This window comes from Primulina huaijiensis, chromosome 6, assembly GCF_012295235.1.
Source record: "Primulina huaijiensis isolate GDHJ02 chromosome 6, ASM1229523v2, whole genome shotgun sequence".
Lineage (NCBI taxonomy): Eukaryota > Viridiplantae > Streptophyta > Magnoliopsida > Lamiales > Gesneriaceae > Primulina > Primulina huaijiensis.
In genome coordinates this window covers 13,410,501-13,482,589 of record NC_133311.1, presented here as the reverse complement: position 1 = coordinate 13,482,589, position 72,089 = coordinate 13,410,501, and the positions used below count along the sequence as shown (strand labels likewise).

Genomic DNA, 72,089 nt, shown 5'->3' with positions numbered 1-72,089 from the left:
TAAGAATATTTTAATTTAAACACATAATAACAAAATATCCATCATATATATGATTTAAATTTGAAGTTTAATTGTAGAAAAATAAAGTATATTTACTAAATCAAATATAACAATTATTTAAAAAATAAAAAAAATTCAAAATAAATATTAAATCATGAAAATTTATGATATAAAATATACCATAAATATTTTTTCAGTAATATAATATATAAAAATGTACACAATATTTATTAATTATATTTTTTTAAAAAAAATTAAAATTTTCGGGTCAACCCAACCCAACCCAACCCGATCGTTTTTTTCGGGTCAGCTATCAGGTCCAACTCGATCTGACCCGAACCTGAAAACCCCAAACCCAAACCTGATTTTTTTCGAGTTGAACCGTGTCGAGTTGATGGATCGTGTCTGATTTTGACACCCCTAAGAAAAATTTATAATGAGATGATTGTATCGTCCTTAGATCAAAGTTTGGTCTTTGGTATCATAAATTCACTCTTTATAATTTCAATCTTATTTTCGCAAGAATTGTGATATAAAGTCGTATATTTTTAAAACGCGTTCAGTGTCATATCAACATTAGACCAAACAAGAACTAAAAATATACCACCGTTCAGACAAAGCCCAAAGCTATACATCTTTATCACAAAATAATAAAGTACACAAAAAATTCAATATATTTCAGAAAAGTTGATAAGTTTTCAACAATAAAATGGAAGTGTGATTTTTCTCACTGTGTACTGAACTTTTGGTTGAATTATTATTTTACTTGTAATAACAATCATCAAAAGAGGCGCCTCCAATTTCTTGAAAATTTGACACGTGGCATTTCTATTTGCCTGACCAATAATATTCGTGGATTTGAGATTTTGGTAGCCGACCAAAATGATTGCTAAAAAATTATACAACATCACCGACCATTTTTAGTTAGTTAATTATAAGCTCTGGTATTATTATTATTATTATTATTATTATTATTAATTATAAGCTCTGGTATTATTATTATTATTATTATTATTATTATTATTATTATTATTATTATTATTATTATATAGTTAATAATACCAAATCCCGTAGCCAATATAATTCGATTTTCGATTTTAGTATGTATTGATGTGTGACATTTTTTGTCGTATACGCTTATTTGAATTAATTAAGTCGCGATAGAATGTAAGGATTTCAAATGTATTTTTGTTGTTTAGAGAGGTAAGATCGTAGACTTCAAATCCACATATTGCATATTTATATAGTATTTCATGTTAGTTATGATGAATTTTAAGTTCATCCAATAATGATGACATTTGAAATCTATTTTACTTAGTTTAATTAATGTGTAAATAAGTAATGCATGAATTTAATATTTGATCAATTATTTCATTGTTAACAATAAAGTGTAATCGAAATCCATGGATTTCAAATTCATCTTCCCAAATACACCCTTATAGTATTGTAATCATGTTCTTTGATCGAATTTAGTCCCTTGGCCCCAAAATCATGTACTTAAATAACCAATATTATTGTTAAATTTTTGTAAGCACATTGTTAAAAAAATTTCTTGATATATGTATGTTGGTGTATCATTTTCTCGTACTCAAGATGCAGTGGAAGTTTACTTTTTTTAAAAAAAATATTTTAACATTCAAAATTTCTTGAGTGTTGTATGGTTCTAAATCCCAACAATATGATTTTTATTAATTGATTAATTTTAGCGTCTAAACGCTTGGCTCCCCCTATTCCAAGATTAACTGAGTTGTATCTCACTACGGACAATAAACTGAAATAAATTGCCTTTCTTCAAACTCAGAATCAAGTTCACGATTGATTATTGTGTTTTTTTTCCCTTAGATCACACTAGAGAAACTAGAAATGATTTGAATTGAGAGTGAATCGGATGACTGGATGCGACAGAAAGGTTTCATGGCCACGGTGCGGTGGAGCAACGACGGTCGTGTGGCGTCTCTAGTAATGATTTGCATTGAGAGTGAATCGGATGACTGGAAGCGATGGAAAGGTTTCATGGCCATGGTGCGGTGGAGCAACGACGGTAGTGTGGCGAGATAGGTGGTCTCGGCCGATTGGTTTATCAAACATAAGGTGGCTGAATTTGATTTTTCTTGAGGAGAGATAACGATTCTATAATTTGTTCATATCTTGATTGTGATGTGTTGTACAAACTCTTGATTACATGTACTTATTATATCTCATAAATCAATCATTAATATTTCTTGAATGAATGCGCAAGGACTAGGAGTTTTAGCTTTGTCAAATGACTAATTGTTATCTTATCAACTATCGATAAGATATGATAAGATAAGATCTTATCTATCTGTCATGTCTATGTATGCTTCTAGAATTTTCGAGAATCCTCTTTAAGCGATTTGACTAAGTAGAAAATCTACTATAAAGTGTTTGATTATGACACTCCAGTCCAATGAGTCAAAACTATTACGAGTGTTTTGCTTGCTTAACTATGAGTCCTGTTAGTTAAAGTTTCACTAGGATACTGGAAGCCTAATAATAAAACAATACATGATTGTGATTTCATCATAATTGCGATCGATGATCAGACATACCGATGTAACGAGGTTACACATCTCGTTATAATGATGTAAAGTCAAACTTTTCAAAAAGATACTGAGACAAAATCAATTGTCCAAAAGTCAATTTTCTACTTACTCAATTTTGGTAGCTGCCAATTTTGGAACTCTTTCACAAAATTTAGGAAGTTATACTCTTCTCACGATTTTAGCAGTCATATAACTCTCACAACTTTCAAATATAGAATCCACTTGTAAACGCCTTTATAAGCCAAATATTCGATCCCTATCGTACATAATCATCAAATTCAGTTTCTTGAATTTGAATATCTCAACGAGAACATATAAATCAATACTTGTATGATCTTTAATGGTTTTAAAATAGAAGTAGTCGTGGGTTACAAATGAGAACATATAAATCAATACTTGTATGATCTTTAATGGTTTTAAAATAGAAGTAGTCGTGGGTTTGCAATTCATTTGTTTTACCCTTGTTAGCCACATTCTATGTACCAACCCTTGGATCTTAAAAACATCAGAACTCATTTCTGATTGAACCAATCAAATCATTGTAAGAGCGCCTAGTAGCATCGTTTCATGATTCCATAGGTATAACTTATATTTACTGCAAGAACTAGTATGTTATAGTTAGCTTACAGTACGGTCCCTTCATCGCATATATCCTGATTGAATCTATAATCATTGGTATATAGAGGGTTGCGTATGAATTCGATAGCGATGTGATATATTTTTGAGTGAACATAGTGGCATCGTGAAGGATCGTGTGCTCGTACCTTGAGGTACTTCGAACACAATATTCTCCAATGAGCTGCAATAGCTCGTGTTCTAAAAATGTTAACACTGGTGAATTAAATCGAGTTTGGTTAAATTACCAAGCGGAAAATACTCGAAGTAATCCTTAATGAAGAAAGCTGCTATATTTGAAAGCCTTTTAACTTGTGTAATCTGACTAACTGAAAAGTAGTGGATCAGTTCAGTTATGGTGAGAACTGAACTGACAATAGTTCGAACTGATCAAATCAATTTTGAAAACGATATTTAAACAGTAAATACACAAAATATATTTATGGATGTTCGGAGACTCCAACTGCTCCTACGTCACCCCTTCTACCACCTCGGGTAGGATCCACTAGAAGACTTTGATTTATACAACTACTTGTACAAACCCACTCAGCTTAGGACCTAGACTGAACTCTTATCCTAGCAGCACCTTTCAGCCAACACTTGTTTAACGTCTGTGTGTCAAAGACTACATACACAAGTTTATTGTCTTTGTGCAAGACTGTATTTGAGTGGTGGTGTGTGAGTGCTTGTGTATGAGAACTGAACAATGAATACACCTGGAAGGTGTTCTCACACACTGAGGGAAATTGAACTTCTAAACTAAGTTGATATGACTTTAGTATTCCCTCTGGGCTGATTGCTTCTTGTAAGCTGATAAGCCGTAAGCGTGCCCTTTTTTCTTTGTATCTTCACACACTCTTGTATGTTCATCTGTTTGCTGATGTTCTTGAGCTTATATTTATGAACTGGTCAATTGAACTCTTCATCAGTTAAGCTCTTCATCATCTGGCCGGGCTTCTGAAGGTCTTCTGCAGAATCAGTTATCAACTGATCAATCAGTTGAACTTGTCTTTATTACTTCAGTTGGACAGATTCAGTTTGGGCAATCAGTTGGTACTTTCAGTTTGTTCTTCGAAAGCTTCAGTTTAGGGGTGGTAACTGATCAGTTAGTAGCTTGATCAGTTTCAGTTTCAGTTCAGCTTCCTGCGCACTTAGATAAATCATTGTAAACAAAATAACAAGTTTTGTTATCATCAAAATTAAGATTGCGAACATGAAATGTTCCAACACATCACATGTGCAACTAGGGAACCAAGCTACCCTAAAGAATTTATAATACTTTGGCCATATATTCTTTACACTATAAACTGATCATATCATATAATATTTCCATACCCGTAGATGATAGGTGAATCCACAACTATAATACATTAGTTCTACGTATGTAGATACTATGCCCATCCTCATTATCTGATGACCCTCGTGAAGTTTGTAAACAGAGTCAAAGTACGATACTAGTACGTGAAACCTCTAAGTTGTCCCTCGTTTTAAGGACTAATGATGTACTATCATAATCACATACTAATTCAATAAATAAATGATAACCACTTGAAAATTTCGAGGTAAAGTTGTTCAGTTACCCATCATATGAGCACTCATCATGTATGATGGTACATCTACATGTACCTACTAATGAAACGTGGTACACAGCATCACATATGCTAGTCTCGATTTCAAGCGATCTTCATCTTTATTTTTTGCAGCTAAATCGACTAAGAACATGTTTAGAATATACAATAACTTTTAAATGTGTTTCATGATTGCCATCATATGTACGATCTTATTGTATCATAGTATATTCAAAATCTTTATCTATGCAGCTTGCATGTGTATACAGATAAAGTAAATTTCATAATGTATAAATGTAAAGTATCATTAAAATAAAGATTTTATGTAATAAGAGTCAATAAAACTCAAAACCACAAGTTGGCTTGTACACCTACTCTAATGTTAAGATAAAATTTGAGTCTAAGTTTTAATGATCACAAACTAAACTGATACTGACTTAAGCATAATGTTAAGATAAAATTTGAGTCTGAGTTTTGGTGATCACAAACTAAATTGATATTGAGTTAAGCTAAATTATTAAATAAAGATAACTGAACTGAAAAGACTATCAATGAAAGAACATCATTTATGCTGATCGACTATGCTGACACAAGATGAGACGGACAAACACAAATATACAAATCGAGTTGTCCAACTTAACTGGTCTGATAAGCTTCTACAACAGCTTGAGTGGAACCAAGATGTTCTTATTTATTATGTGAGCAGAACAGATTGATTCTTAGACCGATCTGACAACATTTTCTGAAGACAACAGATTATGTTTGAGTTTATTCCAAGTGTTATTAGGAAAGACAAAATAAAAGATATGTTGGTTACTTCTTTCAGCTAGAGCCCAAGATATTTGAATTAGCCCGTACTATTTTTGAAAACACGACAACGACATGTGGCACTCTCTGCTTAATTGTCGGCTACCCATTACATTTGTGAGTACCGTCTTTATTTATTAACATTGGGGACCAATAACTATAAAAAGGATGCATCAAAAGTGAAGAATACTACTATTTCATTGAATTTCATCGAGCATTCTCAAATGGCACAACATCTCTTACAAGATTTATCTTAAGCATTTTTTAAACAAACATAAAGTTTTTATTAGATCGATCAAAGATCATGCTGTGCATGTTGTATTCTCACTTATCATTTGTATAAAAGAGTTTTAACTGTATTGTGAGCATATATGTAATTGTCAGAAGCTTGTTTTTAACAGATCGAGCTAAGAAAAAAGTTTCTAAAACTTTCATCTCATTAGAGTTGGTGAAACGAACTGAAATAGATTTGTAAAAATAGTTGTATTGATCAGATTTTCTAGTAAAATCCTTCTTGAAACATAAGAAAGTAAAATATAGAAGCTTAATCTTCGAATTTTCATAAACAAGTCATTGCCTCTTTTTACTTAAAATAAAATCATCTTATATGTGCTAAGAGTTATTATCTGTGTTGTTAATTCACTTACTTGAACTTATCTGTTGCACTTGCATATATCGTATTTACTTAATAACTTGAGTAGTTTTCACACTTTCTAAAGTGTTATTTTTTACCCTAACATCTAACAATGCACATGTGTTTCATAATGTAATTATAAAATAACAATGGAACCATACACTGGCAGTTCGATTATTAGTACTAATAACTGTATTAAAAAATATGGGCAAAAACTTGTGTGAGACGGTCTCACATGAGACCCACTCAAAATATGTATATACTTCTTGGTTTTTTTACAAGAATATATTTCTTAATTGAAAGAACCAAAAACATACAAAAAAATAATTTTTTTTTAATGAGAATTGGTTTCAAATATATTGCCAGCATCTCTCCCGATTGGCACCGCCCACTAAGAATAAGACAACGACAGTACTAAAACATAATCTGGCCGGTTGCGTGCCATGGTGGACCGGACCTGTTTGAGCTGGACAAAACCTCAATTATAATTTATTTTTTTTTATTTTTTGGCTTGGTTGTAAGATAAGATCATGCGAAAATAAATTTTTTGATCCACTTATTTTAGGTTTTGGTTTATTAAATTTTTCAAAATTTTGTTTTGATATATTAACTTTGATTTTTATTTTGTTTTCAATCATATTTAGCCGGAGTGTTAACATGCATGAAACCAAAAAATATTGATGTGATGTCATAAAAATGATAATGTAACATTAAAAATTATTGGCGTCACATCGAAAATCGATAACTTGGCCAATACCACCTCGGACGGAAGTTAAAAGTTGGTGTACCTAAAATAATTTTGTAATTTTAATGGACTAAACTTAAAATTGAACAATTTAGTCGATCAAAAAAATTATTTTTCCTCAGATTAACTATTCTCTCAACTTATATTTAAATATTTCAGCATCTTCAGTATGTCAAAAAATTTGATAAGTGCTTAAAAAGGTTTGGAAGATTTTGATATTTTTAGATTTTTATTATTATTTTCACAAGTAGTGTTTGGTGTTGCGATTACTTCGAAAGACATGATTGTGGAGCGTCCTCAATATTTTTTCCACAGGTTAAATTTAAATTTATTTTTTTGGTAAAAAAAGTAACAAATATGATATAGCACTGTTCAATTTTTTAAAATTAGAATTGAAAATTTTAGATATCAAATCTAAATTAAAATAGAAAATTTCCAAATCTAAAATCTTATATAGTTTCTTTTTTTCCCAATTAACTATCATATAATTGTTGAATCTCAAAGATACAGGATTGAAATTACTATTTTTATGTAATTTTTATGATTTCTTTTTTTTTAATTATATTATTTATAAAAAATTACTGGTCCTATCAATTTTTAATCTTATTTATTTTATAAATTTATTAAAAAAAATATCTTTTATGATATAGCGATGATTAAACAAATTTTTTTCTTTTTTATTTGTTTTCATCATGATTTAGGCATTTTGCTTCCGTTTTGTAAGTGATATTTTAATTTTATATAGAATAGTTGTACTACGTGGGTTCTATTTCATGGGTCTTGCAAATTAAATTATTGTTTATACGTTAGTACTCGTATTGTAGATAGAACGTTTTCCATTGATAAAAAGTTATAGTTGTTAACGATGTAATTCAAATTATTTTAAATTATATAGCAGTCCAAGTATCATGGAACGATCGTTCTACCAGCATGAACAATTATTGTTGCATCCCAACAATCTCTCTCTAAGTAATTGCAATCACTTCAATCAATAAAAATCGAACATATGACATTGGCTCTGATACTAGTTGCAGGAATGAACGCTTGTCGTTTTACCAAAAGTTAGAGCTGATGATAACAGTGCAACTTAAATTTTTTAAAATCATACAACAACTCAATTATCACGGTTCGATCGCTCTATCAGTAGAGAAAATTATTGAATTCCAACATTCTTATTTAAATTTAATATTGTTAAAATTATGTTTTTCAAAAAATATTGTTAGAAATTATTGAGGATTCTTGAAGTTAGTATTTTTGTTACGAATTAGTTTTATATCATTAATTAGTTCAAATATATTTCTAACTTTCTTATTATATTTTTAATTTTTTATGTTGTGTTTGTTTTCATTTTTTTGAAGTCCATGAATGAGAGAAAAGTTCGTAGTTTTATTAGGTTATTTAACCATTTTTTTAGTTTTAATAACACACCTCAAACATAGTAAGTACTAGTTATTATGCACACGCGATGCGTGTGTGTACAATCTTTTTTATTATCATCGATAGACTAAAGTGAAATTTGACAAATTATGGATGGAATAAATTGATATTTGAATTGTTGAAATAAAAATAAAAGTGTGTGTTGAAATTCAAACAAAAAACAAAAGTGTAATATTAATATCATATAGGGTAAAATTGGAAAAAAAAAGTTAGTGTCATCTCTAGTTAGTTATTATCATGTCTTCACACTTAATATAATAGTATAGATAGTATATATATAATATCTATATATTAAATTTTTTAATGATTATTATTTCGAAAAAAAATCGCCCCCACAATCCCTGATATGAAGTGGTTATGAATAAATAATAGGGAACATAAATTTTTTTTGTTCACTAACTTGTTCAATTTTGAGTTTTACTCACCTAAGTTTTTAAAGTTTAGTTTTGATGTAATAACTTTTAATTTTATACTATTTTGGTTCAATTGCTGATGTGAGATCGAAAAATACTGATGTGATATTGTAAACTCTTGGCTGGTCAGACGTCACTTCAACAATTAGATCGAAATAACTAAAAATTAAAAGTTGGTGTACCAAAATCAAAATTTGAAAACTTAATGAGCAAAAACAAAAAATCCGACATATAAACCTAATTTTTCCTAAATAATAATATGTTTTGTTTAGTTGATTAAATAAATAATGAAATATTATTAAGCGACAAATTAAAATTTCACTATTCAACTATGATGAATAATCTTATATTTGGTTTCTAGTTTAAAATTAGAATTGTCAGTTACAAAAAATATGTAATTTATTATTTGTTCACATGTAGTTATTTTTCGTTCAACAAAATTATTATGTATAAATATTTTTTATTTAAAATAATTGATAACTTGAGTACAAATATTTTATTTCTCATGTTTAAGTTAAGTAGATGATACCACATATGAAATATATCTCATGCAAATTATGGTTAAATAGTGCACTCAAAATAGGAATGACACATACCAAATGAATCAAAATATTGTGAAAGTAGGCACTCAATATCATTTATGAGATCTAATTCACAAATATTTCTTATAATTTATAAATTTTTCTAATAATTGGTTAAACAATTGTTTCAACCAAGAAACAGAACTGCTATTTTACTAATAGAGTAGGTCTTTCATAAGACGGTTTCACGAATCTTTATTCGTGAGACAGATCAATCATGTCTATATTTACAATAAAAATTAATATATTTGACATAAAAAGTAATATTTTTTCGTGGGTGACCCGTTTAGAATATCCGTTTCACAAAATTGACCTGTGAGACTGTCTCACAGGAGTTTTTGTGCTAATTCATAAATGCAGTTAAAAAAAACTAAATAAGTTTAATTTCAACCAAATATGAATATCCAGCAGATTGCGAGATTTCGTGAACAAGTACTTAACAAAGTACTACAAAGGACATAAATACACGATTGACATCCGTTAATTTGTCTAATTTTGGGTTTTGATCTATTAAATTGTCAAAGTTTGATTTTGATATATTAAATTTTAATTTTCATTATTTTGGTTTAATTGTTAACGTGTCATTTGACAAACCATCAATTTTTTATGTCACATCAATATTTTTCTACGTCATGTCAATATTTTCGATGTTACATTAATAATTTGACCAAAATAAATGAATATTAAAATTTAGTATACTAAAACCAAACTTTGTCAGTCATGCGCATCGATCCAAAGACCGGCTTTTTATTGAGCATTCTTCAATAAGTCGTTCAGGTTCAACTTGACGTTTGAATTCTCATAAATCAGAAGAACATTTTTATTCAGTGATCAATTGTTGCTGAGTATGTTGGTATAAAAGAAAGAAACAATGAAGCATCTGGGATTCTTGTTTTTATTATTCACTGCAACACTCTTTATATAGAGCTATCACATCTTGCTTCCAAGAACACCATGAGAAAAAAAACTCTAAGATCTATGAGTTTTGGATACTGACAATACTTGAAGTGTTGGAAATGCAATCAAAGTCCCACATTGGAAAATCAAGAGGAAGAACTCGGAGATGCTCTCATTGGAAGCTTAAATTGTTGACGATTTGTTATTCCAGTGTCAACGATTGAAGAAGGATTTAACTAAAGATTAGTCGGGAAGTTGGAACGAGAATTGATAGGTAATCAGTTGTGAATGTAATGAATCAAATGGCTATTAACCTCTGGTGATCAAGGGCCATTGGATGAAGTACTCTAAGGAAGGCCATGCACATATAAAAGAATGTTGGTCGATCAAGTTGAAAAAGGTCGAAGCATTTGAAGAATTCCCAAATTAAATATATAGAAACTGATTGTTGATAACTTTTTTTTTTTATCCAAGAATGTTTTTTGTAATTCATAAGAGAAGACACAAGAGTGAGCTAGAGAATCGAGAGTCGTGCGTGTTCCTGTATTTCAATATCTGAAACAATCCAAGTCTAATGAGATCGCGTATCAATTTGATCGAGCCACGTAAACCTTGTGTTCTTTGCATTCGATTGGTTCTGTAATTGCTTTATAATCTGTTTTGATTCGTGATTGTTCTATGTGGCTGGACTCAATAATACATATTATGTATTGCATGTTCTTGAGGTCATCATCTTGATCGTTGAATTTCTGGGATTGAATATTTACAACATAAAGCTTATTATGCACTAACCTTTGTGGATGCAGCCAAACCCGATTAGAGCCAAGGTGTTCATCAAATCACGAGTTCAAGCTTGTCTCGAAACCCTAGATCGCGAAGTTGATAACGCGCATGATTTCTTTACAAATCCGACTTTTTGGCCTTGATTTCTTTGAATTTGAGCCACGATTTACTTGCATTTAACCTCATAACATTTCCAATCGAGCTCGGTGTTTTTCCTGTTGATTATGGTCGTTGTGCAAGCACAATTATAATTTAGGATACTTGAGAAATTTTCTGAGAACTGATCTGTGTAATCGAGACTTGTGTTTGAAGGTGGCTTCGTGGTTTGTTTTGAACCATCTTGTTGGTTTTAGACTTGGAAATCATATTTCATCTTTGTATTTGTTGGGATATCTGGGAAATAAACAAGGTAACATCATAGCGGAACATCATAAGTAATATTAACAATGAATAAGATAGACATCGATATTTATAGTTGTTCACCCCAAGATTGTGCTACGTCCACTCTAAACATTTCAAGGAGATTACTTCTTTATTAATAACAAAGAAGACAAGAGAATTAAAAATACAACGTATTTCACTCAGAACACACTACAAAAAAATACTCATACAGAGCGGTTTTTTTTCAATTTTAAGATCGGTTTTTAACCGCTCCAGCACTTGTACCACCGGTTGCAAAATCGCTCCTCTTATTGATGACCTTATATCTTATAGAAGCGGTTTTTTCAACCGGTGGTACAAGTTGAAGAACCGCTTCTATTGTTTATTTTAGGTGCGGTTTGATAATGCTCGTACCCATCACGCATATTTACAACAGTTTCGAACCGTTTTTGTAGTTGTGTATTTAGGAACCGTTTCAAAGTGTTCTAAAAGACGTGAAGTGTAAGAATAGTCTTAAACCACTCCTACATGCCATGGATATAAGAGCGATTTGCAACTGCTATTGATGTTGCCAATTAAAGAGCGGTTTGAAACCAATTGTACATATTGTGAATATTACAACGGTTTTGGACCGTTCCCGTAGCTGTGCATTTAGGAGCCTCTTCAAAGCGTTCTAAAAAAAATGAGGTGTAAGAACGGTCATTGACTGTTCTTACACGCCATCAATATAAGAGTGCTTTAATTGCAACCGCTATTGATGGTAGCAACTGAAGAGCGGTTTGACACCGATCATACACGTCATGCATATCACAACTTTAAGAGCGGTTGCAAATCACTCCTATATGGCATCGATATAGGACCAAGAAACATAGGACCTATGTCAAACCGCTTTGGACACAGTTAGCAATAAGAATGGTTTTCCTCCGTTCCTATACGTTGTCAATATGAGAGTAGTTTTCAACCATTTCTAAATATATTAATTTAGGAGCAGTTGTAAACCACTTTTGAAAAGATACTGGATGTAGGAACTTCTTGGAACCGTTCCTCAAGCCAAGAATATTAAAACGGTTTCCAATCACTCTTGAAATTAATAATTTTAAAAACACTTCCAAACCAATACTAAATGTATTTAATATGTGCAATTTTCAAACCAATCCTAAAAAAACAGAGCTATAAGGACGGTCAACAACACCGGTTTTGTGAAACCGCTGTTAAAAATATATAATTAGAGTAGTTTCCAGAATGGTCCTAATAGCTAAATCAATAGGAGCAATTTATAGCAGCGGTTGATACAAATCGGTACTAAAAATTGCGCAACTAAAGCGGTTATGCGACCACTCCTAAACGTAAGGAAATATAAACGGTTTAAGTAAAACCAATTTTGTTGTTCAGTTTGCACGAGCGGTTTTAGAAGTGCTCTTCAAAAACCGCTTCTAGAAACACTTTTTTTTGTAGTGACACTATGATTTTAACACTCACTTACTCTTTACTAATTATATTTCTTCCAAAGATAAACACTCTTTAAGAAATTTCACACTAAATCTTTTATCTCACTTCTACACTTATGATTGTAGATGAGATGATTTTGTGTTTTGATGTGATTTTGAAATGAAGAATGAATGTGTATTTATAGGTGAAGTTTAGGGAAGAAAACCAAAAAAAAAACATCATAACTTACATAATCAAACCAATCATTTTTTACTAATACAAAACATGTGTTAATTATTTGTCAAAAATGATGTGCCTTGAATTCAAATTTTTTGGCTTGATTTGTTTAACAGTGTCCGCATAATATATATGAAAGGTCTTTGTTGATCATAAACGTACAGAAAATAAATATATTGTGTGTATTAGATTTTTAGTGTTGTGACATAGTGTTGTCAACACGAGTGCACAACATGGAGCGGAAGTTAATTACAAACACAAATATAATTTTAATAAATAAAAGACATTTTTAAATTATGTACAAGTTTAAATACTTGTACAACGCTTCATGGAAAAAATTCACTAGAAAAATATGTAAATCGTTTACACAAAACAATACTAGTGAAAATAACAAAACCAAATTCCGATCCTTGACACTCCAAGGAATTAAAATGCATCAAAATAAACCAAACTAAGCACTAGTTGCATAAACTGAAGTTGCTTAAAATAAATAAAATAACACTCTTCAATCAACATTCTGTGTCAGTGTTGTTTTCAAGTGTTTTCAATACCAACCAGCAACACGATATAAACGTGAATCAATCACTCAAATTCTTCAACCCTGGACTTCGTGTATGTTCAAAAAAACTCCAGTCGACGAAAAGCTCTCCAACGGCTGTAAAGTCCTTTATATTTATATTTCATGCTTGACCTAAAAACCATTCTATAAAAGAGTCTTAGAAAATATGAAAACAAAATTTTCATTAGATATAAAACTCTTTTAAACAAGGATAAGATATCTTAGAGATAAAAATCATATTAAAAACAAATCATATAATATCTAGAGATAAATCAAGCAAGATCTTTTAATCTAGAAAGACAAAATCTTAAGTTGATAATATCAATTTAGCAAAATAGTAAATGAATAAAATATTCCTTTCAATCTCTCTTTTTTTGTCTTTCCGGACAAAACATCAAAAAATGATAATCTTGGTCATTACTGCACTTAGTTAAGCTCCCCCTGAGTTAGAGTGTATCTCCTCCCTGAGTTAAAATTTTATACCCCGTGAATAAAACATGTTAGATCATTGTTGTTGTTGACAGTGTTGTCAACACCAACTTAGAACACTGGAAAACATAAGACTTCATATGAAGATACATGAAATCAAAATTCATTAAACAACAACCAGATATAAGAGAGAACCAACAAAAGAAAAACACGGCAATACAGACTACAAAAAATCATCTATTCTTTATCTTCTTCGGTGTCTGAAAGTTCATCAGTTTCAGCTCCTCCGACAGATGTTTCAGCCTCATCTTTCTCTATCATTTTTCTTCTTCTGCTCCCTTTTTTTGGCCAGAATGTAGGCCAACTTCTAGTTGTAGTCTATACTCAGCCGCTTGTTCTTCGTAGTAGGGAATGACATCTTTGGCCTTCTGAATTTGTTGCAAACCAAATTCAATTTGTGCCTGTAGATGAGAGGCAGAGAGCATAACATATCCTTCAGGACTGGAGGTGGATGTGGACGTCGTGTTGCCAACACCAGCGACAACACCAGTTTCTGACCAAGGTAGGTCCAGTTTCCTCTTGCCATTGAAAAAATCAAGAGCGATCTTTAGAGTTTCGCTCACATCAAAGAGGGTCTCATCATCTTCTTTGAAGAACCCATGTGCCTCCAGTATCCCAAAGATCAGTGATGGAAATGGAAGGCGAGTGGATTTCAATCCACCTTCATCAAACTACAAGACAGTCTTGAATACCAACTGTCCAAAATTAACGAGGCGACCCATACCAATAGCAAACAGAAGAAAAGTCTACGGCCTAGTCACCACAGTGGTATTGGACGACGGTGTCCAATTTCTGATGGCTGTCTTGTGCAACACTGAATAAAAGAAAGTCAAATTGGCAGCAGCCAAGCGGTGTGGGCGGACTGGGAATTTGGTGATAACACCCCCAGTCAACACAACAGTGATCTCATCAATATCAACATGAAGAGCATCCTCAGCAACAGATGTTGTGCGGTAGTATTCATTGATAAAGTTCGGAGACAATTGATAGATGGCATCCCGCACAAACACTATTCCAATCCGAACAGAGTTGACATCTCCAATGTAATATGTGAGATCGCAGAAAAATTCGCGCACTGGCCTCTTTCGGTAGGGCGTTATACAATTCACAGTGACGAGCAACCCTCGGATTCGGAGAAAAGAAATCAGGTTCTGCCTCTCATAGTCCAATTCATCAGCATTCCTGTCTTCAATGAATTCTCGGTGAGCATACATATACCATCGGGCCACAGAATCCTAGAATAGCAGGCATTGAAAAAAGCTTTCCCTGCAATTCTTCCTTTAGCACCACCACCATAGGTTATACGCCCACGTTTTACTTCAACATAATTCGTGAGGTGCTCTTTAGATCTGGTCATGTGGCGTGAGTACCCACTGTCAAAGTACAACGTTCCTGCAATGTTAGTTTTTAAGCAAGTATAAATGACATTGCATCGAATAACAGTTTTGGTACCCATATTTTCCTTGTAGAAAATTTTTTTACTGTGGTGTTGTGCAACACCTGATTTGATTGTCAATTCAGGTATTCGGCTCTTTGTTTATAGCAGAAGGGTTTGATATGCCCAGGCTTATGGCAGTAGTGGCAGATAAACTGTGGCTTTCTTTGCTTTGATTTAAAAGTTGACACTGACTTCTTGGATTGTGACATCTTCACTGGAGGATTAACTTTCAAATGAGACGAGGAAACTCTGATTTGTTTCGGCTTTTGTTCCAAGACTAGCTTTGAGATTGGCAGAGTCTTTACAAGAAGGTTAACCATTAAAGGGACCTCATTGTCTTCACTTCCCTTTACAAACACAGTTGATTTTGATTCGGAGTTGGGAGATTCACCATTTTCATATGTGCTTTCAAAATATCCAAGACCAGTTCTGCTATCCTTTCCCATTTTTAGCATTGAGTCAAGTTTTGATGAACTTTAGTTGAATTTTGCAAGAGCTTTTGAGGTCTTCTCAAAATCATCCTTGACTTTGCACAGTTCAAGATCCTTTCTACTTAATAAGATTTCGAGTATAGACAAACTGCATTTTAACTCAACATTTTCTCTTGAAAGAATCGAATGTGTCTCGTTTCTTTTAAGCCAATCATCACACAACTCTTCATACATCATCTGGACAGTCTCTACAGTAAGCTCTTCTTGGTCATATTCTTGAATTTCTTCACAGTCCAAGTTCCCAAGATATTTTGCATTAAGGCATAATGACCTTGAGATGGTGTTGCGGCCCGGTGTTGCAACATCAGTGGCAACACCGAGTGGATTGACTTGCAGTTTGTATGTATTCTTCAAAATGGCAGACAATGATGTAAAATCATCTCATTTACTAGAGTTAAGTTTTTCATCAGAATCTTCATCACTCAAGGAAACCACCATGCTTTTATTTCTAGGGAGTCGATTGGCACATTCATTAGCATAATGCCCATATCCAGAACACTCCCTACACTATACAAGGTCCAATCTTTTAGTTTTTGGTTGAGCCATCACTTCATTTATCGGTTTAGAATACCCTTGAGCAGGTGTAGGCAGTTTATTTATGTCAAAAGGGCCAAAAGAATGTTTCGGTGATTGCATAATTTTCTTATTGTCTCTCATTCTCTTCAAGTAATCACCAAACTTCTTAGTAATCAAAGAAATTGATTCCTCACCGAGATCAGATTCATTTGCTTCCTGAATCAGATTGTTGAAGGAGTCATCAGAAGCTTGCAAGGCAATCTTTTCTGTATATCCAGATTCATCTCAAAAGTCCTTAGAGAGCTTATCAAATCTTCCAGATTCAGGTAGACGTGTCATTTGATTCATCAATAACACAAATCTTGATGTTAAATCGTTCAAGAAGAGATCTTAATATGTTACTGACGAGCCTTTCATTAGACATATGATCACCGAGACTAAAGGCTTCATTGGCAATATCTCGTAGTCTTCGATCATATTCAACAATTGTCTCATTGTCTTCCATCCTTAGGCTCTCAAATTCGGAGATCAACATCCTCAGTTTAGTTCTACGGACACTTTCAGATCCTTCGCAGTGCTTTTGGAGAATGTCTCATGCTTCTTTAACAGATATGCAATTGGTGATAAGGCTGAACATGTTAACATCAACAGAGGTAAAGATGGCATTGAGTGCCTTTGAGTTGAAATTTGATGTATGAACCTCATAATTAGACCATGCACTTTGGGTTTAACTCGGCTGTCACCATCAGCATCAACAATTCTAGGTGGTGACCATGCTTTCTATCAGATTGGGTTAATTTTGCCTAATTTACTTGTGAGCATTTGTGTTTCTTCATTTTCCTTTCCTTTTTTCTCTTTTTAATTTTTATTTTTCTTTGGAGTTTTATCTGTTTCTGTTTGTATGATTGGTCTTTTGCAAGTGTAATTTGGTGTTAACTAAAAGATTGCTGAAGTAAATCTGTGTTCTGATGGTGCTCATTTGTGTTGTGCAGATTGATGTTAAGGTTTAAGAATTGAAAAATATACTTGATTGCCTAAAATAAACCTATAGCTTAAATTGGATACGTATAGAACTAATTATCACAGAATGATGGTGTTAAGCTTCGGTTGCGGCTTGGTTTAAATGCAACGGTAGCTCTTACTTGAATTCTGTGTGCACATAAAATGTGATGTATAAATAAGCCGGTCGGCTCAACTAACCCGCGGCTTGAGGTGGGTTGGTCATTTAGAGGCCCGCCCCACCCCGCCCCGCCCCGCCTAGCCTAATGGCGGGTTGCTGTGGGTGGCGGGCTGGCCCGTCCCGTCAACCCGTTTTAACATGTCTTCTGCTTCCTACAGCATTTGCAACCTCTAAAGCGCAAAATTTGGTCACGAGTATCACATCATGTCATTCGGAAGAGTTGTCTCTCTAGTTTTCACTAAATTTATTCGTGTCGTTTTAATCGAATCGACGAGCTTATAATTGACAACAAAATCAAAGCAAAAAATATATTTATTATTATCTTATATTTGAAAGAAAAAAAATATATGATTTATGAATTAGGATTTTGGGCAGTCGTAAATGTTCTCATTGTGTGATATTAAAGCCCAATTGGCCATGGTCCAAACAGAAAGCCCATTAACCAGCACACTGTTGGCCCAAGAGCCCATATTATAGCTACTAGGGTTTCATCATTCAGTTACACTCTCCTCGTAAACCTGGAACGTGAGAAACTGAAGGAGGAAGAATCTTGAAATGGGTAAACAACGAATACATTTGAAATATAGGAAACTAGTTTGTATCGATTTTTTTAAGTACGAATCAACGTATTGTGTATTTTGTTTGATTTTAGCGAGGATTAAGGTGCACGAATTGAGGCAGAAGGGGAAGGCGGAGCTGTTGGCGCAGCTGAAGGATCTGAAGGCGGAGCTAGCGTTGCTTCGTGTTGCGAAAGTCACTGGCGGCGCACCTAATAAGCTGTCGAAGATAAAGGTGGTGAGGCTCTCGATTGCCCAGGTGCTGACTGTGATTTCTCAGAAGCAGAAAGCTGCGCTTAGGGAAGTTTACAAGAACAAGAAGTATTTGCCTCTCGATCTCCGACCCAAGAAGACGCGTGCCATCCGCCGCCGCCTCACCAAGCACCAGGTTTGCTATGTTCTTCTTTGTTTTGACATTAAATGTGCTTTTATCTGACTTAATATTTGTTATCTTGTGCCAACAGCTTATGTTTGGATTAGAATTTCTCATAATTATCTTGTGCCAACAGCTTGTGTTTGGATTAGAATTTCTCATAAATTTTACGTTTGTTTGCTTTCCAAATATATTTTATCAATGATTTTGTTATTCTTGAAATTTGCATTTGATGTTGCATCACCAGTTATTGTTGAATAAAGCAATGCGTTTCTTAAGAATTTTGGGTGAACATGAAGGATTCATAATCGAGGATGCTGAATAAAGTTTACACGGGTTTAATTGCAACCTATATTCAATTAAATTGTGTCTCCTTAATTTAGAGCTGGCTTCATTTGACTCATAATCGATGCAGCATAATTCTTAATTAGTAAATTGCTTAGACTGTTCAACCGGAAAGGAAAATTGTTTAGATAAAACTGACCCCTTTACAAGTTTTACTTGGACTTTGCATGCTTCGATCCTATCGGAAAAGACAGTAGCTCTAAATTCTTTTGCTGATTGTACTATGGCTGTACCTTTGTGAGCCAAAGTATGATATTTTGCATGTAATTGATATGATGTTCAGTGTTCTTCTTTCAAAAGGCCATGATTTTACCAGTAGCATCTTGTTAATGTAACATTGTGTTGCGTTTGTCCATCTGCAAGCCAGATTGGGTTTCTCGCTTATTTGACCTATCAAGTCTATTTTTGCTATCTTCAATTTGTTGTGCTTTACATTCAAATGGAACTAGGTTTGCAAGTTCTGTACACTCTTAAACAAAGTATCCTCAACATTAGACTCATGGTTTACCCATTAAGTTCAAGTCAAGTCAAGTTTTTAAATGAGTTCTCACTGTAAACTTTATTTTGAATAACATAATCTGTGTCTGGTGTCACCCGTAAATCGTAATTATTCTGTTTCATTAAATTTCCTGAATCTAATATTTATTGGAAGAAACCTGAGTACCCATAATGTGCTGTTTGAGGAAATTGTCTCCTTGGGAATCTTGGATCAGTAATAAAACCATATTAGGATGCACGTAACCCCTTAAAAATCTTGATCAATGTTGAGCCGAGAGTTCAATAGGTGCCAGGTAGCACTCGAGAGTTGAATTGTTACTTCATTTTGGTGTTATTGGTCTTTTCTATTCAGTGAAACCCTCCGAATTTCGGATGTTTAAACTAGAAGTAATTTCAGGTATTCACTCCACATTTGTTAACTTATTACTTGCGTCATCTTTCTTCAGGCATCTTTGAAGACAGAAAAGCAGAAGAAGAAAGATATGTACTTCCCCCTCCGAAAGTACGCTATTAAAGTTTAAATTTTCATTTACTTCCAATGATGTTAAATTTTCATTCAATTTCAAAAGACACAATAGACTTCGAAGTTGGTTCGCTTTTATGCACCATCAACCATTTAGTATAATGATGATTAGCATTGTTCCTTTCGCCAACCTTAACTATTTTGTATTCGAGTACAGATTTGAGTTAGAGGTCTAGTGTCGAGTTCGATTTGTTAATGTTTGATTTTAACATCAGAATCTATATGGGTGAAACTTGAATTATGATTCATGCCTTTGGTATATTGCTTAAGATAATGTAGTATGGCTTTAAAGCTCGGCAAGGAGTCTACTAACAGAAGCTTAATTTTAACTTGGGACAATTTCAAACATGCTCAAGTGTCATTTGGGTTCTACAGTTTCGAGTATGAATCATAGATCATTCGAATTGACTTTGATTAGTTCATGTCCTAGTTTGACACAGAAGCCTCTATTTTCAGTCAAAGGTTGAATTGAATTTAGATTAAGTAAATATATTTGATGGTGCTATCTAACATGGCATACCACAAGTAATTTTGACCAGGGCGCGATAAGACGAGGGCGAGCTCGATAGACGGTTCAAATGGTTTTTCATTAAATTCAAACCGAATTGTTGCTTATGGTGCCATTTAGGGAAAAAAAATTAGAGAAAGAATGTGAATTGTGTATGTTTAAGGAACTTGATTAGCAATTTTGGCCAAGTAGAAACAAAAACATATAATTCTATTAGATTAAAATTATATAAGTTGGCAAGATATTGAATAAAATTAGGTAAAATAATAATCAAGATTTTTAAGGGGTTATAATAATGTCTCAAAGTTCAATACTATCGTTTATTTTATAAATATCCTGTCGCTCTATCGTTTGAATTTTTATATACATTGACGACAGTATTCAGAAAGTGACGGCAGTCACATGTTTTATTTTTTAAATATAAAAATAACATATATAACCTAAATATCTTTTGTATAATATAATTGAATAATATATAGTTCAAAACAAACTACAGTTTTTGACTAAATCAACATTGAAAATCTTCACGTATAATTGGATAGAAGGTCAAACAATTCGTGACCGTTATACGATATTTTTAATATCTGTACTAATTATACTATATTAGAAATATTCTTCCTAATTATTATTTTTTATAAAGTAATATTCTTCCTCTAGTATTAATTATTTTGGTCTCTTAGTATATCTTATGCTCTTAGTAGGGATGATAATAGGTACGAGTAAAAATGGCATCTCATCTGAATCTACTCGTTTGGGTAGAAATTCTTACCCAATTCATATAAGTATGAGGCATGTGCTTCTTATTCTTCGTGAAGGCTTTTGTAAACTCATCATGGATTTATTCCTTTTGTCATTCAAAACAAGCCAATTTATCACCTTTAGTTCCTAGATTCGATTCTTGGGTTGGGTGTGGCGTCAAAGAAATTTGTAATCTTGGTTCTCACCTCGTTTATAGGTATTGAATCAAGAGTCAAATCTTTTGACGCATGTCTTTGAAATCTTAGGTAAATTCCAATATTTGATATTGAGCTTCATCCTAAGTTGGTGGTGTTTTTACCACATATGATATTGAGTTCTATCATGAGTTGGTGTGATTCGTAATAGAAAATGTGTCTCCTTATTCTGATAGTATATGAAAATGGATCCTGATGCCCTAGGGAATCCATTTGAATGGTATTTGATCATTGACGATACTCACCCACTATATTCTAACCTCAAAAAAATATTCTGTCAGAGTAAATGTTTAGCAAACCAACTTGTGGTTGAAATTTATTGACTCTTATGTAATAAACAATATTTGTTTTAATAATATTTTACGTTTTAATGAATTATGACATTTATTTTACCTGTATATCAATACAAATTACATAGATAAAGACTTTGAATATATACTATGGTAAAATGAGGTCGTACATCTCACGTTTCATGAAACACATATTAGTTATCTTATATTCTAAAATCATTCCTAATGGATTCAGTCGCCTAAAATAAGGATAAAAGTCATTCGAGCTCGAGACTAGCTTATGTGATGTTAGAAGTCATGTTTCATTGGTATAAGCATGGAAATGTCTAATCATGCAGATGTGTGATCATATGATGAGTGACTGAACAATCTTCCCTATGATTTTTCAAGTTGTTATCACTTATCGAATGGATTAGTCCGTGGTTATGGTGGTATATCATTAGTCTTTTTACCCAGACAACATAGAGGCTCTACATACTATTGCTATACTTTGAATTGTTTACCGACTCTTTGAGGGTCATCAGGTGGAGATTGAGTGTAATTTTGACATAAATAAGATCCGATGCTTTGTATTGGGTGGGACGCTCACCTACGGGTGTGGATATCTTATGTAATTTGATGAATTAATAGTGCAAGAAATCTCTTGCCAGAGTATGAGTTGTTCTTTAGGAAAAACTGTTTCTCTAGTCGCACTCATGATGACACTATGATTATTGAAAGATACATAACATCATTATCGAATTGCTAATCACTGTCAGACTCATTTGAGGGGTTTGTGGTGAACTTCAACATGAATAAGATAGAGGCTAACCTTGAAGAGCTAGTCAATATGCTTACCATATATGAAGTCACCATTAAAAATAAAAACATGTTTTCTTAGTGGGCTCGTCATCTGGGACGAAAAAAGCCGACAAGGAAAGTAAAAGAAGCGTTCTGCCTCTTCCAAGAAAAACAAACCCAAAAAGAAGTAAGCTTCAAGTGCTATTGCTAAAGAGCTCACAAAGCCCGATAAGTCAGAAGATGTTTGTTTCCACTGCAAGAAGTCTGGACACCGGAAGCTGGAAGTGCAACTACAAAGAATATCCAATGCAGAAGAGTTATGGCAATTGTATCTTTTATATTGAAATAAATATCTCAATTAACTTACTTCTTGTCTATTAGATACTGGATATGGTTCTCGTCTATTCAAATATTTGCATGTGATGAAAAAAAATAAGAGGCTAAATGATAGTGAGACCTTCCTAAGGATGGATAATGGAGTAAGTTGCTGCGAAAGCCATATGATATGTTTATTCGATATTAAACAATAGTTTTAAGTTATTGTTTTTAGAGGTTTTTAATTGTTTTAGATGTGGTTAAAACATTATTTCCATTTGTATTCATGATAAAGATGAAATTTTTTGTTCATTTGTTAAAAGTGTTTCCAATATTTACAAGAATAAATATTTAATTGGAACAGATGAATTAGAAAACGATATCTAAAACTTAAAAATAAAAGATATTCCACCTAAAGATGTCTAAGTTAATGCGATTTCAACAACATACAAAAAAAACAAGATAGTCTAAATGAAGCACACTTATGACACGTTAGATTAGGACATATGTCCCAAATAATGATGTGCAAGTTAGTGGAAGAGATCATGTTTGATTTGTCGGACATAAACTCTCTCGATACATGTGAGTAATGTCTGGAAGTAAAAATGACCAAAGCCCATTTCTTAAGGAAAGTAAAACATGCACATGATTTATTGGATTTGATCCATATATATGTGTGGGACCCGCTAAGCGTTGCACAAAACATGAGCAATCTTACTTCATTACCTTTACTAATGACTTCTAGAGGTATGGGTATGTGTATTTGATGAAATACAAATATGAAACCTTTGAAAAGTTCAAAAAATACATATCAGAAGTTGCGAAACAATTAGGAAAAAGTATTAAGATACTTTGATATGATCGAGATAGAGAATACTTAAGTACCAAATTTCAATACTGCCTTAAAGATAATGAGATTATCAACAGTGGACACCTTCCGTCATACTACAGTTGAATGGTGTGTCGGAACGTCGTAATAGAACATTGATAGACATGGTTCAATATGATTAGATTCATTGAATTGTCGTCATCCTTCTGGGGATATGCGCTTCATATAGTGGCTACGTTGTTGAATAACTGCATACAAAGGAAGTTGATAAAACACAACATAAGATATGGATAGAAAAGCTTCCCAAATATTCTCATCTTAGGATATAGGGATGTCATGTTTATGTAAAACAGGCAATGTGAGACAAATTGAATAGTACAGTCAATTAATGTTACTTTATGGGATATTCAAAAAAAATATATTTGATATTAATTTTATGACCAAAGAAACAAAAGTGTTTATTTCATGGAATGTCATCTTCTTAGAGAAGAAATTTCTATTAGATTGAAAAGATGAGATGACAGAACTTGAGGAAATCCGAGAAACACTCCTGAAATAGATGAACTCACGCCCCAACAGCCAGTAGAAATAGTACACGCTCCTAGAAAGATCTGAAAGGGTCTCAAGGCCACTTATAAGGATGAGTCTGCTTCTTGAAAAGAGTGAAAATGAGCTCAATCTTGAATGCGATCCAAGAAACTTTAAAGATGCATTGTCTGATGCTAATTCATTCAAATGACTTGAATTCATGCAGTTCGAGATGGACTTCATGTATTCAAATCAAATATGGTCCTTGGAAGATCCACATGAGGTAATTTTTTCTATAAGATGCAAATGGATTTACAAAAAGAAGCTTGAGGAAGATGAGAAGGTAGCGACCTTGATGGCTAGATTGATGACAAAAGGATATACTCAAAAGCAAGGAATTGACTATGATAAAACATTTTCTCCAGTCACTATATTCAAGTTCATTGGGATATTTTTAGCCATAGAAGCATGGTATGACTTTGAAATATTGCAATTGGATGTGAATAAAAATTCCTCAATGATGATATTAGGAAAGAGATTTATATGTCTCAGCTTGAAGGATTCGCATCAACGGAAAATGAGCATAAAATATGAAAACTTCGTAGATCCATTTATGGACTCAAACAAGCGTCGATGAGTTAGAACCTCATATTTGTTAACACTATCTAATAGTTTTATTTTGTTAAGAATTGTGAGGAATTTTGTGTGTACAAGAAGGTTAGTGAATGTGCAGTCATTTATAGTACTTTATATTGATGACATACTATTAATATAAATAATGAGTAAATTCTCCATGAACGACATGGGTAAAACATTATATAAATCAGAAATACAGATCGATATTGATATATCAAATGGGATGTTAGGGCTTACCCAAGCCACTTAAATCGATACCATATTAAAGAGATTCTCTTTGGAGGAATCCATGAAATGATATCTACCAATGTGTCATGATGTAATTCTATCCAAGTCTATGTGTCGTAATACTGAAAAGGAGATAGAAACCATGACAAACATTCCATATACGTTTTCGTTGGTAGTATTATCTATGGTATGATATCTAATCAACCTGATATAGCCTTTACACTGAATGTTGCAAGCAGATATATGTCGAACCACGATCCATAAGCATTGGAAATTTGTGAAAGATATTCTTATGTACTTGAGAAAGACTAAGAATTTGTTCATGGTCTACGGGGGTGGAGAATTAAAATTGCAAAGCTAAACTGACTCTAGCTCCCAATCAAATATAGATGATTTGAAATCAATATCTGTATATGTATTCAAGTTCAATGATAGTATTGTCTCTTGGTAGAGTTCAAAGCAAGACACCACAGCGGATTCAAACAATGAGGCCGAATAATAACTGCAACAAAAGAAGTTGTTTGGATGAGTAATTTCGTCCAAGAGTTGAGCTTCTTTCCTAATGGTGTTGATCCACTCTCGATGTAATGCGACTACACATGTGCCATTGCCCAAGAAAAGGAGTCGAGGTCTCATCAGGGATCAAAAAATAACCGAGGAAGTTCCACATCATCCGAGAGATTGTGAGACGATTAGAAATATTAATAGAGAGAGACACATCTGCGGATAACGTTGTTGATATACTTACAAAGCCACTTGCAGGACGATTGTTTGAGAAGTATCATAAAAGAATGAGCTTGATAGTTATGGGTAGTTGGCTATAGGGCAAGTGGAAGATTATTAGAGTAGGTGACCAGCGAGTCAACTTGTGGTTTAGATTTTGTTGACACTTTCCTAAAAATAATATTTATATTAATAATATTTTAAGGTTTTATTCAGTTATGATATTTATTTTATCTATATACTCATGTAAACTACATAAATAAATCCATTTAACATATTATAAGTACCAAGAGGTCCACAAATCACGTAGGTCATGAAATTAATTAGGAAACATACTATATATTCTAAATTTGTTCCTAGTTAATTCAGCCGTCTAAAATAAAGATAAAGGTCATTCGAGCTCGAAATTAACATCTGTGATGTTAACGTCATGTTTCGTTTGTATGGACATGGAGATGTCTAATCATACAGATGAGTGATCATATGGTGATTGAACTGAACTATCATCCCTCAGACTTTCCAAATGGTTATCACTTACGAGTGGATTAGTTCGCAGTTATAGTTCAACAACATTAGTCTTTTGACTCGGGATAACATGAAGGCTCTACATACTAGTATTGCAGTTTGAATTGTTTACCGAATCCATAAAGGTCGCCACTCGCGTATAGGTGTAGATATCTTGTGTGATCTTATGAGTTGATAGTACAAGAAATCTCTGGCTAAAATAAGATGTTTGCAATAGAAAGGTGATTCCTTAGTTGTACATCGATCCCACTATGATTACTCAAAAATAGATCACATCATTACCGAATTCATTTGCAACTCTGGGTATACCAATGATTGCATGTTCGATCTAGATATATGTATTGAAGAGACCGTATTGTATGTTAACCATAATCTACTGGTTCTTGCAGACACTATCGGTGATTCCTAGGGTTTCATGGAGCGATGCTACTGAGCGTTCTTATCATGATCCGATGAATTCAATCAAACAACAGTTTTGATATTCTTGATCAAGAATACTACCTATAACATAATTGAAAACAAAGTGATCATAAAATCAGATTAATATGATATTGAATGTGCATATGTGTGTATATGACGCTGCGCATGAGATTTTTTGGGCTTGAATCGGATTTCATCACACCTCAAACTTTATGATGAAGTTAAACCCTTTTTTTCCCATTAATGAGGGACGTTTTTCAAATCAGAACAAAACATGTGGAGAACAGATTCAAATATAGAAGATAATTGTATGTGATATTCATAATATTTGTAATATAATTAATAAAATATAAAGCCAAAACATACCAAAATAGCACTCGTCTCGAATTTTTTTTACAAAAGTATTAATTAAGTTCGTATGACAAAGTCATTCAACATTTTTTCCTTGATTGATAACTTAGCCGATCCATTTAATAATCCTTTGGTAACGTAGTCAACTGGGAATAATTTTTCATTAATTTAACTAAAAATTGAATTATTTTGACCCCTATATTCCATACTATAAAAATATATTTTTGGCTCAAGTGAGGGAAACGTTGCAAATAATTAATTACAAGTAGCTAGTGTCATTGAATAACACTTAATTGACCGGGAATTCAAAAATTGGAGTCAAGTCTATATTGTTTTGAAAGACAAAAATATATTATATGATTTGATATAAGTTTTATAAGAAACTTATAAGAATTAATATATAATTGGAACGTCTTCTATACACCTAAAAATTATTAATTTTTAGGATTTAGGCTTTAGATATAATAATTCAATGACATAGGCAGGATAATACAAAATTATTTTTGGTACTGGAACTTTAAATTTTTTATTTATTAAACGGTCAGATAAAATAAAAATAATAATTAATATGACGACATACATCACCATTAACCTAATTGCACAAGGAAATATTGCATTGTTTGCGTAATTTTTCAAGAACCTGTGAGATTTAAGCATTTAATTTATTAGTAATAATTAAAGCAAATCCACTTGATTCTTTTGAACAATTTTATGTATAATAAATTTAAGATTATAGTTAACACTCAGTTTGGATATGAGATTCTACAATGTATTCACTATCACACAAATGACATGCTAATGAATTTATAATATAATAGCACATCTTTAATGATACTGTTATCATGAATAATCTTACTATTACCTACAGTTTTACTTTTGAATCATCTTCAAAAGTGATTATAGAACCTAGATAGTCAATGATTCCATATATTACGTTGATATTTTTTGTTATGTGTTTTGAGTATCCACTGTCTTGATATCATGTGGATTTCTTCAATAGCTCGATTTGACTTTCCTAAATTCATAGATAAAAAATAACTTTGATGCCCACATCTATTTGGTCCAGAACGAATTAGTCATTTCGGAACCTATATCTCTTATGAACTGATATCAATTCTGGTAGTGGTTATGTTTGACCTTCATAGAGTGTTGTCTAGCTCGACTCTTGTCAGACCAGCTTAATCCGAAAAGAGAATCATATCATTATTGCTAAGTCTCTTTCTGAGCCAGCTTGAATTAGAGCTCTCAGTTTCTACATGTCCAAGCCCATTATATATTTTTGATATACAGGTTGACTATTATGAATTTCAAGCTCTTTGTGTTCATATAATCAGTTGGAATTTACAAAATCTATGAATTTATATTTATCTTTTTCCAGACACAACTTAATACTAGTTTCTGAAGAGTTGCGGTCATTATTACTAAAGCCTAATCCAGTCTTATCACCAACTTGTTTTTGTACTTTATGCATTTTTCAAATGAAACAGAAGACTTCGTCCAAGTGTTTACTTAGTTGTTCAACCATTGGTTCAATAATTATTACTTGGAATTCAGATTACATGTTTTCATTCTCGATAAACTTTGGTCTTTAGACTATCTAGCTCATCAAGCTGAGCACGACTTGAGCTTCCAAACTTATCTGTCACGCTCTTGTTCTCTTATGACCATGTAGGATCGAACATTTGTCATCATACTAAAAGTTATAATTGATTGTATTAATGCAACTAAAATATATCAAACCGTATAGTACTTCAAGTGTAATATTTTGATCGCTCTCCTAATTGGGGTAATTATAATTTCCCAACAATTCTCCAAACATCTCAATAATTGCACTCCTTGTAATCAATGATAATCAAATACGTGATATTTGATCTCATACCATTTGTAGGATCGAACACTTACTATTTTAGAAAAAAATATATTCAATGGTAATCGTGAATATCGGATTTTTTTAACCGTACAGTAAACCAATCATAATGTTTCAATCGCTCTTCTAAAAAAGACATTTATAACTTCCATCTTAGAATTTATCCGATGGCGTCGTGCTGTATATCATTTATTTGATCAACAAAATATATATTTGTTATTTTTTATTACTAACTGAAGTTCGATTTAAATAATATGGGACGTAAAAGTATATTCTTTTCGAATGACTTTGAAGATCATGAAGTTCAGTCCATATTTTGTTTTGATAGGATGAAAATAATTTTTTGGGAAAATATCCAAATATAAAGTAATTTATTCTACCATGTATTATTCAAATTAATTAAAATAAATTAAATTTTCTGGATTTTTGAGTCAGACTCCAAGTTCATAATTAATAAATCGATATGGACATTAGTATATTCAAATAAGCATATAAGACGAAATTTTTTTTTCTCGATTTTCCAGAAGATCAAATTAAATATTTACATAAAAAGTCGTGAAATTCGTTACGACATATGGAACGAGAAATTTTGACCAAGATGCTTGACTAATTAAGTTAATCATAAAGTTAACATAGAGAACTTATGCACAAATATATACAATTTTAGAATATATTAATCCGGTTTTTTTTTTTAATTTTTTGTTGGTGTATAAACAAACTTATAGTAGTTTGTATTATAATTATTGATTAATTAAAAAATATTCTGCAATTACAATCGAATATTTGTTATTCTTTCTTATGTAGTTCTCGTGATGAGATTAAAACTTATATTACATACATTTAAATTTATTGAGAAAAAATAAAGAAAACAACAAGATTTTTTTTTATCATTTTTTGAAATATTGGATGTTATTTTTCTTACTTTTTTTAAATTATATGGATTTTAATTTGTATTACTCGAACTTTAATTTGTATGAGTCGAGCAATATTTGATAGGTTAAATGATTATCCAGTGGAAAAAAAAAAGACAAAAACCAAAAAAGAAGTTATTGGATGAAAATAAAATTTTGACAAGTTATATTATTAAAACTCACAACATACTAACTGAAATGATTAAAATTTTAATTTTATCAAATTTTACATATTACGTCCAAATCAAAGATGAAAGTTAATTACTAAATCCATCTGGTGGAAATATTTGCTTAAGGTCAAAGTCCATTCAAAAGAAATCATTAGTGAATGATGAAATTTCATTAGTAAATCCATCTGGTGGAAATGTTTGCTTAAGGTCAAAGTCCATTTAAAAGAAATCATTAACGAATAATTAAAATTTAAATTTTTTTAAACAAGACAAAGATATTATATATAATGTTATTTCAATATTTATATTAATAAATAAATATACTTATTTAAAAGTTAAATCATTTAATCGTTATATGTGTATATATGTCAGTTTGTATGCATGTTTGTAAATTTTTTAAAATACATCAATTGATTAATATATAATCTTGTTTTTGAATTGATAATATACATGTGAAAAGAATATTATTTAGCATTGTATGGATATAATTTTGTATAAAAATATCATAGCTTATATATTAATTGAAAATGCTAAAAAGAATTTAAAAAATCATGGTTGTTGCGAGGCTATTCAATTATTAAGAATTAAATGACATTTTTTGGATCATCTTTTATTATTATTGAATATTACATTAATTTGTATAAATCATAAATTAAAAATCACAAAATCAATTCTAGAATTCAAAATTTCTTATGATATTAAAATAAAAAATTATTAAATGAACAATCAGCCAAAAAATGAAAAATTTGAAAAGAAAAGATGAAAATATGTATAGAGATACACTTTGAAAATTTGAGAGAATGAAAGAGATAGATGAGAGGAGAGAAAATAAAAAGAGATGTGATGTGAAGCGACAGAGAGAGAAATAAATAGCTTATTTATGAGTTAGAAGTTTTAAAAATCCATCCAAATTTTTGGGTTGAACCAAATACAATTTTTGACAATTTATAGTTGTACCTTAAGCTTTAATGTTTGTATGTTAATGAATTCTATGAAGTTATTAAAAGTCTATTGAAAATTTGAATACCTATAGAATTTTATAGAGTTTTTAAAAGTTAATGTTGAATATCACTTAACTTTTTAAAACTCTATGAAAGTTTATTTTGAATACCACTAGACTTCTATGGAGTATGTAAAAGTCTTAATTGAATACATCTAGACTTTTAAAATCTATAAAATTCATTAAAAGTCAATAAATCTCTTACATTGAATACACCCCTAGTGATCGAGTATTTAATGATTATTACATAATATAAGCATGCACGCACAAAATTTTAAGTGGTTCTGGTCTTCTGGACATGAAATATATTATTATATGCTTCTCAGTTGTGTGTACATGATGTACTTGTATAATCATTTTATGATTATGTTCTTTATTTTTACAATTTTATATATATAATAATCGAGTATTTAATTATTATTATATGCTTCTCAGTTATATGCTTCTTAGTTGTGATATATTTGATATGATACCCACCAACCATGTTCACACCTGCTTCTACCACTAATTTTACGCTCATATAGTTGAATTACAATTTTGATATGCTTCATCAGGTCTAACAGATGAGTGTCACCTCAGTGATGAGTACAGAAGTAGATATGATTAATGGGTAACATATCAAAATTATATATGATACCCCACAAAATGAGTTCATCCTACTCTCGACAGCCCAGTCAGTGGAAGTTCTGATAGACAGTCTGCTAACCACTAGATTACACCAAAAGTTCATCTGGGAGCTCATCCTAGACCCATCGACCGACCTTCCCAATATTAAGGGTAATGATAATATGATAATCGAGTCGACCTACCGACCAACCCTATAATTGACCTAACTATCTATTCTCTTACAGTCGAGATAAGAATTCCATATTCCGAGCTCTTGATGAGGCCATGGTCGGCCCATTACGTGCTAGATAGCCTCAGGTACCAGATGGACTACCTTCCCAATATCCTAAAAGATTTGCTCTAATCTTATCTAAGATTCCGGAGATCTAGATTGCTACCAAGAAAGGGTTTTAATAGACCTAGAGTCCTATAAGGAAAGAGTTCTAACTGGGGAAGAACTCTACTACCATGATAACTATTATCTTATAAATATCAGATTTGATGGTGTTATTTATTTATTTACTCATCTTGCTTACAAACATCACTCGCTTTATTTTTCTTATTCTCTGACTTGAGTGTTAGAAAGGTTGTACTCAATAAACCTTATAGCCTCCTTCTCACATTTTTTCTTGTGTTTTCATGCCATTCTTAGGTGCATATCTAGGAGACTGGCACGACATCACCCCACGCGAGCATGTGACAAATGCTCCAATCTTATCTATCGAAGTGGCAGGGCCTCATGGTTGATGGGCCCAGTCTCGGAACTCCTTACGGACTGACCTTGGGAGTGAGGAGTCTCAGGAACATGCCTCTTCCGGGACGAGGTGTCCTAGAGCTCTTTTGTTCTGGGCTCCTCAGAATATGTCATGATTGGGACCGTGTCTCTACTGAACTCCTCCACATTACCTGCGATTTTACTTTCCCCTCGATGGTTGAGCTGGAATTTTGCTCTTTCCTCTTAGTAGCTCTACGGACTAGGGTATTCATTATTCTGTTTGCTGCACAAATCAAGAAGCTCGGTAAATACTCAAATAAAACTACTAACAGATAAAAGATAGCGCGAGGCCATAATTAACATGATCCATACAACAATCACCACGGAGGGAAATATCGTTCGATGTGAGGCCATGATGGCACACCTCAACTAGAAGGCTCGGGGTGTGAAAGCACCTCACCCCCATGGTCTTGAGTTCCCACGTAAATAAAGAACCATTCCCAGAGGGTGAAAGGGGAGTTTAGGAAGAACATCGCACCAACTGGAGCAGACCTCCCAAGCATCAGAAGGTTAACATAAAAGAAATTATTTTTCCAATATTTGTTGAAGATCAGAGCCCCCTCAGAGAAGACATAGCTGAGCCGAGCAAAAAAAAAGAGGCCTTCCTCGGCCCTCTTGGGGATCATGAAAGTAAAACAGTTTATCTCAAAACCTAAGGCCTTAAAAAGAGCTACAAAATTGCAAAAGGTTCGAATGGAGGTGGGGTTGAGGTGAATTTGGTAATAGAGGCTGAGCTATTGAAAGAATTCAGATAGGGGAAATAAGAGTTCACCTTCCCGCTAACCTAAAAGAAAGTGTAAAACCCCGGAAAATGGGTATGAGCTCAGTCTTCAGACTCGATGAAATAAAATTTGTAATCTGAAGGGTCATGAGATAGATCTCTGAGCCAATGCTCGTCTGAGGCATCCAGCCACAAAGTATAAAGCTCGAACCAAAGGTAATCACTCTACCTAATGGAATCATCAGCCTCATACAGACCAAGTTGGTTCCGAGCTTGGCCATCATCCTTGGGAATTGAGCTCCTCATATACGAGGGTCTCACTTGACCCGTCGGGTTTGTCAGTGCAGATATATACTGATCCACTTGGCGGAAGACCTCCTCAGAGATCGAAAAGGAGGATCTGTAGGAAGATGCCATAAATAAAACATACCTAAGTAAGAGCTTAAGAAAGGTCAGGTGATTTGATAAAAAAAATGAGGTGGAAGCCGAGCAGAAGAGATTTCTAAAAGTTAAAAAATAAACGAAGGGGTCTGGGCTTGTATTTATAAAGGGACTTGAGCAATATCAAATCATTGATCTCTAGCCAATCGGACAAATGAGATCATCTTGAAGTACGAAAAAGTTAATATTGAGGTAATGATTAGGGGACGTTTCAAATTCAGGTTCTGAATCGACAAGTGGTTGGAGCCCTCACCTTTCACCTTACCTCAACCACAGGACTGTCGAGAGCTCAAACTATGCGAACATCAGGACTTTGACATCAGCTCGACTTGGGGAAGGGACTTGTGATACCCCACAAAAGTAGTTCAGCCAACTCTTGACAACCCAGATTGTGGAAGGCCCGTTAGCCAGCCTGATAACTATTAGATTATGCTAGAAAGGCATTCTGGAGCACATCCTAGACCCATCAACAGACCTTCCCATATCAGGGATAATGATAGTTATGAGAATTGGTTCGGCCTACCGATCAACCCTCTAGCCGATCTAACTATCTATACTCTTCCAGCTGATATAAGGATTGCATATTTCGAGCTCCCTAGTCGAGCTCTTGATGAAGACATGGTCTGCCCATTACACGTTTAATGAGCTCAGGTACCCGATTAGCCCACAATCAGATAAATCTTCTATCCAAAAGTATCCTAAAATATTTGTGTCAATCTTATTTATGATTCCGGAGATCAAGAGTCCTACAAAGAAATAGTTCTTACTAGTGGAAAATTCAGTATCATGGTAACTCTTCTCCTATAAATATCAGGTTTGATGATATTATTTATTCATTTACTCATATTGCTTATACACACTATATTTTGCACATTCTAACTTGAGCGTCGGAGATGCTATGTCAAAAAACATTTTCAACCCCTTCTCAAGTTCGTTATATTGTGATAGTGCAGAGTGAGCCTACTTGAGTGCTAATGGATTGAGTTGTTAGGTTCATGAGTTTAGGGAGGTGCGTGTTTATCTGCTGGTGTTGTCTCATATCTCTTAGAGATAAGCCTTACTATTTTCTTACCATCGGCCATGTCCCCATCAGAGAGAGTATTACTCGTTAAGATGTGACATCATTCTTTTACGGCCCACCTAGCAGCTTGACGCACAAGAACTTCCTAATTGATCACCCATCTCAGTACTACTCTCATTCATTCACGTTTAACCCAGCATTCTCCCCTCCCCCCATAAGTATATAAATATGCTTCTTGAGAGACTTGAATCCATAAGCCCGCTTTGATTCCAATTGTTGTGATTGAGAGCTACCGTTTTATCAAAAGTTATAACTAGTGGTAATGGTGCAACTCAAATATTTTAAACTATACAACAACTCACGCACTTTGTTTCGATTGCTCTATCAAGGAAGAACAATTATTGGACCCAACAATTTTCCTCCAAATAATTGCACTCATTGCAATTAATAAGAATCAAATCCTTGACATTGACTCTGATATTTATTGTAGGATCGAGCATTTGCTGTTTTTCCAAAAGTTATAGCTACTGGTAACGGTGCAACTCAAATATTTTAAACTATAGAACAACTCAAACATCACGTTTCGATTGTTATACTAATCAGAGATGATTATTACACTCAATATCATGCTATTCAGATTATTCATCAATTAATATCCACCATGGCGCATATTTAACAAGAAAAGAATGAAGTGGCAGGCTATATTTTTACTCATGAAGTTAATATGTTTAAGAGCTTTGAATTCTAATCCCGGCACTTTTACATAAACTTATTCAAGTTCTTGTAAAACTTGAATTTTTATGATGATAGAATCCATAATCATCACTCTTCGATTTGTACAGAAAAATTCTCAGACTAACATAATAGTCTGGCCTGCCTATAAACTACGTTAAACATGTAAAATCGTAGAGAGAACCTGTGCGACATTCTTGTTGGAAAAATCGATTGATTTGACATTTTCTTTGTCTTTCTTATAATTTGATGAATGCACAACTGGGCAGGGTTAGAACTCGGGATCAGTTTACCTATACAGTGTTTGACTTGGATTAGTTCACAACAATGAGTCATAAACCCTACCAATCGATCTCTCCTTTGTAATACATATTTGACCATTGACTTGTACATATTTTTTATTTTCTTCTCTTTCTGATAAAAATATTCATGGAAAATAATTATGTGGAACCTCCAAATATATATATTAAAATGAGAAAATAATAAAATATTTTCATAAATTTTTTTTAAATTAAAGATTAGGATTTTATGCAACTTTCCAATTGTAGACTATATTTTCAACTTATATCCACATATTTTAAGGAATAAATATAAACATACTTTTAAAATAATTAGACATTTTCTTTAATTATATATGAGTCCATGTTCTGGATTTTAAAATAATATAAATGATTTAAGGTTGTGTTTAGACAGAAAAAAATTGAATTAAATAAAAATTTAAAGTATTGAATTTCAAAAAACAGTAATATATATTAGGTGTATTTACATCCTATTATAATAAATAAATCATTCTAAATATATAATTGATTTGAAATCTATACAGCTTAATAATTTTCAATTAACTAAATTATATTTGAAAATTTAAATTTAAAATGGAATATTTCAAATGGCTGAATAAAAAATTAATCTTATTTATTTGACAAATTTATAATATCATATTATCTTATACTTATAAGCAAAATAGTGTAATGATATGTTTTTAAAATATCTAAAATGCTTTTATTTTCTTATAAGAATATCATTAAACATTCAGTTCTTTATTCAATATATATAATCATCTCAATCACATGATGATAGCTGACTTGACTCAGACCCTTTATCTTTGAGATGAAAATTAAATTTAAATGAAAATTTATAAAATAACTTTTTAAAAATCAGATAATTTTAAATTTGATTTTTAATTTTTCCAAATTTAATGTCTAATTTTTTTTAACAAAAAACTTAAATAAAAAAGATTAATCCTACATGTACAACCAAATTTGTACAACAATTCTTACAACACAAAAAATTCAATACAAAAATTTCATTTATCAACATCTCATGATTATAAATTCAATACAAAATCTCACGATATAATAATAAAATCTCACGATTTAATTGTTGTAAATATCGTTATACGATATCTGAGTTGTACATTTAGCATTATTAAATAAAAAAAAAAAAAAAAAAAAAAAAAAAAAAAAAAACACTATAACACAATGCTGTCAGAAATATTCTAATATTTAATGAAAGGAGAAGTAGTTAAATTCATCGTATGTGTACCTATTTTGAGTATGATTGTTTAAGCATGTCAAAATTGTTTCATTGCATAAAATTGATTTTTTTTAATTATATATATTTTATCGGAGTGTTGACATACAACATTCGATTTTATATATATGATATGATATCGAATTTATTGACATGTATGATTTCATATTATGATGTCCACAAAATTTGACTTGAAAAAAAAAACTTACTGCACTGAAAATTAAAATTTGATTAATATTTAAAAACTCAAAAAGCCAAGATCGATCGACTTAGAAAACGATTTCAATAATTTTTCCATAATAAAAGTTGTGAAATTTACGATATCGTTAGCCTAATTAATTATCAAGCCAAAAGCAAAACTAGCGAATGGTTCAAACGAAGCCCTAAACGCGTAATCATTTGCGGCACAAGATTCTTCATTCTTCTTTCTATAAATACCCAATTCCCTCTCCTAAAGTAATGAATAACTAGCACAAAAAACATCACTCGGCAATCAAATCCCACTACCTAAATCTCAGAAAACCTATACAGAATCAAGAAAGATTAATCGCGGAAAAAATGAAGAATTTCCTATTTTCAAGGCCATCATCCCATCGATCACATGATCATCATTTGCAGAATAATAGTGGAAAAACACAGCACCACAGTTTCTCAGAAACAATAATGGAAGAGAACCTCGATGTGGCCGAGGCCGTGATCAAGAAATGGGATGTAGATTCCCAAAAACACGATAAATTTTCATCCATGTTCGAAGATGACAAAAATGAAGCTAAAAGATTTCTTGAAGCTGTCAGAAATCTGCAAAATGCCATGCATTTCTACATGAAGCTTACCCCAACCTCTGAGAGTATTATACGAGCTCACAACTTGATGAAAACAGCAATTAAAAGATTGGAGAAAGAGTTTTACTTTATCTTAGCTGCTAACAGAAAGAATCTTGATACAGAATCCGTTTCGGGTGGTTCTTCACTTGTTTCGACCCGATCAAGCATCTCGGATTTGGGTGAAGTTTCTGAGGAAGAAGAGAGCATTAGGTCACCTCATACTCCGGATTTTGCTATGGCCGAGTTGAAGAGTATAGCTGACGCAATGATCGGCTCTGGATACGGAAAAGAATGCGTAAACATTTACAAAATAGTTCGGAAATCGATTATCGACGAGTCATTGTATCATTTGCACGTCGAAAGGTTCACTTCTTCTCAGATTCAGAAGATGGAGTGGAGTGTTTTGGAACACAATATCAGGAATTGGCTGCACGCGGTGAAAGTCGCCGTGAAAGGCCTGTTCTACGGCGAGAGAATTCTATGTGACTTCATCTTCTCTTCGTCCGAAAACATCGCAGGTTCGTGTTTCGCCGAGACCTCGAGAGACGCGGCGGTAAATCTGTTTAGCTTCCCACATAATTTCGCCAGAAGCAAGAAGATTCTGTCGCCGGAGAAAATGTTTCGCGGGCTGGATATGTACGAGGCCATCTGCGGCTTATGGCCGGAGATAGAATCCATATTCGGCCACGAGTCTTTGGCTGCTGTAAGGTCGGAGGCGGAAATGGCAGCGGAGAAACTCGCCGAGGCTCTAAGAGTTATGTTTAGTCAATTCGAGGCGGCGATTAAAAAGGACACTTCAAACCCGACGGTGAACGGCGGCGTCCACCCTCTCACTCGCTACGTCATGAATTTCCTCGTTTTTTTAGGGGATTACAGCGGCTCGCTTTCCGATATAGTCGGGGATCATTCAGCTGCGGCGCGGACTCCGCTGCCGGAATCATATTTCTCCAGCCCAACTTCGGCAGCCGAGGACCCATCAGCCGCCGCGATCACCACCCGCCTCGCGTGGCAGATTCTCATTCTGCTTTGCAAACTCGACGGAAAGGCGGCGCACTACCATGACGTGGCTTTATCATATTTGTTCCTAGCAAACAATCTAAACTACGTCGTTTCGAAAGTCCGGAGCTCGAATCTCGGGCTCCTTATTGGACCCGATTGGATTTTGAAACATGGGTCCAAAGTGAGGCAATATTTAGCCAACTACGAGAAGATGGGCTGGGGTAGAATGATGGCGTCACTAACCGAGGATCCGACGGTTGAGATACAAGAAAAGTTTGGAAATTTTAATTCTGAATTCGAGGCGACATATAAGAAGCATAAGTCATGGGTCATACCCGACCCGAAAATGTGTGACGAAATCAAATTTTATTTTTCCAAGAATATACTCTCGAGTTATAGGACGTTTTACGAGAAATACAGAAGTAGAGTCGAGACCGAGTCGATAATCAAATATGCCCCTGAAGATTTGGAAAATTTCTTTTCAGACATGTTTCCGATGAAAGAGGCTCCGCGTAACAGTGGACCCTATCCGACATTTTCGGTTTCGGATCCATCTCTTTTGTTACATGGTCGTTGATGGGTATTTTTCGGTTTTTTGATTGGCCAACATTGGAAAATTGTATACATTGTTATTATTCAAATTCGATCCAATTAGTATAAGTTTCAAATAAATAAATAAATTTATATATTTTTTAGATTGAAGTCATTGGTGTTTCAAATTATATTTACTCATGGTTGTACGAATTATATATTTAAAAAGAAATGTACTAGAAAAAGTCAATGGTGTTTCAATTTAGAACTTGTCATTTGTGAAACGTCATTATTTCTAACTTTAAAATTTAAATAAATATTAGGAAATATATATATATATATATATCATAAACATTTACTTTTAACTCTAAAACCATCCAACATAAAACTAATATTTTAAAAACTCAAATGCATAAAAATCGATAAATCGTCCATCACTAAATCGTACATCAATTTAAAATATTCCAAAAACTAAACTTCAAAATAAAGCATAAATTTTTTAAATAAATAATCCTCAAAATCTTTACTTTAAAATCTTAAATCTTAATCTAATGCGGAAAATATAAGTCTCTCGGGAGTGTACTGTCGGATCCGATCCACTCAAGCTTCAGTGCCTCCCTCAAAATCATTATCGCCTGCGACCATCCAAATTTAGTTAATCTAATGACTTAGCACGTTTTAAATATACGTAACAAATAATACATATACATGCACATGCAGCTTTAAAAATAATTTTTTTATAAAATAAGCTGGCGTAAAAACTCTTAATCATATATCATATCATAAATCATTAAATCGTAAAACTTTTCATCATCGCATATCATTTTGGGTGAAGTTTGATCCTTGAAAGTGACTATCATATATCATATCAACATGGTCGACTGATCAGTCTAGCTATACCAAGTACTTGGGGGCGGGGCGGGGTGTAAACAACTCTCATCACTGGGCTGTGGCCAAATATGGAAATACGGTCATCGGGCTTCTTCTGTGACCTTTTTTCTCACGATATCCCCATTAAAGATGAAACGTCCACTACTCGTTTTTCTTAAAACATGCTAGAATTTTTTTTTCCTTTTACTAAATCGGCCGAATACATATATATACACTTTAAAAATACCTTGTACCATTTTAAAAATAAACGATCAACTAACATTTAAAAATCAAAGGAAAATAGTTTGAATCATATAATCGTTAAACGATTTACCAAACCTAAAAACATTATTTGAAAAGCATAGCTCATACTATAATCTTTTAAAAACCACTCATAAACATAAATAAAAGTCAAAAAAATATCTTTAACATAATCTTAAAATCATAAATTATAACTAGTGTGGAAAACTAGCGTCAGTCCTCGGGTTATGTGTACCTTCAGTCCAGCAAAGTTAACCATCAAGACCTCCATTATCATAATCACCTGCATCAATCACATCTAGTGAGTCTAAAGACTCAACACATCATAATCTTGATAACAAGTACTACAAACACATGCACCTTAAAAATACTTGTACTTAAAATATCGTTTTCATGAAGATGCATAACTTTAAACAATAACATTTTCATGATGCATAAACTTTAAACAAAAACATTTTCATAATGATGCATCAACTTTAAACATAAGCATTTCCTTTTTATCATTTCATATCATATATTCTTTCATCATGAGTATATACATTTTTTTTTATTGAATACGGATCGTTAATCGTGACTTTCCTTTCCTCATAAGGTCGATGGATCCATCTACATGTAACCACAGTACTGGACGACGAGAACATCAGCGACACTATCACCCGTCAACTGAGCCTTGGCCTATCCTCAACATATGGAAATATGATCGTCAGGCTTCCTATGGGGCCTTCTCCAATAGACGGGCTCCCTCTGGGACCTTCTTTCATAAATGGGCTACCTCTGGGGCATTTTCCTCACGACATCCTCATTCATATCCTCATATCATCAATAGTCACAATTATTTCACCTCCTCCAATGTTTCACATTTTCATCACTTTATAAAATCATGCATTTTAATATCATTTTTCTTTTAAAAACAAGCATGCAACATATCTTTTTAGGTTATCGTTTTATCATAAAAATTTATAATCGTTTAAAATAAACATTTTAACATATTAAAAATCCATAAACATTTAAAATAACATTTTAACATCATAAACATTTAAAATAACATTTTGACATATTAAATCATAAACATTTAAAATCAACATCATAAAAATTTATAAACATTTGAAACAATCATATTAGCATGTAAAACAACATTCAGGACACTGCCATGACGTTAACTAATTTTCGGGATTAAAATTACCGTTTTACCCCTAGAGGTAAAATTTCACGTGTTTTTTATCTTTTCTTAATTCCGTCGACTTTAGACCATCCCAAATAATTATTTAAGCTTAATTAATTTTTTTCATATTTTTATTTCGCTTAAATCGATGACTTTTAAATTAATCTTTAAATGTAACGTATTAATACGTTTTAATCCCGAATTAAACCAAACTTTCATATAAAATTCCCAAATTAAAACTTAGACTTTTAATAATTATTTGAGCGTAAATAAAATTTTTCATAATTTATTAAGCTTAAATCTAGGCGTTCCAATTAATTATTTAATTAAAATTTCGTGAGGCGATTAAGTCCCGAATAAATCCAGAACTCATTATTTTGATCTCAAATTTTAAACATAACATTTTTATTATTTATTATACCCTTGTGAACCATGAACCACACTCGTGGACCCATGGTTTCAATTTTAGTCTTTTAAATTTTCGTTTTTGACACCTAGACGAACACACCAAGCCATCTCTCAATTTACTCGAGTCATGGTCGAGCCACCTCAAGCCAAACCCAAGCCAACCCACCTAGGTACCCTCCTCACCAAGCCTAGCCCATAAAACCAGCCCTGGACTGACTAAAAACCCCTTTCCCGTAAGCCCGATTGCATGCATGTGTGTATGAGTGTCTCCTAGCATATCTAGGACTCCTAACCCAACTAGGACACTTCCAGCCAAGCCACCACCGAGCCCACCTAGCCCTAACCATCCCTGGACCACGCCCAAATCAGCCGAAACGCTGAACACGAGCAGCGAGCCACCTGAAGAAGTAACAGCCTATGCGTGACTCCATGGTGCCTCCCTCACGTTTTCTGTGTTTGGCTCGAGCCACGTCGAGCCACCCTGCACCAACTCATGACCAGCCCCTCTAGAAACCCTCCTGGACCCTTATAACCCATAGGACTCGACCCTAGCCCCAAAACCGAAGCCACATCCCAGCACTTGTCTTGGTAGAGAAACCCACATGCACTATAACTCTTGTTTTCTTTCTTAGCCACCTAACCAACGAGCCAGCCTTTGAACCAGCCCCTCAAGCACCCTCCTAGGACCCTAAAGAGTCGACCTAGCCCAGCCCAGGGCCCCTTGGCCGAGCCTTTCCTCCCTGTACAAGCTACTGTACTTGCGCGACTTCTTGATGCTCTCGGGTGGAGTCCTAGCTTGCTAGGACTCCTCTCCAGCCCCTGGTCTCGAGTCCTAGCGTGGCTAGAAATCCTTCCATGACCCTAACACAACTCTAGCCAGCCTTGGTCCCAGCCTTGAGCAAGCCAAGCCCCATAACCCCATGAACCCAAGCCCTTCGAACACCAAGCAAACAGTTTCTGATCCAGCTTTATTCTATCATGCTGTGCAACGTTTTAGTTGTTTTCTATGACTCTAAAACTTGTGCAAATGTTCATATCCTAATCAGGGCAGCCCCTTAGGTACATTTTAATCATGATTTTTGGAGAAAATTTCATGTTTTAAAAACCACATAAGATGCATGTACGAAAATAATAAGATGTGTGGTTTGTTTTCATTCATAACATGCTTAAACAAATACTATGGTATGATAGATGTTTGAAGGAAAGAATATGGCGTGCCTTTGAGTGTTTAACGTACGATTAGACGTTGACGATTGCGAAAAACGGCGACGAACGACCTTGGCTTGATTTTCATTTGAAAAATTCGAAAGTTTTCTCTCAATTCTAGCTTTTGTGTGTCGTGTATTATGAGGGAAGAGTTTGTAAATTATTGGGGAGGTGGGGCGTGGGATGCTATGGGGTTTAGTGTAGGTTTTAGTATATTATATAGTTAATTAAAAAAATAATCAAGCTTAGACCCATTAGGAAGGTTAATTAGGCTCATTAGTGCTTAATTAAAATATAAAAATTATTTTCTTTAATAAAGTTTGTGAATTTATTCGTCGGATTGCCAAAACGCTCGTATTTTTGTTGAAAGACCAACACCGATAAAATTTACGTCCCAATGTATAAAATCACCTCAAAAACCATTATTTTCAAAAATATGAAAAATCATCAATCATATTTTAAATAATTAAAAACAATTATTTAATAAAAATATTTTCTATTTTTTTCAGCCATCGGTCTCTTGAATTTTTCTTACTTTTCTTGATTCGAGCCTATCTCATAGCATAATATAAGATTAAATTTGACTTCTTATATTTTCTTAGACGTAATCCCGAACCTTTTGATTTAATGACTTAATAGTTAAACCGTTTCCAAAACTAACTATTTTCTTCTTAAGCTTTAAACATAGACTTTTCATCCCTAAACTATCACCGTGAACCACGGTTCGAGACTCATCTATTTTCCTAGCCATTTTCGAACATATTTCTCCGAAACCAAGCCGCGCACCTAAAACTCTCGAGCCACCATCAAGCCACTTTGGACCAGATCACGTCCAGCCCACCAGCCCCCTCCTGGACCCTCACCGACCAGCCTAGCCCAGCCGCACAAGCCCCTTCGCACCCTACAAACTAGCCATGCACACCATCCCAAAACTGTGCAAGAAAACCCTAAGTTCTAGCCTCACCCAAGCACGGCTCATTTTGCACATGACCACCCATCATCTTACCCTTAATCGACACTTTACCCGTCACTTAAATGTGTCATATTGGCAGTGTGCCCTTTAGGAATCATAACACGACTCAAACAACGTAAAAATGCCAAAAACTTTGAAAATAATTGCCAAAACGTTAAATAATTCGATCAATATAATTTTCATGCTTCGAAACATAAAACACACATATTATGATTTGAATGGAAGGCGATTTCTACCATTTTTGTTGTTAACACCTCGCTGAAAACCCACTTTGGGATGCAAGGAAGTAAGGTGATCGTTGTGGAAGGAAGAACAAAGAAGAAAATCGAAGAACGAAGGAGAAAAAAAAAAATCAAACTTCACTTGCCCAAGCCAAAGGATCGGCCGCTGCACTCTTTTCTTTTCCCCTTCAATTCACGTAATTTGTGTGTGTGTGTGTGTTTAGGGGTGTGTGTGTGGAGGACTCTTTTTAAAAAAAATTAAAAGTGTTTCCTAAACGCTTGATTAGTGGCTTAATTAATCCTAGTTATTAAATAATTAATTAGGCTCATTAAGATTAACAAGTTCATTAGGTCATAAATTAAAAAGGTTTAAAAATACCTTTTTCCCAAAATCCTTTATAAATTATATAAAATTCCTTGTTCTCTCTAATTAATTTAAATTTGACCTTCAAAATTCAATAATCTTAAAATATTTAAATAAATATTTTCTTAACTAAAAATAAAATTTTAGCATTTAAATCTTTAACACTTTAATCGTCTCTGGTCCTCCATCCCCGGCCAATCACCGATACTCTTCTGAAATTCTTTAAATTATGAAATCAAACAAAATTGCACAATTAATCATTTATTTACTCAAAATATATCATTCATGCATACAAAATCATTTAATTAAAATATTTTAGCAATTTAATAATTTTCATGCATGTGGTCTACGTGTACTGATTTTCGGGCGTTACGAATTGCCTAAATGGAAACTCCTAGTTCCACTTATACAACAATACAATAATTGTAAGTAAACAAATCCCAAATTTAAACAACTTGTGGCAGTGATTAAACAACGATTTGAGATGTTGTGAGAAGTCATGGTTTAATCCTTGATGATATGTCATAAACTTAAATGTGGGGGCTTATGAGCGGCTAAAAAATGATTCAAGTTAATGTGGTCAGAAATCTTGAGAGGTTGTAGACTTATAATTTGTTTAGACAGCATCAAATAAATGAAAAAACTCTCCATTCATATTTTCTCTTGACTCTTAATGTTCAAATACTTGAAAAGTTTGACTTTTCCTTTTTCTGTTGCAAAATAAACTTTATCATTGTAATTTCTTGAATAATAGTACGTTGCATTTAATGGTTCGTTGGCGCCTCTCCACAAATGTCAATCAACAGCTCTGAAAAGTTGATACAGACGAGAGAATATGCTACAACAACCTTCTTTCTCATTGGGTGACATCATGGTCTTCTAATTTTTTTATTTCTTGTGCATGATTGGTCAAGAAGATATTCTCATATAACTGAATTTGATAGATATGATAGCTTTGGATTTCGTGAAGTTCGATTCTAATATCATGCACTGAAACATGCATAGTGCGGTTGGACTACATAAAGTTTGGTTGTATTAGTCATGTTCGGTTGAATGTGCATTGAGAACCTGTTTTCAAAAGTCCAGTTACAAGCAATGCGGTTAGACTATTTGAGCTCTGGTTCCAACATCTATAAATACATTTAAAAGGCAATTGATTTCATAACCGTTAGTGAAACGTCCATTACTTTTAACTTTAAAATTTAGATAAATACTAGGGAAACTTTTTTTTATAACCATTTTCTTCTAACTTCAAAACCATCCAACATAAAAAAATATTAATTTAAAAGCCTCGAATGCATAAAAATCTATAAATCGTCAACCACAAAATCGTATGTCAATTTTAAAATAATCCAACGACTAAACTTTAAAATAAAGCATAAAATTTTTAAATAAATAATTCTCAAAATCTTTACTTTAAAATCTTAAATCTTAAGCTAATGCGGAAAATAAAAGTCCCCCGGGAGTGTAATGCCGGATTTGATCCACTCAAGCGTCAACACATGTGACCATTCAAATTTAGTGAGTCTAATGACTCAGCACGTTCTAACCATGCGTAACAAATAGTATATATACAGGCACATGCAGCTTTGAAATAAATCTTTTAATAAAATAAGCTCGCGTAAAAGCTAGTAATCATAATTAAATCATAAATCATTAAATCATAAGACTTTTCATCATCATATATCATTTTGGGTGAAGTTTGATCCTTGAAAATGACTATCATATATCATATTATTGGTCGACTGATCAGTCTAGATATCCCAAGTACTTGGGGGCGGCGTCAGCAACTTTCTTCACTGGGCCGTGGCCAAATATGAAAATACGATCATCAGGCTCCCTCTGGGTCTTTTCCCATAAACGGGCTCCCTCTAAGGTCTTTACCCTCACGATATCCTCATTAAAGCTTTGGTGTCACAGTCAATTCACATCCTCATAGATGGGCGAACATGGTTAGCTGGAACTAATTTTGTTCATAAGGTTGTATATTAACTATATATGTATAAAATATCATATTTTAACTATATTGGTACTTCAACTAGTTTTAATTGTACCATAATTTGTCATATCAGTACTACGTAACAATGAAACCGGTACTGGACATACGTGAATGAATCAAGAAAACAATGACACACATATATGTATACGATACCATATTTTAATTATATTAGTATTATAGATAGTCTTAATTGTACCAAATTAGTAGTACGTGACAATGCAATTGGTGCTGGACATATGTGAATGAACCAAAACCATGATGTAACACATATATTCATACAATACCATATTCTAACTATATTAGTAATGTCAATAGTATTAATTGTACAACATTTTTCCACATTAATACTACGTAAATAACAACAAAGATAATGATATTACACATATATGAATAGTATACCATATTTTATCTATATTAATAACACTTAATTGTATCGCAAATTGCTACATTAGTACCATGTAACAATACAACTGGTACTAAATATACACAAACAAACCAAGACCATATTGTTACAATGTCATTTTTTAAATATATTAGTACTTCAAATAGTCTTAATTGTACCACATGTGGTCACATTAGTACTACAAAATAATGGAACGAATACCGCTAACTCATACATGTGTTCATGGTACCACGTATTGGGTATTAGTCATACCACAACTAAGATATTTTGTTAAAAAAATCAAGACATAAGTTCTACATAGTAAGACCATTTGTCCTGTTGATATCATACAAGAACGTCGACCACAAACTTATAGATGTGTTCATTGTACGACACATTAGGTTTATTGATACTACAATTAATTTATTGTGTACCAAAAATAAGACATAAGTAATACATAATAAGACCATATTGGTGTTGCTGATACCATACAAAAACAAGACACTAACTTATACACATGTTCCGAAGAAAGACTGTTACTGTTGGCAGCAGGTGGAGACATTTTTTTGGCCCCTTCAAAAGGAAATGCGGGCAGGGTGATCTTTAATGACATATAAGTCACTCAATCATATGCTTGTACATCCAAGACATGTAACATATACAGTCATCAATGACATATAACTCACTCAATCATATGTTTATACATAAAAAATTATATGTAATACCTATGGTAATCAATGATTTATAACTCACTCAAAAATATGTTTATACAACCAAGATATAAATAATATCTATGGTCATTAATGATGTATACCTGACTCATACATATGTTAATATATCCATAATATATGTAACATCTATGGTCATGAGTGACATATAAGCCACTCAAACATATGTTTAAACATCCAAGATGTATGTAAGATTTATGATCAATAGTGACATATAAGTTACTCAAATATATATTTATACATCAAAGATATATGTAATATCTAAGGTCAATATTGACATATAACTCACTCAAACATATGTTTATATTTATATATCAAAGATATATATATGTAACATCTATGGTATTAATGACATATGACTCACTCATATATATGTTTATACATCATGATACATGTAACATTTATGGTCGTGAATGACATATAATACATTCAAAAATATGTTTATACATCCAAGATAAATGCTACATTTATGTTCATCAGTGTCATATAAATCACTCAAACAAATGTTTATAAATCCAAAAATATGTATAACATCTATGGTCATTAGTGACATATAACCCACTCAAACATATATTGATATATCCAAGATATATATAACATCTATGTTCATTAATGACATATAACTCATTAATCAAACATATGTTTAAACATCCAATATATGTACATCTATAGTCATTAATTAATTACGTATAAGTCACTGAAAAATATATTTATACATTAAAGATATTTGTAACATCTATAGTAATTAATGACATATATATTTACACTCAAACATATATAATATCAGTTGCATTGTTATGCAGTACTAATGTGGCAATATGTGATACAATTAAAACTATTTACAGTACTAATATACATAAAATTTGGTATCATATATATATATATATATGTGTATAGCATCATGGTCTTGGTTCTGTATAGGCGTGTTTAATGTGCACAAAATTTATTGGGGTTTTGGCAATGTGCACACGAGGAAACCCACCAAATTTACAAAAATTGATATGGCCAAAATCCATCCATCTTTAGCTGTTGTCCCCTTTGGACAAAAGAGTAATAGTAGGAGTAGTAAATGCTCTATATATCAAGAGTTTTCCCAAAAGAAGTCCAAATAAAATGTACAAAATAGAGGAGAATAAACAACAAATAGAGAAAACCACTATCTGAGATAATATCAAATTGAAGTTTTCCTAGTCTAGAACAGCTAGCTAGCTAGCATTTTCCCCACCAGAAGTTGCTCGAAGAACTAATCCCCTGCAGAGTCTTGAATACATAGATGACACACTCCAAACATTCACCATCTTCCATGATTCCAAATATAAGAGTCAGAACGTTTTTTATTTAATCATATTTTGAAATATCCTAAGTAATATGTTGCCCATCCACGTACCAAATTAAGAGATCATGTTGCTTTAGTTTTATTTTTAGCCTATGACTGAGTCGATTCGATCGCGGGGTTATGCATGAACAAAATCGAGCTCCGGCTCTTTTTACTTCATGCATCTTGACCAGAGACGACATGTGGCTTTGTATATGATCGACTCATTGACATCCCTAATCTAAACCCCCGTTTACTTATTAAATGAAAAGAAACATCTTCGATGAGATTTCGTTGTATTAATTTATAAAGCATCAATTCAAACGTGATCAAAATTGAATTACGTAAAATTTGGGAATCGGTTTAAGGAATACATTATTATATTGTGTTCATATGGACAATAATTGCGTAGGATTAACATGTACATGTGGGAGTAATAAACAGACGTGGTAATTTAGGGGTGTCAAAATGCAACACGACTCGTCAACCTGACACGATCCAAGACGAAAAACATCATTTAATATTTATTTTCTGTATTTTTTATTTTTTTAACTTTGTTTATTTGATTTAGTAAATATACTTTTAATTTTCTACAATTAAACTTCCAAATTTAAATCGGAATTTTTGTTATTATGTGTTTAAATTAAAATATTATTATTTTTTCGAATTTTTTTCATTAATTTTTTTTAAAAAATATAAAAAAATAAATAAAATTCGGGTTAGGCGGGTTAGACGGGTTGAGTCGGGTTAGACGGGTTCGTGTTCGGGTTGGGGGTTTTCGGGTTGGTTCGGGTTCGGGTTGGAAAAAAAATTATATTTGCGGGTCGACCCGAAATCCGACCCACCCGACCCGATTGATACCCCTACCGTGGTATTGACCTCATTCTGTTTATTTTATATAACTTGTTATATCTAATAGGAAAAATTGCAATTTTCGCTTATATAATTGACTTTTCGTCATTTTTGTCATTTCTAATATTGAAATTGAGTTTGTCCCTTATCTTTTAATTTTTTGCGATTTAAATAGTTTTTTTTGTAGTGCTGATATGACACTGCATATGTAAATGTTATATCGACGTGGGGTCATCACAACACCGGGTAGAAGGATAAAAATTGAAAAAAAAATATGCAAAGAGAGGATACTAATACTGAAAATTGATGACATCAAATATAAAAATTGCGTAAAGACAAATATTTTAAAATAATTTAAATTGTCACGCCCCAGGAGTGTGACACTGACGTCTTTCTCAAATTATAATTCGAAAACAACAAGTTTCAAAAGTTCATAAATTAACTAAATCTTGTCTATTCGTTCATAATATTTAAATACATGGTCTTTACATCGATTAAACGATTAGAAACAACGAAATGTCTAAAATAATAAAAGATGAACAATATAATTTTTGGAATATTATAAGTTTCAGAGTTTTACAAATTAATCAAGAAGAGAACCGAAGAATCTAGCTGATCGAACAGTCGTGTAATCGTAACTGAAAACCTCGTTCTAGCTGAACTGAAAAAACCTTATCAACTGAAGTATTCGTAACTGATAGGACATCAGTTACAACTGATAATGCCCAACAGAACTGATCGGCTGATCAGTTGACTTCTAATCAGTTGGCTACGTCATCAGTTAAAGTATCAGCAGACAGACTGACAGGTCGTACAAGAACAGAACTGTTGAATTAGAACAGAACATTCTGAATACCTCGTACTACTGTCAGATAAAGTAACTACAAGACGATTCAAAGGATATTTGTCATTAAATGTTCATTAAATACTTTCAATATATTGTTGGGATCGAAGACTATATATAGCTGATCGAATCAGTTGAAGAAGGCTGGTGACTACGAGTGAACACACAAAGCAATAAAACTACAACATTCAATTAGTTGTGATAACTTTCACGAGTATATTATCATTATACATATCGCACTCTGAAGCTCTACATTCATTGTATTTATCAGTAGCATTCAGGCTACCAATTTAGAGCGTTTCACTCAATAAATGTATAAGAGCTGTTAGACTAAGAGTTTCAGTTTGACAGTGTGTAAGACCAACTAATAGGATTATTACAATATGTTGTCATATATCAAAGTCTTTTAGTGAAATCATATCCTTATGATAGAAGGTGTGACGTAGAAGCATTTGATGTCCATAAAAACTCTAGTGTTCATTTCAGTTACCATTTCAGTTTACACTAAGTATTCAATCTATATTTCAGTAAGACCGCACTACAATCAGTTGACTTATCTATATCGACAAATAAGATTCTAGGATCAGTTCATCAAAGAACTGATTCACATGAACTAATCCACATATCAGAAAAGAATACAAAAATCTGAAGTGTTTATTCAACCCTCTTTCTAAACACTTCAACTACTTTAATCGATCCTATCAATTATTAATCGAATCTCTTTCACCCAGCACAGAACTATGTTTGCTCTTCTTCTTTGATCTCTTTTTTGTTCTTATCTGAGAGTGCGTGATTGATATGGTCGTCACTCAGTAAACATAGAATCTTCCCCGCCTCCAAATTTATTTTTCAATGGAAATCGCAAATATAAAAGTAATAGCGGATATATACATAATTTTTATGATTTTCATAAATAAACGTGTATCACACTTATGCACTGAACATTATATGAATTTCATAGCTAAATGATATTAATTACTTATATTTTAATCTTCTAAGATGTGAGGTAGAAATCAAGAATAACATAAATCAAATATGTTCAGAAGATATATATATATTCCTACAATTTGTTCATAAACTACAATGCTTCAAACATGGAGATTCGAGAATCATGCTTTGAACACATGCATACATATAATAATTGTCCGGGTTTAACATAAATATATGAGTTAAAATCGAAATCACAGTTACTGTAATATGCTTAATAAATATCGGTTGGTCTTTGAAACAAAATTTGCTCTTGGTCTGCTCCTCCCTCAAATTTTAGGGTGATTTTTTTCTAAATTTTGTGTAATAATGATTCAGAATATTATGTTCTTATATTAATGGGCAAAATCTGACTATTGATCTCTCATTAACTATCATTATTTGTCATAACTTCAAATTAATATATAAGTTAAAAAGATTTGAAATTATGAGATAATCTGTTGAAACTTGATTGTTGACTGTTGGGATCGTCAGCAGAAATTTTCATGTTGAGATCGTACGTTGAAATCAATAACTATGCTCAAATTTCTAGCTTCTCGAATTTGTGAAATTTGAGGTTCTGAAGAAACTATAAATTTTTATATCTGATATATTGCGAGACTCCATGGATATATTTGAATTTGAATTTGAGTTTGAAGTGATGTATTGTGGGGAAGGCACTGTCCATGTTGACATGTGACAACTTGTCAGTCAGTAAACTTCCATTATTATTATAAGGCTATAGATCGGTGCCCACAAAGAAGAACTAGGCTGAGTACCACTGTACTACTACTTGGTGGCTTTATACAATTGAAATAATTTTTATTTATTTTTTATATTATTTTTTGAATAAAATAAACCCAATTTATATCTACGATATAATTAATATTTTTTTATCACANTATATATCGAGTCAAACCTTTTTTACTGAATCTACATTAAATTAATCAGAAACATACATTTTATCCCCTAAAAAAATCTAATACAAATATGAAGGATTATGTTTATTTGAACTTATCTTATGATCAATGACGACATCTTGATATATCGTATCTAATGTCAAATTTTGCAACTGAAAACGTCAAATAATAAGATCTATGTCAAAGTTAACGCGACTAAGACTATAAAGTCAAATTATATCATAATTATTTTGTATTCATTCTCGTTTTGTGAGTTCAGTAGAATTCATACAAAATAGTTAAAGAAAATATTATAAGGCCATTCAAATTCAGTTTTTTTTTTTTATTAATAAAACCTACATTAACATTTCCAAATTATTAGAATCGAAATTCAAATCGCCAAAAAACAACTTAATGCCAAATTTAAAAATGCCATTAATTAGGATACGGTGGAATTGACGGAAAACATGGCAGTCCACGAAAAATACTATTTTTTTCGTCTAAATCCGACATTGTCGAAGATCTGCCTTATCACGGAAGATCGATCAGTCTAAATTCAAGATTTTCCTTGTTTAGNTAAAAAAAAAAAAAAAAAAAAAAAAAAAAAAAAAAAAAGGGTTGTTCCATCACGTCTCGAGGGCTACAAAAATCAAGGCATTATATATTTGATGAAAATGCATCAAGAAAATGGATCCAATTATCATCGTCTTCGTCATGATCTTCCTGTGTCGTCTTCTCTAATTCATCGTTCCTCGCGAATCTTCCCCGGATGCGTGGCCGACTGTCTGCTAAAGTCTTCCTACATTCGTACTGATCAATTCAATGTATAGTTCAAATCAGCGAACGAGAAGAAAGAAAACAGATTAAACTTTTTTTTAACATATATGGGATCTTAAAAAAATGAATATGTTTTAGGATAAAAAGAAACCTTAATCTTCTTGTTGAAATTCCTGAGATTCTTCTTGCTTCTGTACCTCTCAATTCTTTCTTTTTTCTCCTCTGGACTGTACGGGCTCGCTCTATTCATGCTTTCTATTATACTGCTCTCGCTTGCCATTCCGCCACTTGAATATTGCAGGCTTCGTGGTGCCATGTTTACGCCCTATTACAACACACACACACACAAAAAACAAAGAGAGGATTACTCTTTATGATTATATTATCATTTGAAATTAAGACTGGTTTTGAATAGTTTTCAAAAACATAAGTACTTATACTCCATCTTACTTTGCAGTTGAAACGCAAGAAACGTGTTATAATACCTGCAGATCACCGGTGCTCAACGCTTTCCTGAAAGAACCAGCCTCGGCTTCAAAGTAGCCATGCGAAGAATTCATGGCAGAGTAGCCTTCCAGCTGGTTTATCTGCAGAGACTGGCTACTAACGCTACTCTGGGTTAAAGTCGGACTGTAAGTCGTGTTATAGCTAGTGACTGAACTAGGCGAGCCTCCATAGCTGCTGCAGCCGCTGCTGGTGTACCCGAACTCGGGCTTCAGTGCTGATATCAAGTCGTGGTCGTTGCCTACCGGAATAGCCAGAGGGGGGAGGAATATGGGAGGCTGTGGGAATGTAGATGGTGGCGGAGACGGAGCGGTGGGGAAGGCGACGGAATATTCATCATGAAGTGGGTTCCCGGTAAACATGTTTGACTTGAGGTTTTAGCGTGTGGGATCGCTTTGATTCGATTTCAAGAATGTGGAATGTGCGGTCTACTTATAGGGGTTGAGCTCTGCTGAGGGCGTTGACTTGATGGCTTTTCCTGTCATGGTGTAATGGACAACATGCAGTGTTGCCACCAATAGCTTTCTATCATTTTTTTGTTTTTTGTTTTTTAATTTTGTAATAAATCTATAACATTAGTCAACCCGCAAATCAACGTAGTGACCTGAGAAACAATGGAATTGCTTCCAAAAAAAGCAAAAGTTACAACGATAATGAAGACTACTTCGACAAGCCAATTCACGTGCCACTTGGTTAGCAATCCGAGAGCATTGCTGGAACTTAATTAATTCGATCCAAGGTTGAACAAAGTTTGCGAATATGCTCCGCAGCGGGTGTATCCATGGAGAAAGGAGTATGATGATGTATGGCTTGAATCGCTGTAGATTCAATTATTATCTTCGACTATATATCCCAAATCAACGAGACAACGACACTAGTCTTGAACCATGCAAAATTTTACCTTCAGCGAATAAGATAGCTCCACTACTGTCTCTGCCAACTAATCCCACGCCAAAGTACTCCAAAGAAGTGATAACAGATGCATCCACATTGACTTTGATGTGGTGATTGCCATCCCTGCAATTTGCGCCAGACTTTCTCCTCCATTCCCTCAAAAAATGCTTTGTTTATTTTTTCTCGTAAATGCTGTAAGACCATCGATAGACTTCATAGGATTCATTTCGTTGCATATTCAGAGAAGAGAAAACAAGATCTTTTCTCTCTTGACTAGTAGGACTGAAAATGATATACTTGATTTATTGAGGTTAATATTTTGGCCCGAAACAGATTCATATTGTTGTAGCGCATTACGTATAATATATATTGCAATTCTCTCGACCAACATTCCCAAATAACAATGTATCATCTGCAAAAAATATTTGCGTTATGTCTGGATCATTTCGAACACACTTCATCCCTCGTGTATCCCCCGAAACAGATTGTCGTTTCAGTAAGGAGGATAGTCCTTGTGAACATAGCAGAAATAAATACGGAGACAACAGACATCCTTTTTTTAGACCCCGAGATGGTAGAAAATATTCAGTTGGTCTGCCATTAAGAAGAATTGAGAATCTGGTAGACTGAAACAAATTCAATATTCGATCAACCCATGAATTTGAGAATCCCAACCGCCTCATAATAGCACATAAAAAGTCCCATTCAATCCTGTCATATGCTTTGTTCATATCAAGTTTTATTGTCATCAGTCCTTTCCTTCCTCTTAATTCTCTCCTCCGAATAGTGTGCAAACATTTAAAGGCCACCAAAACGTTATCCGTAATCGATCTCCCTGGAACAAATGCACTTTGTTCAAGATCAATAATCTCTTGGAGATGCAGTTTAAGCCAGTTGGCTATTGCTTTGGCTACAGTTTTGGCAATAAATTACATAAAATAATTGGATGGAATTCTGTGAAAAGTCCTGGATGCTTTACCTTTGGGATGAGAACCAGGTAAATGTATTGAGATCTCTAATAGATATGACTCCATTCAAGATCTGCAGGCACACTGAAGTGAATTGCTCACCAACCAATTGCCAATTAGATTGGAAAAAACCAGCATGAAATCCATCGGGACCAGGCGCATTCCACAATGCCATCCTGAATAATGCAATGTGGACATCCTATGCAGTGTATGGTGCATCCAGGAGGGTACACATAGGACCAGTAACCCGAGCTTCTAGTCCAGAAAGTGCAGCATCTATAGAGATCGATGAATGACTCGAAGTAGTGAACAAAGTGTTGTAATAATACATAAAAAATGACTGCACCTCTTTTGGGTTAGAAACCCAATCATTTGCCACGGAATGGATCCCTGAAAACCTATTGTTGTGACGTCAAATAGAAGCATTTGACTACTTTCAATGCTATTTCTCGCATCGCCATGGTCTTGACATCTCATTCCTTGAGAAGACCTCTGTCTACTTTCAATGCTATTTCTTTGTTTGAATACACTTTTCCAAGTGCATTCAGTTCGTTGATTATTCCACTGATTCTTTCATCATAGACATGCATAGATTCTCCAATCTTCATCTTGATATTGTCGAATTTTTGTACGGCAACTGATAGTTTATTCTCCTTAGTTTGCTCATTGCCCTCGCATAACTGAATCAGTTTCTTCCAGATTTCCTTAGCAGTTATGCATAATTATTGCATGATAGGATTTATTTCACGATATTTTTAAAAGTTCACGCATTATAGTTTTAAGTTGTATTTCGCGCTCGAACGAGGAACGGAGACCGGATAATTTTAAGGAAAAAATTATTTTTATTACATGATTAATTTTTATTAATTAATTTAAGATGTTTTAAAGGTATTTTTCAAGAATTGGGATTTATTGGGTATTTTTAATTGCAAGATTTTAATTTTTATCGGTGCGCAAATTTTATCAAATCATGGAACTTTTTTAATGGTTCGGCTAATATTTTCAAAAACTTTCCAACACAAAATATTTTTCGGGAGTGCATTTGGATTTAATGGACCTACTTTTAAGTTTATTGAGACTAAAACTCTTTTAAACTTTTTAATTAATAATTAAGACCCATTATCTTGATTATTACCCATTTAATAATTGTACTATTTGCTACCTACACCTAATTATTTGTAACAGCCGACACTTTTCCCCTTCCCAAATCACTTTTCCCCTTCCCCAATCAAATCCTCTCGGTTTTCAGTTCCTTCTTCATACAAGCTTCGGTGATCACTTTTGCAAAGAAGGAAATCCTCCCGGCGCCTCCTACCTCTCGTTTTTGTTCTTCAATCATCAAAGGCACGCCACATACTTTTATTTCTGCATCTTACACGCTATATGTATGTTGTATGTGTTCATTTGTGTGAGGATTTCACGATCCAACGCATAGCATGGAGATTCTTCGGTTTTGGGTTAAATTCTTGCATCTTTTTTGTCCACCACTCACGTTTCTTGTATGGTTGCAAGGGGCTGCTGTTCTTGGTGTGTTTAAAGGGCTGTGCAGGGTTTTAAGATCGTGTCATGAAACTGGTGATGAGTCATGGTGGAGATAAGTAGCGAGCCGTGCGATTCATGATTGAGGTGAGATTGATGATGAGGAGACTGGAGGTGCTGAACTATGAGTAGACAGACCTGGTGCGGCGACACGACCCGAGGACCATTATTTTTCCGCATTATGATTTATGAGATTTGAGAGGAAAGGAATATTTTAATATGTTGATGATTTTAAGATTTTTATACGTTTATGTTCACGTATGATTTTAAATGTTTGGTTATTTTAAAATGCGCTATTTTTACAATCAAATATTTAAGATCATTTTTAAATGTTATATTCTTATGTTTAAATGTTATTTCAAAAATTGCAAAGCTTTTATTAAAAAAAAAATTCCGCACTTTTAAAATGAGTAGACGTTTCAGTTGGTATCAGAGCAATAGTCATGTATAGGGTTGTGCCACCGCCAGCTTCTGTAGCTCAGTCTTCAAGCCTCAAGTCTGTAAGCTTTTATGTTTTAATTGTTTTAAATGATTTACTGCTATCAACTGCATGTTTACACGATATACGTTTTACAGTGATTTATAGTACATGTTTGTCTGTCGTTATGTTTTGTTATTAAATGCTTTAAAATTTTTATACATGTTCCGACATGAAATGAAAAATTATATGATTTTCATGCATGCTGGCCTTGTGGTGGAATTGGACATGAATAAGAATTTTGCTTTTGGGCATTGGGAAAGATTGGAAATGATTTGTATTTATTGATTTTTGGTTAGTAGTACTGATGTTCTACTTTTTGGACCATAAGTTAATCTTGAAAATTATGAATACTTTTGGGGTATGTTTGTTTTCTAAGAAAATATTGATGGTTCGTGGTTACTAGTTGGGTTAATTTTGAGGATTTTATATAATCAATAATGATTCGAAGAATACGAAAATCTTTAGAAGTATAAAAATGTATAGCTTGGGATTTAAGGATTGAATTACATGAATTGATAATTTTAAGGACCTAATGGTAATAACCAATAATTTGAGGACCTAAGTGCAAACAAATCAAAATTTTAAGGGACTCTTTTCAAATTCTCTGAATTTTTGAGGATTAAATTTTGAGTTCGATGATTTTAAGGTTTAATGAGGCTAAAATCGAAAATTTTATGGGGACCAAAATGCAATTTTCGAAGAGTTGTAGGGCCAAGAATGTAACTTTCGAGAACTTTAAGGGCCAAGTTGCCAATCTCGAAATTTTTAAGGATTAAATTCGAACTTTTGAGGAACACTTGGGTTAAATCAGTAATTTTTTGAGGTTATGGGGATTGATTTTGGGTCTAATAAGCTTAAAATTAATGAACTTTATGTTACGAGAAACCTATAAAATTGAATTAGGAACGCCAATAATTTATGGGAAATTGTGGAATTTTCGAGATTACGGACAAATTGGATAATTTTTGAGAAATTAAGAATTTAGTTTGCAATTTTTGCGAAATTTGGAGACTAGTTTAGCAGTAAGTGAGAATCGAATGGTTTAAAGGGTAGGAATTTTCGATGAGATGGCTTGAAGGGATATTTAGAATCTTGAAACATACGAGTTAAAATGTTATAAGAAATGGTAATCAAGGGCATTGTAGGAAGAACCAATATTGGGCTTGATAATCTAAATGTTATGGAATAATGTTGTGGCGAATTAAAAATTTAGAGTGATAACATTTTGAGGTAAAGAAAATAAATTAGTTAAGTTATAAGAACAAGCAGTGAGTTAACTTATTTTTGGGAGATTAATGTTTAATGTAATATAAGTTTTAGTTAGGATCTTAACAGTTAACATTATACTTTCGTTGGGGTTAAAAAAATTTCTAGAAAATTGGGTACGATTGTTGGTTAGGTTACTCAACAGACGCATGTAAAAAGTGAGTTAGACACCACGTCATAAGGAATTTTTGAAAGTCATTAAGAAACTTGAGATTTAAGTAGATATGTGCGTTGGAATTGTGTTACCTAATACTATTTAGGTTGTGTAAGTAAATTACAAGTTCGGAAGACGTGTTTATACGAAAATTTTTGGGAAAAATAAAAACAAAAGGGAAATAGTGGTATTCAACATAGGTTACCAATGAACAAACACTAAGATTTTTACCGAGTAAGAAATCTAAAATCTTGATGTGGGAATTCTAGAATTCTATTGGTTATAATCAATGTTGATTTATTAGAGTTAGTCTAAGGCTACCATGGGATAACTTATTAAGTTTTATACGCAAGAATTAATTAAGCATTAAGAATACGTAAGATTGCAATATTCGTTCCAGTGAGGAAAGTCCGAGGGTCTTAGGCCTCAACTATATTGTAATTGGAAAGAAAATATTTTAATCATGTAATTGGGACTTAAAGGGCTTTATAATATAAATAGAAGGTCGCTATTTCGAGGTTTAAGATTTGCAACAATTATACATTCGGTATGTACTTGTAAATAGTAAGTTACGTAAGTTTGGTGCCATAAGATAAAGATTCGATTCAAGGATCTTAAGCTAATATTATTATGGAGTTGAGATAAGGTTTAACTTAAGGTTTAACTTTTAAGTGTATTACCGAGGATAGAAGTCGATCAGTAATTTTTGGTGATAAGGTTTCTCAAGTCGAACTGCATAAATGCTAATGTTATATGTTGATGAACATTATGGGTATAGTATAAGAAAAGTAAGGTGCGATAAGTTTGGGCACCCATTTCTAGTACGAGGAATTGCGAGAAATTCAGAAATTCGAAGACATAGGAAATATAACTAAGTCACCTTAAGTCGTTTTAAGTTGCAATTCGCAATGGAGGATTTTGGCAGGCAATTTAATTAGGATTGAGGAGACGTAAGGACAATTTAATACTTATTTTATCAAAGTAGCGCAGCGGAAGCGTAGAGTATTGGGATACTAGAATTAAGAGTCTAAACTTTTTATTATCGAGGATAAGAAAATTTCGGGGACGAAATTCAATTTAAGGGGGGAGATTGTAATGTCCCGAAAATCGGAAAGTCCACGTGAACCACATGCATGCAAATTATTAAATTTCTTTGGTATTTTATTAAATTCTTTTAAAGCATAAAATGCATGTTTATTTTATTAATTTGTGTTTAATTATTTTTATGCATTTTATGCATAATTATTGCATGATAGGATTTATTTCACGATATTTTTAAAAGTTCACGCATTATAGTTTTAAGTTGCATTTCGCGCTCGAACGAGGAACGGAGACAGGATAATTTTAAGGAAAAAATTATTTTTATTACATGATTAATTTTTATTAATTAATTTAAGATGTTTTAAAGGTATTTTTCAAGAATTGAGATTTATTGGGTATTTTAATCGCAAGATTTTAATTTTTATCGGTTCGTAAATTTTATCAAATCAGGGAACTTTTTTAATGGTTCGGCTAATATTTTCAAAAACTTTCCAACACAAAATATTTTTCGAGAGTGCATTTGGATTTAATGGACCTACTTTTAAGTTTATTGAGACTAAAACTCTTTTAAACTTTTTAATTAATAATTAAGACCCATTATCTTGATTATTACCCATTTAATAATTGTACTATTTGCTACCTACTCCTAATTATTTGTAACAGCCGACACTTTTCCCCTTCCCAAATCACTTTTCCCCTTCCCCAATCAAATCCTCTCGGTTTTCAGTTCCTTCTTCATACAAGCTTCGGTGATCACTTTTGCAAAGAAGGAAATCCTCCCGGCGCCTCCTACCTCTCGTTTTTGTTCTTCAATCATCAAAGGCACGCCACGTACTTTTATTTCTGCATCTTACACGCTATATGTATGTTGTATGTGTTCATTTGTATGAGGATTTCACGATCCAACGCATAGCATGGAGATTCTTCGGTTTTGGGTTAAATTCTTGCATCTTTTTTGTCCACCACTCACGTTTCTTGTATGGTTGCAAGGGGCTGCTGTTCTTGGTGTGTTTAAAGGGCTGTGCAGGGTTTTAAGATCGTGTCATGAAACTGGTGTTGAGTCATGGTGGAGATAAGTAGCGAGCCGTGCGATTCATGGTTGAGGCGAGATTGATGATCAGGAGACTGGAGGTGCTGAACTATGAGTAGGCAGACCTGGTGCGGCGACACGACCCGAGGACCATTATTTTTCCGCATTATGATTATGAGATTTGAGAGGAAAGGAATATTTTAATATGTTGATGATTTTAAGATTTTTATACGTTTACGTTCACGTATGATTTTAAATGTTTGGTTATTTTAAAATGCGCTATTTTTACAATCAAATATTTAAGATCATTTTTAAATGTTATATTATTATGTTTAAATAATATTTTAAAAATTGCGAAGTTTTTATTAAAAAAAAAAATTCCGCACTTTTAAAATAAGTAGACGTTTCAATAATAGTACAGAAATAAACTGACTGATAGATATATAGAATAAAACTGAAATAAGAACACACAGGATTTTACGGATGTTCGGAGATTTCAAACACTCCTACGTCACCCCTTCTATCTCAAAGATATGATATTTACTAAAAGACTTTGATCGATACAAACAATTGTACAGACCCACTTCAGTATCGTAGTTAACAATGTCAAACTGAAACTCTTAGTTACAAAACGATTTACAGTACTCAACTGGACTTAAATAACTTAGCACGACTGATTACAACAATATCGATTTGTGCTTGTAAGCTCGAAGCATAGCCTTTAAATGCTATGAATGTATAAAATAAGCGTGAGCTTTTGAATGATTAGAAGGCTTGCAAAGATTTTAGTAGAGTAACAGCTTGATTAATAAAATAGTGTTCGGTGTCTTCTTTCAGCTGCTCTTCTATGCTATTTATAGGCTTTGCTTTCAACGGTAATATTGAATGCGATTTGAATCTTTCTATCCGTTGTTTGCCACGTCAACATTCTTCTGACAGTCGTATACCGTAGCATTTCTGAAATGCGGTGTCCCTACTGTTTTTTGTACAATCTGTCGGTGGTTGAGCTACGTCCTTTTCACCGATGACGTGTACAGCTAAAAGATCAGCAGATAGGCTATAGCTGATAAGCTCATAACTGATGTAGCAACTGATCAATCAGTTGTCTGCGTAGTTCAGTCAGCTGGTTCAGTTGCCTTTGATTATCTTTGCATTAATCTTCAGTTATGGGCAAACGATAGTTTGCGTATATTAGATCAATTACTATCAGTCTTCTTGATCAGTTAATCCAATCTTATTAAATGCTCAGTTTGTCAAACTTCCGAAATTCAGTTTCCAACACTCAGTAAGTGGGGCTGTTCGAACACATACATAACAACATACATAAATTTCGAAAAGAACATGCCATGCACAATTCATATCATCAGCATATTTTTGACCTAGGTACTGAGATTTTTTTACTTTCCTTGATTTACTGATATCAGTCCATATTTTTTACTCTTCTAAGGGGACGAGGCCGTATAACGGTTACAATCTCACCGTGTAAGGGCCATAACATATTTTATATTGGGATTCCCACCCATATCCAATCGAATCTTCACAATGTCAACACATAAAACATACGATAATCGTATCAATAAAGGAGTAGAAGAAGTGATTGAATGGTGTAAATTTTTGAATGGTATAGTGTCACGCCCCAGGGACGAGGTTGGTCGACACCGACGTTGCTCTCAAATTTACATTCGAAAACATCAAGCCTCAGAAGTACAAAATTCAAAAACCAGTCTTTTTATTCATAATACTGAATATATCATTGTCTGATACAAACTCAAATATTAATGTTTTACAGCGGAAATGTAAAACCAGATACAATGTCTTAACAGATACAGCGGAAACATAATTTAGAATTGAAAAACAAAAGTCTTCTTCACCAGCCCCAAAACTGATTATGCTATTCTTCTTCTAACGATTCTTCCTCGTTCTTATCTGAGATGGGTTTGGTGGGTGAGTGATATAGTTGTCACTCAATAAGCGGGGGCGGGAATAACTCCTAGTTTTCAAACATTTTTAACAGAAACAGTAATACAATAATAAACAGAAAACTCTTATTTTCAGAATAGGAATCAGTATTCAGGAATAACAGATTTCATAACAGAAATCAGAATATAAAATCTTAGCAAGCAAGCACTGAGTACGTTGGTAAATTTCATGGCTAAACTGATATCAGTCCCTTATATGTTCTCTCCTCTAAGGAGTGAGGCCAGAAATCAAAAATTCAGAATTCAGGAATGTTTCAGAATATATATTCCTACCAATAGTTCACTAGGTTTCAGTGCTTCAAAAATCAGATATCAGAAATCAAAAATCAAACATACAGAAACTTTGCTTTAAAACAGAAATTATCAAACTGATTTCAAGATATTTATACATAAGTCCACTTACTAAAATCTGCTAGAGAGTTTCGGTTGAAAGTCTGAAATCAACTTATTCTTGCTAATGGATTATACTGCTCGAAAATAGACACTCTTTTAGCTCAAATTTCAAGTGATAACTCAAGATTTGTGTAGCAACAATTTCAGAGATTTGATGGTGTTATTTATAGGCCAAATTCTGACTGTTGGACTCCCTATTAATGGCCATAATCTGCCGTGATGTGCCATTAACATCATTTATTCTATGTTAAATGCTTCAGTTACAAGTCATAAGCAGAATCAGTCGCTATCTGCTGGAATCTCGCTACTGAATTCTTGTGCTGGATTCTGTCTGCTGGAAAAATACATGTCTGCTGGAAAAATACCAGCTTCTGAAATATTAGTAGCTCCTGGAACATTGTTAGTGCTGCAAAATGCTAACTACTGCTGGAATTTCAGGTTCTCACATATAGGTTGGTATTTATAGGGATGACATGAAAATCTTAACATAATTCGGTTGATATTTCTTCCAAAATTCGAGATGCTTATTCCATAATTTCAAGATAATTATTCTATAATTCGAGACACTTCTTCCATGCATAATATCATGCCATAATTTTTAAAAACGTGTATACCATGTATTAAATTTCGAAATTTACTCCTGGACTGGATGGCTGAACGTAAACTGCTTTCTTGTACAGATCTATGATGTATGTGAACTGTTCTGAAAATTTGCTAACTTCTTTGTTGAGTGGGTCTAATGTGAGACCGTCTCACGGATCTTAATCTGTGAGACGGGTCAACCCTACCCATATTCACAATAAAAAGTAATACTCTGAACATAAAAAGTAATACTTTTTCATGGATGACCCAAATAAGAGATCCGTCTCACAAATACGACCCGTGAGACCGTCTCACACAAGTTTTTGCCTATTTCTTTTCAATTAAGTTGATATATAACCTTAATTTCGAATTTAATGTGTTTTTTGCACTGAAATTTGAATTTAATGTATTTATTGGCTTATAAAATTTTCTGCATGCCATGTATTATTTAATTTTTTCGAATTTATTATTATTTGACATAATCGAAAATAATCCTATATATGTTTGTGATCAATTAATAATTACATCTCCCCAAATATTTGGGATTTCACAATTATACGACGAACAAAACTATTTATCATGTTCAACCCTTAGATTCTTTTCGACATTGATAAAAGCAAAGAAAAAAAGATTCTTTTCGACATTGATAGATTTCTGTTGAAAAATTGAATTTATAATTCTAAGTGGTGAGGTAATAGCTCGAACCGGTTTATTTTCTCATAATCCATCGAGATCCACATTCTCTCCATACCTGCTGCCATCACTTCCACCTCTAGATATGATGGAGGCAGCTCGGAAGCGAGCTCAGCGCCGATCCATACACCTGGCTAAGTGGTGCGGCGACCCTCAGCAGTCAATCCAGGTCGTCGGATCTCGCTGTCGCATCCACCGCGATGATGCACTCTACCAAGCTACCCAGGATCAGTAATGCTTAGACGGCTTTCAGTTTCTATTCTATTTTTTTAGATTAATTCTTATTCTATTAGTTTAATCTTTTTTTTTCTTTTTCTAATGGAATAAATTATTGTAATCTTGAGGCCATGTCGATCAAGGGAACAAATGTTTTTTTTTTTTAAAAAAAATATTTAGTATTTTGAACAACATTGATGGAGAATTTTTCATTTAATGGTAAGCATAGGTGTTCTAGATTGTTGTTGGTGAATTAATAATGCTTATTGTTCGTAATTTTCTCTTGATTATAGCTTTTTTTACAGCTTTTACTTGTGTTCTGGCATTTTGTCGTTAAATTTGAGGTAATCACTTTTCCATATATCATGATACCTTGTAACAGGAAGCAAGATATTTTAATTGACATGCATGTATTTTTACTTTTCTTAAGTGCATTTCAAATGGGGGAATTGAGGAAAATATTTGAAGTGAGGAAATTTACTGGTGATTAGTTTACTTTGCTTATTGATGGCACTTGCATTATCCTCTTTACAGATTTGATGGACGTTCCCTTCTCGACTTTATTCGTGATACCAGTTCCAGACGATCGATCTTGAGGCCTTGATTAAAACTGAAGAAGAACAAGAAGAGCTAGAGGGGTTTGCCACTTTTGAGCGTTATCGGGATTTAATTAAGCATCACCGTTGAGGAATATGTCGATACTTTTTTTTTTTTACTTTTTAGAAGTCAATTGTGTGATTATTGATTCTTCATATTTATTGTGTATAATCTCAGTTGTTTCGGTGTGATATTTCATGTTTCGCATCATGCTACTTCTCCCGAATATTTCGGTTTCATGTATGTTGGTGCAAGATATATACTTGTTTCTTGATGTTTTCTTGTTGGAGTACTGATTGGCCTTTGTTCGGATCATTTTCATTGTTTACTAATTACTTTTAACTAATCCTTATGTTTTCCCTTTTATCCTTCTTGTGGAAACTGTGGTTTTGCAGTAGATCTCATGTTGATATGCTCGCAATTAGTGTCCGTTTCAAAACAAAACAACTGGTAAAACTATTCTAAACTGTGTCTGTTTTGGATAGATCAAGGTCTAAATCTCGATCATGCATACTCCTTGTCACATGAATCAAATGTATATATCTCCTGTTGGAATATCTTTCTTCACTGCTTACTCCACTTTATGTTGATCACTTTGTTCCCGGTAATCAAAGCAAACTTGTTTCTGCTTCAGTTGATGGTTTGATGTGCCTTTTTTTAATACAAGTGGAAACATAAACAACGATTATCACTTGGTGTCCGTAAGTGAAACATCTTTCCTTGGGTTCTCACTGTCTTCTGATATTTGTACACCTTCATCAATTTTTTCTTGTGGCAGTAGTTCACACAATTTTCGTACTTAGTGGAAAACTTAGCGGTAGTTTATGTATTTTCACACTGTGATAGAATTGGTTGCAATGTCCAAAAAAAAAAAAATTTGAATCTATATAGTCTTACCTCACAAAATTGGTTGCAATTTCCAATTTTCTTGACATGTTATGTCTTGTTGAGTGTTCTTAGTAAAAATATATCTTTCATATTTCAACAAAGAACCGGTATTACAATCAAGCCCGTTATGATGAAGTAAGAAGTGAACGAAGTGAATTCATCTACTCCTGCTTGTGTGCTTAACTGGTCATATATATTGTTAAATTTATGGATCGTACTTGTGGATTAACTTGTGTTAAATTTGTGGGTGCCAAACATGTCTTTTCTCTTTTTTTTTTTATTACAACACACGCGAGGAGGGGGGATCGAACCCGAGGAGGGGAGCCAGCTAATCTGACGAGGTGAGACCACTGTACTACAAGCCCGATAAGCCCGATCTCCCAAACATGTCTTTTGATAAGTTTGTAGTTGACACATTTGAATGATTTGGTATGATTTTGGATGGCTAGTACCTATATCATATTTTGATTGAATGATTTAATTATTCTAATTCATTTTAGTAGTAGAATTTGTGGTACTTCATATATTTGTTCAATTTTTGTGAAGTATTTAAAAAAAATGAACAATTACTTCATTAATTTAAAATTATGTCGAAGTCACTACTTCATAAACTTATTAAATTTGTGCGGTTGTAATAAACAATTACTTCATTAATTTAAAATTATGTTGAAGTAACCTATTTCATAATACTTCTATACTACAAATAAATGGTGAAGGAATAAAATAAATATAATTCAACAAATTCAAAATTGTGGCAAAGTGGAAGAAAACATTTACTTCGGCAGTCAACGTAACCTGTGAAGTAATTAATATGTGATCTTTTTCTTTGGTAATTTACAAAACTGATGAAGTAAAAGAATCGGTCCAACTACGAATGTTATATTTTTAAATGACAATCAAATGAAAGTTATTTTTTTTAAATATTCTCCACCACCACCACCGTCACCACCACCGTAATGGTAGAGAGGCGATTTTTCAACAAGACCATGAACCTAAACCTAAATTTAATTTGTGATATAAAGCACAATTAATTCATCGTTAGCAATAGTGGAAGCAGACCACTTACATACAAATTGGCCTGCTGCCGATTTTCCGCATAAGTCATACCACTTTATCTGACTTATTTCCTCATTTTTTAAATTTTTATTCAAAACTTTTTATATGCTGAAATTCAACATCTCATGTGAATTTAGACATATTAAGATTGCCTTATTTACAATAGCTTATTGTTCGGAGATTTTAGCCTAATCCTCCAGTATTTTAATTTCATTTAATAGAAAGAACTTCCCATTATATATTTTGGAGTTTTTTTTTTTTAAATAAAATCAAAAGATTGACCTATTTCTAACAGATGTAATATAACATGCATTATTGTGAAAGTGGGTTTTCTTGGAAAAGTGATATGACTTGAATATATGTGTCCAAAAAGACTTGAAAACTTTCCTTTATGCCGAAAGAAAGAAAAGATAGGTGTAGATGGAGTTCTTTTTGGTTGGTATTAGTCAATGACAATTGACACACAAAAATAAGACAATCTCGAGTTGACCAATATCTCACCCGCACATATCAAATCTTGGATACATAAATCAGTTGACTTTATATATAATAACAAACACTTCACTGAAATTTCTTGGACATATTGTCATCTTCATATATATATATATATATATATATGTACTGAAATTTCTTGGACATATTGTCATCTTCATTATAACAAAAAAGTCAGCAATGAAGCTAAAAAATAGGCTTTATCAATCAAATCGAGGCACATGTCAACTATGTAATTTGCACTCACCTTCAAAGTCAACAGTGTAAAACTCGGGATTTTGTAATATCGTGATCATATCAGTTTAATATCAGGTTAATAATTTGATGGTGTAATCTTGGATATTAATATTTAAATCATTCAGAATATAAGATTTGTTTTAAGGTTATCTAAGTTGAGTAGATAATTGTGTAGATAATTTTATCGTGTACAGAATTATAAAGCTCGAGATTAAGATAATATCATCTATTTTTAAACTTGAAATTTTGGTAGGAATAAATTTATCTCAATCTAAGGAATTAAAGAAGGAATTTTGAAAATAAGCAGATAAATGTCTAAGATTTAGGTTGATATTGAGATACCGGGATAAAAGATCAAATAAGAGATAATAAAATCCCTAGAATTCGAAATCTAACAATATACACCATGAGATTTTCGAAAATTAGGTGGAAAAAAAAGAAGGAGATTTCGGATATCTACCTAGATCACGGATATATCAAGATTTTAGATTTGATTCACAGTTCAAACGCACTATCACGATAGCAGCCAACTCCTATAAATAGAAGGGCCCTAGTTTTCGAAAATCACACCTTAGAATACAGCAAATTTTCGAAAATTCTCCTCTAGTCTCCATAGGAATTTTCGAGCACAGCGAAGCGCTGCCGCCGTCCAGCCGTTGAAGAGGAATTTTCGAAATTCCTGTGCAAGCAACCCTAATTATTCACGTAATTTTTGCATCAAGAATTTAAGGTAAGTGGGCAAATTTTTTTAAAGTTTTAAATTTTTGGGTTATGTGTTTTTCTTTTAAAGAAAAAAATGCGGTCGAACACCGTCTACGTTTTTTTTAAATCTTGTTACGTTTTGTGAGAACACTGTGAGGATTCCCTGAAAATGGGTGGAATTCCAACATATGGCCCTTAACAGTGGGATAGAACTGTTTTACGGCCTCGCCCCCTTAGAGGATTAAAACTTAGGGACTGACGTCAGTAAACCATGAAAGGTGAAAAATTGCAGTGTTAAAATTGTGAAAAGCATGCTATTAATATATGTTATTTTCGAAAATATGGAATTTGTTATGTGGTGTTCGATAATTCCCCCATTTACTGAGTATTCCCAAAATACTCACCCCTTACAACCTTTCCCAGATAAATCCGAAGAGCAGGTAGAAGAAGAAGAATCAGAACAGTTTTGGGGATGGTGATTAGTAGACATGATTATTTTTTTTAATTTTAGAAATTTAAAATTTTAGATTAGACGTTTCCGCGAATTTATTTTATTTCAGTTGTAAAGACAGCTGTTTTTTTGAGGAGTTATGAATAATAAACTGGTTTTCGGTTTATACTATGCTACGAGGCTGATTGTTTCAATTGTGTGATTGTTAAACAACGCCGGTGTCAAATCCCGAGTTTCGGGGCGTGACAAGCAGTCCATTTGTATATGGGAAAATATATTTTTTTGGTACAATAACTTGTCTTTTTTTTTCGTCTTCTCAATATTTGATCTTGATATAGTGTTTTTTGAATTTTGGTTATTTTGATCCATCTATCACAGGTATATTAATTTTTTGCGTGAAAACACTGATTAGATGATGAGTAAATTAAAGCACATTTTGGTGTTACAATCATTGATTTTTTTTTATTTGTTTGATTTTTTTTTATGTTAAGTTGCTTCCAAATAAAGTAATTTTCATCCAAAATCAATAATTCTATAATTTTTTTGCGGAGTAATCTTTAGTCATCGTCTAGTCAGCGTATTTCGAAGAAAAACTAAACATTCTGTTGGTTGATCGACCAAAATAACCATAATTCAGAAGTTAATGTACAATAACAAAAAAAAAATTGAGAAGTTATTTGACCAAAACCAAAAAAACAACAAGTTATTAGATAAAAAAAATCTATTATTCCTATATATACACACATGTACACGTAACATGTGAGACCCCTCACCACATCATCTAGTAACCTCTAGGTAATAAAAAAATAAGTCTGATTATCAGGATGATGAATTTTAACAACAGACCAGGTTGTAACTACCTAATTTTCAGCCATATAAAAAAAGTATATCCTGGGTATAACACACAAAAGTTAAATAAATATCGTATAGTACCTTGTTGATATAAAAAAAGATGACTTTTAATTTTGAGGTTTATGTTTCAAAAGTCTTCAAAATTATTTAGCGTCTATCAATTTGAAACTATTGTTCTTATTTTTAAAACCATGTTTGATAGGTAAACCGATGTTTAGACCTTATATTTAGAAAAGTTGATTCTAGATGACTGACAAAAGCAATCGTTATGAAATTAGAGGATTTTCATTGCCAACTGGAGATGTCGGATAATGTGCATTGATCGGTAAAAAGTACTTTATAAAGTTGAGCGGATATGAAAATGGATAGACTTGATTGTGTGAGCATTACCAGCTAGAAATCAATCCGCAGCTTGAGCTTCTAATGCGGTCTGGTTAGAGTTTTAAAGCAGCTTGAACTAAAACAGAGAGAAGTGTAGCCTGACCATACGATATTTAGACCAGTAAAGTTCAACTTGAATCTTGAAGAAAACAATGTTTGGCTTGACTTCATAGTGTCCAGCTAGAAACTTATAAATACACACAAATAATAGCTAAACTTTGAAACAACTCAATGTTACGTTGTTTGTTATCACCAAAACTGAGGGTATTTTCAAACTAATTTTTTTTTCCTTTTGATGTTGACAAAACTAAGGTGACAGACTAAACACATTTTATAAATTTGAAGCATTTTAAACATAAAACATAGATCAGAGAATGATGTATTTCATTTAGTTAACGAAATGACATAATTGTTACAATTATATAGAAAATTTAAAACATATTACACCTACAATTATAAACCATCTCTTATTACTTGAACTGCTGCTACTCCCACCTCCTCGTTTTCTTCTTGGTTCCTCATTTTGTCTCTTTCTCTTTTCATCCTCGACTCTCTCGTCTTCTTCAAACATAGGATTATCCGCCTCTCTTCTTCTCTTCAAGATTTTTGTAATCTTTCCTTTTTTTGACATTATCATGCTATATATAATCATAGTTTCTTGCAGCTGGATGCCAAGGGTAGAGTGAATATGATCAACTCTCGAATCCATATAAGTTTTAGATCTGGTATTTTGCACAGAAAGTTAGAAGTTAAAAATGACGTGTTTATTCTTCATTGTGATTTGATCGGTGTTCAACAACGTGAAAACCATCTCCATAGAGAGAAGATATTGGAGGACTCAAGATTTTAAATTGTCAAATGCAACGATGTTGGAAAACTGCTTGATTTCCACATAATTGACTGACTTTGAAACATCTTGCATTTGAGATAGAAGCTTTTAACTGGAGTATCTTATGAAGGAAGTTTGATAAGATTACCATCATTAATTCGTGAAGAAAAACCACCCAAAATCAATTGAAGAGAGTCTGGTTGGGGTGCATAGATGAGAGGAGCGGTCAGAATCACAATTTCCCCACCGGTCGGAAGTGTAGGAGAGATATGCTCATGAGTTTCCTTTGGATATACATGCTGCAGATCAACCATTTCTCTGACACTCACTACAAAAAAAAAAACCGGCGACCGTCGCTAAAACC

The 72,089-nt window shown here is 33.1% G+C and overlaps 3 protein-coding genes across 3 annotated transcripts; 2 read left to right on the top strand and 1 right to left on the bottom strand.

Annotated features, from left to right (window-relative positions):
• Positions 1–18,192: 18,192 nt before the first annotated feature.
• Positions 18,193–20,307, top strand: LOC140978668 (large ribosomal subunit protein uL29-like). Its single transcript, XM_073443863.1, has 3 exons — positions 18,193–18,322; positions 18,416–18,708; positions 19,983–20,307. The coding sequence occupies exons 1-3, from the start codon at positions 18,319–18,321 to the stop codon at positions 20,055–20,057; spliced, it is 372 nt and encodes a 123-aa protein (XP_073299964.1). The 5' UTR covers positions 18,193–18,318; the 3' UTR covers positions 20,058–20,307.
• A 16,964-nt stretch (positions 20,308–37,271) lies between these two features.
• Positions 37,272–39,401, top strand: LOC140979455 (exocyst complex component EXO70H1-like). The gene has a single exon (XM_073444856.1). It carries the CDS (start codon positions 37,478–37,480, stop codon positions 39,317–39,319), a length of 1,842 nt encoding a protein of 613 aa, XP_073300957.1. The 5' UTR covers positions 37,272–37,477; the 3' UTR covers positions 39,320–39,401.
• A 13,757-nt stretch (positions 39,402–53,158) lies between these two features.
• Positions 53,159–54,420, bottom strand: LOC140979535 (uncharacterized). The gene is made up of 3 exons (XM_073444975.1): positions 53,986–54,420; positions 53,652–53,825; positions 53,159–53,533 (listed from the first exon to the last, which is right to left on the bottom strand). The coding sequence occupies exons 1-3, from the start codon at positions 54,364–54,366 to the stop codon at positions 53,381–53,383; spliced, it is 708 nt and encodes a 235-aa protein (XP_073301076.1). The 5' UTR covers positions 54,367–54,420; the 3' UTR covers positions 53,159–53,380.
• Between the last annotated feature and the right edge of the window lie 17,669 nt (positions 54,421–72,089).

What these genes read in the sequence shown, in the direction of transcription:
- LOC140978668 (XM_073443863.1), top strand. An exon ending in GCCGCCTCACCAAGCACCAG is followed by an intron (nt 18,709 to 19,982) that starts GTTTGCTATGTT and finishes ATCTTTCTTCAG; the next exon opens with GCATCTTTGAAGACAGAAAA.
- LOC140979455 (XM_073444856.1), top strand. Translation starts at nt 37,478, where the DNA reads ATGAAGAATTTCCTATTTTCAAGGCCATCATCCCATCGATCACATGAT.
- LOC140979535 (XM_073444975.1), bottom strand. Translation starts at nt 54,366, where the DNA reads ATGTTTACCGGGAACCCACTTCATGATGAATATTCCGTCGCCTTCCCC. An exon ending in TGAGCACCGGTGATCTGCAG is followed by an intron (nt 53,826 to 53,985) that starts GTATTATAACAC and finishes GTGTTGTAATAG; the next exon opens with GGCGTAAACATGGCACCACG. An exon ending in ATTTCAACAAGAAGATTAAG is followed by an intron (nt 53,534 to 53,651) that starts GTTTCTTTTTAT and finishes TGAATTGATCAG; the next exon opens with TACGAATGTAGGAAGACTTT.